The sequence below is a fragment of the Pipistrellus hanaki genome, assembly GCF_964339955.1.
Source record: "Pipistrellus hanaki genome assembly, chromosome: 7".
NCBI classification, from domain to species: domain Eukaryota; kingdom Metazoa; phylum Chordata; class Mammalia; order Chiroptera; family Vespertilionidae; genus Pipistrellus; species Pipistrellus hanaki.
In genome coordinates this window covers 85435839-85506355 of record NC_140509.1, presented here as the reverse complement: position 1 = coordinate 85506355, position 70517 = coordinate 85435839, and the positions used below count along the sequence as shown (strand labels likewise).

Sequence of the window (70517 nt, the reverse complement as noted above, 5' to 3'; positions counted from 1 at the left end):
CACATGATTTCACTTTCTCAGCCAGGGTTTCTCAGTCCCGGCACTGTTGGCATTGTGGACCAGGTAGCTCTTTGCTGTGGGGCTGTCCTGTGTGTTTTGGGATATTTAGCATCATCCCTGGCCTCTACCCACTGGATGCCACCCTCCCTCCAGGAATGACAACCAAAACTGCCAGGCAGCTGTCCTTTGGGAGGCAAATGGCCTCTCCTGGGAACCGTTGTTCTAAACTCTAAGGTCAGAGGGTGGTGACAGGTTATATTACCTTTAACTTCCTAGCACCTAGCAGAATCCCTGCTCTGAGAATCGAGTGAACCAATACATGTCCATATGGTATTAATATTCAGTAAGTGTTAACTTCTATTAACCTCTGCTCTCGTTGAGTGGGGAAGACAGATAATAACAAATAATCATGCACATCTACAATCAGCCGCCAATTCTAGAGCGAAGTCAGGGAAGGCTGCCTGCGGAGGCGATGCGGAAGCTCCATCCTGAAGGACAAGCTGGAGTTCCCTAAGCCAGTGTCAGCACACCCAGGCAGCTTACAACTTCCTTCCTCCTAGGAGCTGCAGCAGAAACGAGTCCAGGAGGTCTGAGGCGGCCCGGGAGGGGATTTCCTAAGGCTCTGTCCATCGAGACAGCAGTCCGTGGGCTGCAGAATTGTCAGCATTTCGGGATGGAGACCACACAAGGAAATGCAAGTTAGAGAAAGTCTGATCTGTCCTCCAGCTCCAAAACCCTCTTCCTGAGCTGGGAGCCCAGATATTACCATTCCTTTGGACTCCACTCCTTTTAAAGAGAATTCTCATTTAAAATAATTTCTAATGATCCTCACCTCCAGCTCAAGTGAGTGCTCCTGACATTGGTTCCCGGTCCGGCTGAATGGTGGCTAAGCTTCTTGGTCCTCATGTTCTTTTTGAAGCTTACTAGGATCTGTGTGAGGCCCAGGGTCCCCTATGAACAGTCCACTTTCGTCAGAAACAGAAGAGCTTGCAAAATTGTGAGTTCATACCAGAAGGGATGCTTGAGGTCTCGTTAGCTATTTATGAGTGAGTGATCAAAAAGCAGGATTTTGTGAGCTGATTTAATTTGCCTTTTTCACCTTGTGTGAGTTCAATTTCAAATCCAGCAAGACAGAATTCATAAATGAGATGGTGTTAAGAACCTGTAAACACTCTCCAGCACCCCCCTAGCTGGTCAAGGCCTGAGCAACTGGAGACCTTGAATGCAAGAACCAAATCACCAGACACCTTCTATGCTACCATTAGGACACAAACCTTTATAATTATACTGGAGGCCCGATGCATGAAGATTTGTGCAAGAATAGGCCTTCCTTTCCCTGACTATTGGCACTGCCTTCACTCCGGCCAGAGCCCCCTTCCACCTCTCACCTTGTCATGTCAATTTGCATATTCCCTCTTTATTAGCTGCGGGTGCTGTCATTGTTGTTGCAGAGTTATGGTCAATTTGCATATTCCATCTTTATTAGATAGGATATATAATTACATATGATTTAAAGGAGGTAGCCATGCAGAAACCGGTTTGGCTCAGTGGATAGAGCATTGGCCTGCGGACTGAAAGGTCTCAGGTTTGATTCCTGTCAAGGACATGTACCCGGTGGGGGTGTCATGAGGCAGCTGGTCGATGTTTCTCTCTCATCGATATTTCTAGCTCTCTATCCTTCTCCCTTCCTCTCTATAAAAAAATTAATAAAATATATCTTAAAAATAAATAAATAAAATAAAGGAGGTAGCCACACAGTATGTTTAGGAGGCCCTGACCCTTAGATGGCCCAGTGAAGTGCAGGATCCAATGAGTCTGTTTGTGGCGTTATAAATACAGCCCCTGGAAGGTCTTTTAATTTGTTTTTGAACTGGTGTCAAGAAGAAAATGTCAAAATACTAAAGACAGAGTGAACTTACAATCTGGCCTCCAAGTCCATTAGAAGAATATTCATTCCCCTGATTTAAATACACAGAGGTGACCACAGTCTGTCACACGCAGTGGGAGCAGAGGAATATGAAACCATCAGATGGCTACACAGAAGGTCCAATATGGGGACCTCATGAGTGAGTGTGTGGAGGTGCGGGGCCCGCACCATGTGCTCCATCAGCTCACCTTCCCCCCAGACCCAGGAGTTCCGGAGTTCGTCATCGCCATCACGCATGGCACACTGTACAGAGTTGGATCTAGCTGATTTATGTTCATTAACACATACAGAGTTGGAACAGTACTTAAAGAACCTCTTGTTTAGTTATCAAAATGTGTTCCTTAATTGCTAACATTCCTTGCAGAAATTCCAGAGGATTCCATACGATAGGGGTGGAGGCTGAGGGGAAGATAATGGGGGTCAGGGCCAGGCTCCAAGCCTCATCTTCAGCCAGACACTTTGCACTTTTATCTGTTATTTATATTAGGGTGCCGAATCCAGATCATTTATTTAAAAATGCTGTGAAAACATTACACTTCCTAACCCATGCTGAAGCTCAAGTGCACAGAAGGTTGAGAATAGCCCAAGATCACATGATTAATTACTGGAAAAGTACAATGGGAGCTTGCTCATCTGAGTCTCAATACACTTTGCAGATTTGGAAATTACAGTCTCCATTTCAGATTTCAAAACTCTCTCATTAATCTCCCAAATGCCTCTTTGTAGTCCTGTGTATAAATTCATGCTTGTGAGTCGACTGGAAAAAATTCAGAAAAGATTCATTTTCTTTTAATTCATTCTCAACCATCAAATCCTTGAAATTACCAAGCTACTCTGTTGTCTTAAGCACAGAGCCTACAGACACAGGCCCAAGCGAAGTTCTCCCATTTTGGAATCCATCTGAGCATTTGTGTAATTAATTCCAGGGATTGGATAAGGGCCTCAGGTACCATGCCACTGCTAGTCGCTGGGTAATGATGACTGAGGGAGATGCTGGGACTCCATTGGCCACAGAGCTGGTGCGGCGATGACCCGCAGTGTCTGCCATGGACATGGCGGGAGAGCGTGGTGAGGTTGCTCATCTCTGTTGGCCCTGTCCTCTCCTAAGCACCGTGTGTTGACTTAAAAATCATCCTAGAATTTTCCCCTCTTCCCAATTAGACTCTGAGTTTTTTCAAATTTGGGGACTGGGACTGAAATGTCTAGCAAATTGCTATATCTATAAATGTAGTGTTAATAAATAATAAGTGTGATGGAATTTAGCTGAGTTGAACTAAATCAAATCAAATTGACTTACATGGTTTATCTCCAATGAAACATCAAAGTAAACACTCAACAGGGAACACACATCCACTCAGAGGCCAAAAATATTTGCAACAAAAAAATAAAAACATTCTACATTTGAGACTATCTCCCAACAACTTAGTTTAAATTGGCAACAGGGTTTCCAAAAAATTTCTGTCTGTAGGGTGTCAAAGCATAGGGCCTTGGAACAAAATGAAATCTAAGCAAAATGAAATTTATTCTGTGGTTGTGCTGTCCTTGGCTGCTGAGCTATCAGCATCATGAAAAGCTGGGAAAGATCATGAGAAACTGATCCTCAGACACTTGGAAATAGATGGTTAGAGACAGGAACGAATTAGCTCACAGAAAGGAGCTGGCACCACAGAGACCTGCTAGCACCACCAGGGCGGGGTTTCTCTCCCCAAATGTCATTGTTGAGTTAACTGTCTCTTTCCAGAGCCTTCGCTCCCAGCTCTCCTCTACGGCTTCCCGGTCTCCATGCAAAGCAGAGAGGAGAATGCTTTGGAGTCTGTTCTGGCTGCTCCAGCAGAACCCCATGGACCTGGGGCTTGAACATCAGACCTTTACTGGTATTTCTCACCGTCCTGGGGCTGGAAGTCAGGGTGCCCATGTGGTCAGGTCCTGGTGAGACCCTTTTCCTGGCTCAGACGCCTTCTGGCTGCGTCCTCGCATGGCAGGGGAGGGAGGGAGCAAGCCCTCTGGTGTCTTGTCTTCTAAGCGCTCCACCCTCATGAACTAATCACCCTCCAAAGGCCCCGTCTTCTGACACTTTCACATTGGGATTTAGGGGTTCAGTGTATGAGTTCTGGGGGCAAACCCACCATCAGTCCTTGGCCGAGTGTGGGAAGAGGGGCAGTCTGGCCTTCCTGGCTCTTTTGAACGGGGCCATCAGCGAAGGAGCGGAGCTGAGGTCGCAGAGCTGAGTCATTCACAAAAGTCCCTCCTGTCTCTCAGCCGCCCAGCGCCTTCGCTCACCAAGTCAGCCCATAAGACACCGGGTGCATCCGTTCCCATGTCACTCGGCACACACCGTTGCCATCTGGTTACCTGTCTTACGTGGCATCTAAGAATTGTGTTGGGGGAGCCCCAGGGATGGGCAAGTCTGTGACTCCCTGTTGTTTCTGTTCCAAGTCTCAAACCCCTCCACTTGATGCATGCTCAAAAGCTCGGTATTGACCTGCGTAGCTGTAAATATGAATCATTAAATGTAAGTGCCTAGAACATTCTCCCGGTGCCCAGGCCCAGCTGAATGCGGGTTTACAACGTTGAGAAAAGGTATACAGGCAGTCTTCACTCGGGGTTTTCTCCAAAAGACTTGTATACCAGCAGTGAAGTTGATTTTCCAGTAGAAACAGGCACATATAACATTATAACTCCTGTCTCATATGCATACACTTCATTCCCTCATGGAAAAAATTTAAGAAATCACTTTATGATGGTGTCAGATCAGGGGTTTCCTTTGAGGAGGTCCCATCAGCCACATTTGGGGTGACATTGGGAAAGGTCTTGGAGCATCTTGGTATTTTTGGGGAATGAATCTAGAGGTGTCTATTTTGCACCAGTTATCATAGCAGAAACCAAGGAAGTATGAATATTTTGTAAACTGAGGGCTATCCCTTTAGGCCCAGATCAGAAGCCACTGGAAATGAGTGAGTTTAGAATTTCAGACTGAATTCAGATTTTTGTTACTTTTCTCAGTTGCAAAAGTGTGGCTTTTGCTTTTTTCACAAAGAGAAGACAGCCTTCTTGGCTCCAGCTGAAATGAATTCTAGTCAGTGAGATACAGGTGGATCATCAGGGTAGGCATCCAGTTTCTGTTCCTAGGTGGATGGCATTGAAATTACAGAAAGAGGATGTGTAAATGCACTTGAATTTTAATCAAACCCAGAGCATATGATCTGAAGGATTCATGAGCCCATAACAGTCTAAGCAGTTCATCCACCATAACATGGTGAGTGAAGGAAACCGCATGCATTTATGAACATGTGGCCGGCTCTTCGAGACCAGAGAACTGAGATACACCGTCATTCACCAGAGAATAGTTGCAGTTTATTGAATAGTGACTACATGTGGGCACCATTTTATTTTAAACAAATTATCTTGCTCAATCCTCACAACGGTCTTCTGAGTATTTATCTCAGGTGCACCTTTCCTGCTGTGTCACTCTGGGGGTGGATCTCTCCTGCGTTGGGTTTAGAGCATGCACATGGCCCAGCACGGAGTCTGGATTCCCTGACCTGTGTGCTGGGCATGGGTCCAGGCGCTCAGCACACCACATCCTCAACCTCTCGGAGTTCTTCCGATGTATGATGGTGTTTTACGTGTCAACTTGACTTGGCTGTTGGCTAACATCATACTTAGTGCTGAAAGACCAAAAGCTTTGCTTCTAGAATCAGGAACAAGGCAAAGATGTCTACTTTTATCAATATAGTGAGGTCTTTGCCCGAGTGATAGGCAAGAAAAAGAAATAAGATGCAAGGAATGGATGAGAAAGGAATAGAAATGTCCTTTTACATGACCATCTAGACAAGACAAAGACAGACAGAAAGCAGATTAGCTGATGACAGACTAGGGGAGGGGGGGGAGAGCAGGGGAGGAATTTGTGTGTGGGGGTAATGGAATTGTTGTCTATTTTAATTATAGTGGTGCTTACATGACTATATATTTGTCAAAATTCAGGAGTGTACACTATCAATCTTGTGGTACACACACAATGGAATATTATTTAGCCTTTAATAAGAAGAAAAATCCTGCCAATTGTGACAACATGAATGAACTCAGCGGACTGAGTAAAATAAGCCAGTCACAGAAGGACAGGTATTGCATGATTCCACTTACCTGTGGAAACTAAAATAAACTCTGGAAGCAGCGAGTGCAGTGGTGGCTGCCAGGGGCTGGGGAGGGGAAGGACAGAGGCATTTGTCTTGGTCATGTATGACGAGAGGTCTGCTGTACAGCACAGGCCTGTAGCTGACAATACTGTATCACACACTTAAAACCTGCTCAGAGGGCAGGTCCTATGTTAAGTGTTCTTATCACACACACACAATAATAAATTCAGAGGTGGGAAGAAACTTTTGAAGGTAATGGGTGTGTTCTGGTACAGAGGGTGGTGATGGTTTCACAGATATATACTTATCACATTGTACACATTGATTACATACAGCCTTTTGTATGCCAACCACGCCTCAATGCAATGGTTGCTGTGTTTTTTAACTTTTTTAAAAAACACCAAAGAAGGAATCTATACTCAGAAGGGTCCCTGACACTTAGGAAGGACTTAATAAAGTCTGTTACAGATGTATATACATGGATGCACTGATAATAACTACCTTGTATTTGAACTATAAGCTAGGATACAGATATTTTCCACTCCATCATTACACATTATTTCAAAATCTCCCTGCTACAGAGAAAGCCCTAACTGCACACCAAGAGGATCTTCCTGCTAGTCAACAAATTCCGTACCTCTCAGACCACCATCTGTTCCTTGTTAACTAGAACGTTCCCAAAGGACAAACAGCATTTTCCAATTCAGCATCAAAAACGGAACGGAGCTGTGGTCACCAAACAAATATTTCCGATACAGCGAGGCAATCAGAAATGCTGCGAACGGAATTGACAAGGTCTCAGAGCAGCTGCACTCCGATGAAGCTAGGGCAATAGAGATGCAGCACACAGCGCAGCGCACGTGCACACACACACACACACACACCACACACACCAAACCCGCCCTTCATGAATCTCAAACGTTTCTAGAGCAGACTAGTTCCCATACAGAGCTTTCAGATCCACCTTTGGATCGCCCCCACACCCACTGAATTCCTCCACTTTTTTATCCTGAGGCATATCCATAAATTTCCAAACATAATTCAAGTACGAGGAAAGCCAACATCTATGAAGTCCTATATGATGTGATAGCTTTTAACTAGGACTTTGCTTAAACTGTCTTTAAACCTCAGAGAACTCTAACCTAAGCTGTGCACACTTTCTTACAGGGTGAGACGGTAAATATTTCAGGCCTGTGACCACACATGGCTTCTGTTGACTACCATGGGCTTTTCCTTGTCTGTCCAGTTTAGAACCCATTACAAAGCCATGCTGTTTGGCTTAGAACCGTTACAAAGCCGTGCTGTCTGGTTTAGAACCGTTACAAAGCCATGCTGTTTGGTGTAGAACCGTTACAAAGCCGTGCTGTCTGGTGTAGAACCGTTACAAAGCCATGCTGTCTGGTGTAGAACCGTTACAAAGCCATGCTATTTGGTGTAGAACCGTTACAAAGCCATGCTGTTTGGCTTAGAACTGTTACAAAGCCGTGCTGTCTGGTTTAGAACCGTTACAAAGCCGTGCTGTCTGGTTTAGAACCGTTACAAAGCCATGCTGGCTCGCGGCACGGGAGCACAGGCCGGCCTCCAGGCGGGCTCGGAAGGTCCCGTTCTATTGCGGCTTCTCGGTGCAGGCACCTCCCTGCTTCCCACGGGCGCTCCTCGCCGTATCGTCACCCGTTCTTTTCCTTTCATTCCCACGTGTGCCACTTCCGCCTCTGGAGCTGGCCAAGTGGCTGCTTCTTCAGAGCCTTTGAAATAGATGATGTCCCCATGGATGCCCTCCTGACTCGACAGGAGTGGCTTCAGGCCCCTGGCGTTCCTGAGACTCGGCCTCCGGAGCGGCCACGGGGCCAGAGCTGGACGCGGCCACGAGCACTCATGTGAACCGTGATGTAACCACATTTGGACAGAATTTGGTAATAATACCACCTGGCTTAGCGCCGGTGTTTTTGTTTTGGCTGCTCTATCATCTGGGGTTTGTAGTAATTTCCATCAAAACTTGCAAACACTTTTTTGTTGTTAATCCTCAACTGAGGATATTTTTTCCATTCCTTATTTTCTTTCTTTCTTCTTTTTAGAGAGGGGTAGTGGGGGAGAGTGGGGGGTAGAGAGGAAAAAACATCGATGTGAGACAGACACATCTAACAGTTGCCTCTCACATGTACCCCCACCGGGGGCCAGGAATCTGCAACCCAGGGATGTGCCCTTGGCCGGGAATCAAACCCACACCCTTTAGTGCGCAGGCTGGTGCTCTGACCACTGAGCACACTGGCCAGGGCACAAACACTTCTAATGAAAGTCGGTTCCTGTAATGAAATACAGCCGGAGGTATCACAGGGCTCGGTAGTCATGGCGTGAGTGAACGCCAGGGGATCCCCGAGTTGCTGAGGAGAGGAAGCCCTTTGGTGTGGAAGGAGCGAGGCACATGCGTGGGGTTGTGAAGTGAGTGGATCGCGAAGGAGAGGCGCCTGCTCCTCTGTGCTCCCGGCTCCCCCAGAGGCGGCGGGACCAGCCGGCTGTGGGACAGCCCAGCACTCCTGTCCTGAGCACACCGAGAGCTAAAGATGCTTCAGACCTGAGGGAGCACTCAGGAAATGGCAAACCGGCTCTCCCAGGGGCCTCAGCGGGAGCCTCTCCCCTGATGGCGATGGTGATGGCGGCGGGTGGGTGCCGAAACCAGTTACCCGCTTATTAGGAAAATTCACTTTTACTGAGATCTTTACTGAAGTATGTTTGAGTGTTAATAAGAGTAAAATATAAGGTGCTTTTAGACATCCTTCTTTTAAAAAACCCACCTCCTTTCATGTACAAGAGCCCCAAAAGCTACTTAAAGGTTCCTGTCACTGCACGGAAGAACACATTTGCCAATGTTATCTCCAATTAGGGCTTAATCTCCAACACTTCCAGGGAACTCATACAACTTAACAAAAGGAAGATAAACAACGCAATCAAAAAATGGGCAAAAGACCTAAATATCTTTTCAAAAGAGGACATACAGAAGGCCAAGAGACATATGAAAACATGCTCAAAGTCACTGATCATCTGAGAGATGCAAATCAAAACAACAGTGCGGTACCACCTCACACCTGTCAGAATGGCTATTATCAACAAGTCAATGAACAACAAGTGCTGATGAGGATGCGGAGAAAAAGGAACCCTCGTGCACTGCTGGTGGGAATGCAGACTGGTGCAACCACTGTGGAGAACAGTGTGGAGTTTCCTCAAAAAGTTAAAAATGGAACTCCCATTTGACCCAGTGATCCCAGTTCTGGGAATATATCCCAAGAAACTAAAAACACCAATCAGAAAGGATATATGCACCCCTATGTTCATAGGAGCACAATTTATCATAGCTAAGATTTGGAAACAGCCTAAGTGCCCATCAGCAGATGATTGGATTAGAAAACTGTGGTACATCTTCACAATGGAATATTATGCTGCAGTAAAAAGGAAGAAACTCCTACCATTTGCAACAGCAGGGATGGTCCTGGAGAGCATTATGCTATTTTGCAAATGAACATGCGAGTAGCACAGGAGCTGGGCGTCTGGCCTGCCCTCCTAAGGAAATCTCTCTTCTCCCAGCCACCTGGGTGCTCACACCGTCTTTACTGTTGTTCGCTGTGCAAAGGGGATGGTGGGAGCTGAGGGAAGTGTCCATCATCACAGCCCCCATGCAGTGGCCTGCAAAGTTACTTGTTTGCCTGTAAGTTCTACCTTCACGTCTACACGATACACCCGCTTCCCCTCAACACAGCGCCGGCCCGCACTGGTTGGCTCCAGGAGCCTGACTGCATCCCGCGTGACATTCACGAGGGGAACGCCAGTGGGCCCAGAAACAGCCCACCTCTCACCCATCCCCAGCCCTGCTTTTCTTACGTGTAAACCTGCAGAGGCAAGCCCTTCATTGTAGAGCTGCCGTGGACACGGGGAGCACGTGGAACAGACACCGTGTTTTAAATAAACTCACGTGTGCTGCGGCGAAGAGGGGTAAGGTGCTTTATTTCAAGAAGTCGACACTGAGGTGGGCAGGAGAGGAAAAGGAGTTTAAGATTGGATTTACATCATTTGGGACCTAAACTCTCAATCTGGAAACACACGAGGTATGTCCCCACAGAGACAGCTGTGCGCTTCCACACGGGCGTGGAAGAGAAGGCACTCGGTCTGCAACGAGTTTGCCATCGGGGGCATATCCCTGCCACCCACAGCTCAGCAGCATCGCAGGGGGAGGCGGGGCTTTCCGCTGCTCAGTACGCATGCTCTGCACACTGCAGTTAGATGTTCATAAACAGCACCTGTGCTCTGAAAGCCCCACACACGTTCATCTAGTAAACATTCAGCGATTTTAATGACGTTCTTGCAGACAAGTGGGGATATGTATATGCATATATACATATATATATCTCAAAATGAGAATTCACAAAGATGTGATACATTTGGGCTAGCGGGGGGTGAGTCCAGGGGGTAAATCTTAAGTGGGATGTTTCCTCGGGTGGTGATTTGAGTAACCCAGTTCTGCTGCAAAGGCAGAGACCAGAGCATAATGTCAGCCAGTCTGGGAGGAGTCCGAGGAAGAGAGAGCGTGGAGCGTTCCATGGAGCCAGCTTCTGCTGTTCTCTGGAGACACAGATGGTCTGGACGTTGTGCCTAAGAAGGGTGAAAACCGCCCCGAATCGGCGGGCTTCCCGTAGCCGGGTGCTTTGGTTGTCTCTGGGATGAGCTGTTATAAGCAAAACATGTGGAGAAGCAAACTGAACAGCAACATTGAATCCCATGTGTGGTCCAGGCCAGGAAGGGGGCTGAGTCCAGACTGAAGATGCCCCAAACATCCAGTGTCCACCTCGTGGCCTTGCTGACAGACACCGTCTTCCTTTTCCTGCTCAGGCCTCAGTGCAAGTTAGTCAGGGGGCCGGGCAGGGCGAGCTTCCCGCACGCTCGTCCCCTGTCACCACTTCCCGGGGATGGAGACGCCGCACTCGTACCAGCCCACGTAGTAATAGGGGGTCCCGAAGCCGATCTTGCCGAAGCGGACGGGCTCCTGGCGATACTGGCGGTAGTAGCCTGGGACAGGAGAGGAGGAAGAGGAGAGACGTGTATCTGTGATACTGCAATGGACAGTAGGAAGTGTGTATGTGGTCTGCATCCCTGTTCCCGGCACAGAGTTCCTAACATCCATGGGATTCCTAAGTCAGTGGTCAGCAAACTGCGGCTCTTGAGCCACATGTGGCTCTTTGGCCCCTTGAGTGTGGCTCTTCTACAAAACACCACGGCCTGGGCGAGTCTGTTTTGAAGAAGTGGTGTTAGAAGAAGTTGAAGTTTAAAAATTTGGCTCTCAAAAGAAATTTCAATCGTTGTCCTGTTGATATTTGGCTCCGTTGACTGAGTTTGCTGACCACTGTCCTAAGTGATAAGAGTAATAACGGAGTCCTGATATTGGTAACAAACCCCTTTCAACCACACCTGAGTTGAATTTGATAAGGTGATGTTGAAAAAGCACTTATACCTGTATAAGTGCTTATAGAGTGTCTCCCCCAAAGTGTATACATGTTTTAACAGCCGATAGCTCAGTTTTGAAAATGGAATGTATTTTAACAAACACTATCTTTATAATTATTCGAAGTGTGTGTATACATTTGTTGGGACACCCTATATTTAGTATGCTTATTTTAATGGTTAATTTTCTGTGTTCAATTTGGCTAGGGGCTCTGGGGCCCAGATATTTGGTCAGCTATTCTAGGTCTTTCTGTGAACACGTGTTTTTAGACGAGATTAACATTTAAATCGGCAGACTTGGAGTAAAACAGAGTCCCCTCCGTATTGGGGGGGGGGGGGGGCCTCGTCCAATCAGGCGAAGGCCCTAAAGAAAAGGACTTATTCCCGTGAAGAGACAGTGTCCGCCAGGGCTCACACAGAAACGCTGCCTCTCCAGGGTCTCTGGCTGCTGGCGCCCCTGGATTTGGGGTCGGCCAGCCTCTACAATCGTGAGGCAATTCCTTGAAATAAGCACCTCGTTTTCTTTTTCTCTCCCGTCCCTGCGCTGGTTTTGTTTTTCTGGAGACACTTATTTTATTGTTTTGTATATTTTATTTCTTTGGAAATGAATAATTTTGTACCATTTCTCCCCTTCCGCCTCCCCCACCCCCACCCCTAAAAATGTCTCATCTTGAAAATGCCAGATTGCTGAGAATTGAGTGCATAATGGGAAAAGTGCTGACTCCATTCAGTTCTGATTGGTTGTTTGTTGGGGGAGTAAGTGTTCATATTGCAAGGTGTTCACATTTGAGGTGAGAACACCTGTTCTCGCCTTACAACAGCCACAATCGAATAGCTGATACACTGCCTCCGGAAGCAGGTCATGGTTGATGGGCACTTGTTTATTTTCTTGCCTTCCTCCCCCCGGAGGCCCTCCAATCTGTGTGTGTCTAGGCCTCTTTTTGACTCTGTCTCTTCCGAAAACTTTCCCCACAGCGCCCGATGGCCGGCCGCCCTCACCCTCAGACAGCGCCTGACAGCAGGACGACCATGTGACATAACTCTTGTCACTGTCTACAGTTGAAGTTGTACCTGTTAGTTGCCTTTCAGATACTTAGCTTCTCTTTCTGCCCGTGGACCATCTTCCTGAGAGTAGGGATGAGGTCTCATTCATTCCACTGAATCCCTACCTTCCCTAGGCTCACCCAACGCCAGCACACAGTAGGTGTATTTTGTTCATGTTTGATTGTCGTGAGCTATAATGCTGCCAACAACCTGTCATCAAGCGGTACGCCAAAGGCAGGCCCACGGCGAGTGTTCTCCTCACATCAGCCCTCCTCGCTCACCCCCAGTGGGATATGCCAGGTGTGTGTTCTCATTACCTTGAATGCTGGGGAGGGCCTCTATGTATGACTGAGGCCCCGTTCTTCCATCCAGGTGTGAATCCACAAATTGGCAATGGTCTTCACCTCTGCCCCAGCTGTCTCCGATGCTGTAGAATGTGTCTTGATGGAGGAATAAGATAAGTCAGTGACGGTTCAGAAAGTGCCACGGCTGGTTTAGGAGTCTGCACGAGCTTTGGAGACTATTTGACGTGGATACATTACTGAAATCTGTGTGTCATACTTTCTGAGTTCGAAACTTGGTGATAATGGCGCCAACCCATAGATGTTCAGAGATCATGTATGTCAAATACTTTAGTGTTCACAAAATGGAAACTATTAATATTACGGGCAGTCTCAGGCTATAATTGTATACGTTTTAATCCTTGGTCTTTTAAAAAAGGACAGATGAAACTAGTCTAGAGGCTGCATGGTGAAAGGCACAAAGATCTATACAGACAGATGAACCTGCTTTCATGTATTACTAAGGAGTGTCAGTGGCCAGAGGCACTGTCCGTGGTGCTGAAACACAGCTGCACAGTAGGACAAAGTTGTTTTTCTCAGCCCTGAATGCCGAAGGCTATGCATCTCTCCCGGGAATTCGAGTCCCAGGAGGAGAAGGGAGAGAGACACAGACGGTGAGTTTTGGGAGAGGCATATATACTGAGGAACTGCCAGAGTGGAGGGTTGTAGGGGAGATTTTGTTTTGACATTATCTTGAAACGATACCATTAGCAAGAAAAAACAACCAAAAACCATAATAAAATATAGACCAGATGAGAAAAAATTGAAAAATGTATTTACTAAAATCTGTGCAAATTTTGAAATAAAAGAAGTTGGGGTCTGGGTGGAGGCAGGAAAGGGTGGGGAAGGGGACATCTGTAATAGTGTCAACAATAAAAATAAGGGAAAAACTCAAACCAAGAAAGTAAATAAAAACAAATTTGCATAGGTGAATGAGGCAAAGCCAGCTGGGACAAAATGGCATTTTGAAATGTTTGTAGGTCAGTGTGTATATTATCCTTTGTTTTAATCCCCACCCATGATAAAGACGATGTAGTTTTTATTTGGGCAGCGAACAAATGGTACTGATGATGTATATTTTATTTTATTATTATTATTTTTTATAATTTTTAATTAAATTATTGTCTGTGTACATATTTTAACATTGCCCCCCGCCCCCATCTATGTCTTTTTCTCTGTAAAGTTGTGCCAGTAGCAGGAAGTGAAGGGAGTGAGTGTTCTCAGCACTTCCAGCTCATACTCATACCTGTTATTGAGTTAACAGCAGACACTGGCTTTTAAATTTATGTCAGAGTTTTGGACTTCACTTCTAAAAGGTAGATTTAAAATATGTATTTTTCTGGGTGCCAGTGTAGAACTAATCACCCTAAAACAGAGCCTGCCAGGCTGGTTTGTATTTGAGCTAAACCTAAATCTGTCCTCACACACCTGCTATGTCAAGTGAGCAGCTCATAAAATAAAAAGTTTTCCCACCCTCCCCCAGCCACCGGCCACAAGGACCCACCTCTGAGGTTGTCACTGAGGTAGATCTTGTACCGCAGTGAGTTGCAGAGGATGACGCCCACAAACTTCCGGTACCACGTCCGCTTCACATACTGCCGGCCGTGGCAGTCCGTGTAGTCGGGATTGTGTTTGAAAGCAAACGGGATCCAGATGGGCTCCCCGCCTGGACAACAAAAACACACCGGGCCCGGCGGGCCGTGTTTATTCCTGCACCGAGCACGGGAGGTCCGACCTATTTGCTGGGCCTCCTTTTCTCGGGGCTTCTCTGAGCAAAGCTTTCCCACCTCCCACTGGGCATCCTCATCCTCCTTCCTTTGCTTTCTTAGGACTGACACACCGTTGTGGAGATCCTTTTACTTGAACATGGTTAAGAGATTCTCAGAGCAAGGAAAAGGCATTAGGCCTCCAGGGAAATAAGCTGTAGAGGCAAAGTTGATCTTGCAAGGCATGCCATCCTATCCCCACCAGGTCCTTCTGCACAGACCCTACTGTTCTTGTCATTCACAAGACCCATCCTAAACATGAGCATAGAGCTTCCTCAGGTTATTTAAACACAAAGTAAAATTTTGTTACACGCTAATTCATTTTGCTTCCTTTTCAGCAATTCAAAATATTCAAAGGGGGTTGAATGAAAATAAACATATCTATTCTCAGAGATACTGGCCACCCATAATGGGTTTTTGTAGATATTGGTTGTTATTAAAAAATCCCCAGATCACTTTTCCCTGGATTAGGATGAAGGGAGCAAAGAAACCACCGATGTCATAATATTATAAAAATGCAAAAATAGTCCAGCACTTGTAATTGTAATAATCTCATCATCAGTATTCAACGTGATTACTAAACTGTGAAGTTTATCAAGAAGACAGACTTACCCGGTGGCCTCACAACAAGCAGAGGGTTGTCTGTAGAATGAAAGAAAAAAAAAAAAAAGACTTCATTATCACATTTCACAATGAGAATACTTAAATGTTTATTATAACCAAGATGGCTAACCCAAAGAAAAAATATATGGTTTATTTGTCAGAGGCCAACATTTTTTTGTTAGTTTTTATTTTCTGAGCATTTTCTTTTGAGAAATACTTCATTTGATTTTTATAGAAGTTGTGGATCTCTGAAGATAATACTTTGACACTGGGTACCACAAAATAATGAAATACTCATTATGTTTTAAAATGTGTCCATCTTGGGAAAACAGTTTGGTGGTTTCTTAAAAAGGTAAAGATGCATCTACTGTACAATCCATCCTTTGTGGCCTTGAGAATTTATCCAAGAGAAATTAAAATATGTCCCGGCAAACACTTATTCATGAATGCTCACAGCAGCTTTACTTTTCATAGCTGGTTTGGCTCAGTGGATAGAGTGTTGACCTGTGGACTGAAGGGTCCTGTCAATTCTAGTCAAGGACACATGCCTGGGTTGTAGGCTCGAATCCCATTAGGGGGCATGCAGGAGTCAGCCAATCAATGATTCCCTCTCATCATTGATGTTTCTATCTCTTTATTTCTCTCCCTTCCTCTCTTAAATCAATACAATATATTTTTTGAAAAGAAAAGAAAACTTTTAAATAAGCATTTTAGAGATGTAACTTAGAAACAGCCCAATGTCTACCAGCAGGTGAGTAGAGAAACTCACTGGTGCAGCCGCAGTGCACGGAATGCCGCAGTGCACGAGAATGAGCTACACGTGTACCTTCTTATGCTCAGACTTCAGACCTCAGGTTCTGATAGATGCTTAAATGGGAATAATTTTGTTTTTATCATGTTGATTCAGAAAATTGCCAAAAGTCCATTTTCTTTGTAGGAAATGCAGCCATACACATAGACGCATTGCCTATATTAACCACTGATAATGACTTCCTCTTACTCCCTCTCGATTACTAATGAGAAGCACACTTCTTAGATGAAATAGGTGAAAGTGCTGTTGAGTCCTTTGCCTACATTTCCAGAATAGAGCATGTTCTCACAAAGACTTCATTTTCTTCCCCATATTTTGATGCAGTAGATTTCAAGTCATTACATGTAAAAAATATCTTCCAATGACGTATGTTCTGGGATGAGCTACATGTAGGAAATAATAGAACCAAATAGAAGCTCAAGCTGCTACTTCGGTGTGCAGCTGGCAGACTGAGCTTCTGAAGGTGGCCTCAGGTCCCAGCCGCCAGGGTGGCTTCCCACACCGAGAGGCTGCACCCAGGAACTGTCTCCAGGGGCAGCTCTGTCACCACAGACCATGAACATGGGCACATTTAATCGCAGGGCCTCAGCTCTGCACACCGGCACTCCTGACACAGGGACACCCTGAGTGATGCTGCTTGAAAGGCTGAGCAGTATTTTACTTATTTGAGAAAGAGAGGGTGAGATCTATTTGTTGTTTCACTTATTTATGCAATCACGGTTGATTCTTGCATGTGCCCTGACTGGGGATTGAACCTGCAACCTTGGTGTATCAGGACGATGCTCTAAGCCAGTGGTCGGCAATCTCATTAATCAACAGAGCAGCAAACCTTGGCTCGTGAGCCGCATATGACTCACAAGCTTCGGTTTGCCGACCACTGCTCTAGGCAACTGAGCTACCCGGGCAGGTTCTGAATAGTATTTTAATTAAACTCTCCACGTCAAGTAAAGTCATCTTCACTTCCTGGTTTAAAAAAGCATCTTCGTCTTGGCTGGTTTGGCTCGGTGGATAGAGTGTTGACCTGTGGACTGAAGGGTCCCGGTCAATTCTGGCCAAGGGCACGTGCCTGGGTTGTAGGCTCCAACCCCATTAGGGGGCGTGCAGGAGGCAGCCGATCAATGATTCCGTCTCATCATGGATGTTTCTATCTCTTTATTCATCTCCCCTTCTCTCTGAAATCAATATATTTTTTAAGAAGAAAAGAAAAATCTTGAATAAGCATCTTAGAGACGGAACTCATTGTTGGAAGCAGCTTCCTCTCAGCCTCAGGCCAGTTATGCTCCTCAGCTGTTTGCAATGGAAAAATTTCCTCTGCAATGAAACCTTCACAGAGATTCAGATTCTCTTTCCTGCGTGGCTGAAAACTAGACACCCCCCCCCCCCCCCTTCCACTGGAATCTGACCCTTCCATTTCCCAGGCAGTTCCAAAAAAGTCTACTTTGACTATTATTGTCCAAGTTTTAATCTAGCAGAAAGTAGTGTTTATTTAATAAAGCAACAGCCAATATGAATTCATTAAACGGAAAAGTCAGGATTCTAATTTTCCAGTTTTTGTTCTATTACAGTCATTAATCCAAATTATTTGTTTTTGAGAAAAGGGAGACATGAGAAGTGAAGGCAGCCGTACCTGACTCCGTGACAAATGAGACCGACGGGCTGACGGGTCCATAGCCCTGAGGGTTCTTGGCCTGAACTTTAAAATAATACCTGGAATTGGAAGAAAACACTTTCTGAGAGACGCTTGTTTGAGTTCTGTAATAAGACAGACTTCCCAACTACTTACTCTGGTGCAGACTTTGAGTCCTTTTTTATTTTATTTTTTTCACTAATGCACACATCCCTGCTATTTCTTCACAGTTCTCTGAACTTTCTCATTTCCTAATAACTTTTCAAAATAATACAATGAACAGCATAGACCTGTGGCTAATGGGAGCAGACGGGGCGGCACTGAGAGTGTGTCCCTGGGCACCCAGTGCTTCTGCCGTGGACCCTCTCTCGTCCTGCTCTGGCCCGGCTGGCCTGGCTGGAGGGGGGGGCGCGGCTGGAAGAGCAGGCTGTGTGACCCGCAGTGACCGAGGCGGAGGGGGAGAACCGGTCCAGAGGCTGGGTCCTCGGGGAACCGGTGTGTTTTGGTTGCATGACAAGTGCTGTGGTTGGCCCGAAGCCTTGGAAGAGTCCGGGGCTTCTGTGCCCCCAGGAGAGAGAAGCCACCAGGAAGGGTGGCAGCAGGCTGAGAGCTTCTCTGGGTTCTCCTGGTCTTGGAACAGAGAACGGGCAGCAAGAACACGTCTGAACGGGCTCGTCCCCCGGAGGGAGGCTGCTGGGCCCGGGGCTGGGAGCCCGGGACACCTTGCTTTGCTCTGCTGGGAGCCACGGGGCAAAAGCGGTGGCTGCCAAGACGATGCCTACTCCGCCTTTGTGAGCTCTGTGTCCCCCTCCACCCCCCCGGGCCCTCCTCTCAGGGGCACGTCCTGCCCGTGTGGCTCTCCACCGCTCTGGAGAGTTCCTGGCGAGCCTGTCCCCAGGCCTCTGACCAAAGGAGTCCCACTTCAGTTCCAGAACTCGTGGTCAGGCGCACAGAGGCCATCGCTGAGTGCCTGTGAATTAAAATGTCTAGCAACTGCTGCTCCACCAATGTCACCCGTTGTCACAATGACAAAAGGATTAGTTCCTTCTCAATCAGAACAATTTTTCTGACCCCGTGGCGGGCAGTGCTGAGTCTCTGGAAACCAGGGAACAAAATGCCAGCACGACAGACTAACAATTCCAGTATACACAGTGACTTCTTCCAGGAAAACCCCATGACCTGTGTGAGGGTTCACGGATATGCTGTGAGCACTAAACAGGACGCAAAGGGAATCATGAAAACACTCCAACGGAGCTTTCTCCTCATAAGCCCAGGGCCACCTGTCGCTGCGCCCACGGGTCTCACTGGTTTTCCGTGGCGGCCGTCCTACCTGGTGTTCGGCTTCAGGTTCTCGATGGGCAGGTGCGTGACGGTGGAAGCCTGCGTGGACCACTTGTTCCGGAGGAAGTCCTCGTAGGACGCGCTGTAAACCAAGTAGCCTGCGGGGGGAGAAGGAAGAACACGTGAGCACGAAGGAACACGCGACCCGAAAGGGGTGCCCTGTGGAGGGGGGTGAGGCCACAGTGTGGAGGCCGCTCTGCGGGAGATGGTCCACACAGAGCTCGCTGCGTGTAGGGTTCCGATAAAATAAAGGAGACCTGTGAGGATATGAAAAGGGATCAACTGGAAATGAAGAAAACATTGTCCCAACATTACACTCCACGGTTAGTTACACCTGAGGCTCAGACTCCTTGACCATGCACCATCATGGCTCCTCTGGGCCCTGCAACCTCACCTGGCACAGTTCCTGGGCCATTCTTTCCTGTGTCCCTTATCCTGACTTTTGTGCTACTGTGCAAACTCCATGAGAAAAGCTGCTTTTTGGATGCTCTTGAATATTTTTTTTCTCATTTTAAGAGATAGTATTAGGGACATTAAGCAAAAGTACTATAAGTTTTGACTTTGATGAACTACATTAGCATAACAGTGACAGATAATGCCAAGCTTTGACTTATACCACCATCACCCACCTCCCGGACACACGCACACACACATATCCCTTCCTCTTATACAATTTGCAGGCTCAGAATAAATCATTCACAAAGGAAGGGTCTCTTTAAAGAAAATAGTAATTCTCTTCTGTAAAAACTTATTTCAATGTGTTTATCCTCAAATATATCCTTGGCAGACGCAGATGAATCATGATCATCTCACAGGCCAAGAATCTGAGAGGCTCAGGATGCCTGGGCCTTTTCCCATTGCATCCAATTCCCACATAAGGAATTCAGAAGCACCACCACTGATCTGGAAGCGCCCAGCAGGCGTGGGAAGATGGAAGAGGCAGAGTCACAAGGTAGCACATGGTAGGAGCTCTTCATCATCCATCCACTGCAGGATCGAATCCTACAAGTGGCTACAGGTCTCCTGGCCATTGTGCAGGATTAAGAATGCAAAAGGTGTAACAACATTTTGCAGAAGAGGAAACAGACGTCCAGGGAGATGAAGTAGGTAGCTCAAGGTCATGCAAATCTATCTTGGACTAGAATTCTGGTCTTCTGACTTCCATCTAGTGCTCTTCATACTTCCCTACAGGGCTTCCCTATTTGCCTATATTTCATCCTTTTGAAAGAAGGCATCTGCATTTATCCATCCAGTCCACCCAAGCACCTACTCATCCATTCACCCAATCCACCCATGTATCCATCTATCCATCCATCCATCCAACTATCTATCCCATCCATCCATCCATATACTCATCCTCATCTGTTCATCCATTATTATCTCTGTGTCCCACCTACATGTTGATGGGAACTCTGAACATTTGCCTTGGACACACCTGTTACCACATCTCCCGGGGTGGCTTTGTCCCAGTCCACAATGACAAAGGAGTGGCAGCCTTCCATGGCAACAATGGTGATATTGCGGGGCGCGTGCTGAGGAGGCAGGTCATTCTTCCTCATGTCAGTCGGAATGATTTCATCCAGGCTCTCCACTTGGAAGTGATCCAGAGCATCGGTCAGAGAGCAAGGGGCTGCCGGGTCTTTATTTAGATACGTCACATAAGGAGCTGTAGGAGACACAGGTACCCAATCAGATCGCTGGAGCTTTCTCTGGAGGCAGAAACCTAAGGTCTGCTCCATGGAACAGACCAATCATTCAGTCTCCCTGCTAGACGGAGGTTCCAAGGTCATCGGCCCTGATCCCAAACCCAGAAGCATACCCCTCGCTCTCCTTAATGGATCCACCCATTTATGTGTTAATCTCGTGATTTCAAAAGATGCTATTGTCCCATGAACACTGATAACTATGGCCTCAGCTACTTTGAAAGATCCCCAAATGGCAATTCATTAACATAAGTGAGAGCTGCAGCATTCACCATGCCTATGCCCAAACATTTGGAAAAGTGTGAATCAGGCCCAGAACAAAATTCATTCCCTGGACAGTCTTGGGACCAGAAAGTAACATACACTGATCAAGATATACAACCTCTATCATAGTCCTGGGAGGCCTTCCCTGGGGCTTCCGTGATCCCCACACCCATCTGGAATGTCTGCCAAGGCCAGGCCTCAACAGCCTTCTACAACACTCTGCTCAGCACAATAGCTACCCACATTTATGGACAGGTTCGAGCTTTTTCTACACACATCCCAGTGGGTACGAGGGCTTCAGGAATAAGGTGGGCCTGGGACATGAGTCCCAGGCCCTGCTGAGTCTGCTGACACTGGGGGACTGGGGATCAGGAAAGAAGGGCCCAACAGGAGGCTCTGCCTCCAGTCCACAGCTTTTGAGACGCACGCTCTGTAAGAAGTTGGAAATGCCAGGGCAACAGGGTTAGGCTTTATACACACAGGCTCCAGAGTGCTCTCATTCTACTGGCAGTGCTTTTTCTCTTCTTCATCCTCACTCGAGTATGTTTTTCCATTGATTTTTAAAGAGAGTGGAAGGGAGGGGGCGAGACAGAGAGAAACATCTACATGAGAGCGCCACATCAATTGGTTGCTTCCCACATGCACCCATCCAGGGCCAGGGATCAAGCCTGTATCAGAGGCATGTGCCCGTGACCAGTATCAAACTCAAAACCCTTCAGTCCAAGGGCCAACACTACCCACTGAGCCAAACCGGCCAGGGCTCTAGTAGTTTCTAAGTGTTCCACTGCATCTTTTGGTGCCAGTTCTCATTCTCAGTGGCCATTACAACCAAAAGCAATTTTTAGCTCCTCTATTTCCCAATAATTTGTATAAAATTGGGCCTTTAGGGCTTGTCCATGGATCTCGTCTGGAAGTTTTGGAGAATAATCTATGCTGTATAGATTACTGACACATGGAATGAGCCAGACAATGGCAGCCTCGCTGTCTTCAGCAGGGCTCTCTGTGGCAGCTGATAGCAGTGCTGACAGGCGTTCCGAGTCTGGCGTGCAGCTAGAGAGAGTCCGATTTGGTGACTCCGGCAGGCTGCCCAATGCCACGGCCAGCACTGGCGCTTCCCGCAGGAAGGCCGCCTCACGTTAATCGCTCTCAGTCCTCAAGTGCGTGTCGTGGAGACACTCAGCACTACATCTTGGCTGGCAGGAGCTGTTCTCTGCTTATAGCAGAACATTTGTTTTGGAAACAAAAAAGTGTGAGATTAGTTTAAGCCGCTGCCAGTCTACTTAGTCATATACTGTGTTTTCCCACTTAGTCAGACGAGCATCTGAGTGCCTCGTTAGGGAAGTTCGTTAAGGACGTGGGAAAAGAAGACTCCCAGAGGGAGGGAAACACGGGTTAGCAAAACAGAGTTTCCTCTCGAAACCCTCTCCGTAGCTGCCAGAAAGCACGAGAAATTCCTGGGTCCCAAGGCCAGGAGGTAACGCAGAGATAGGCAGTGACTCAGAGGCCGGCGCTGGCTCTGCGGTGCCATCCATCAGGCGGCGCTCATCTCCGGAGAGGAGTGTGCAGGCGAAGCCCCGGGAGGTCTTGTCTCAGACATCGGCCACGACAAAACACTCGTGTCCCTGACCGGATGCTCCCTGCGTGTCCCTCCCTCTCAGGCCACACAAAGCAGCCATCTCTACTCCGTCCAATTCCAGTGTCCCCCGCATGCGCCCCTCTCCTGCTGTCCGCAGAGAGGCCCTGTGGTCTCAGCAGGGTGCCTCACTGACCCCCAAATGGAACTTCTCTCCGGGCAAGCTTCCGCTCCAAACGGGCCTCCTGGGCCAGGCCAGGGGATTGGCCAGGGGGTTGGCTGTGCTCGTCCTCAGAGGGCACATGCTAACACCCGTGTCTCAGGTGAAGGAAGTTCTACTTACCAACAAATCGTTTCTTCCCGGCCAGGTCGAACTCTTCCTCAGGGAAGGAGCTGATGGTGCCTTCCGCAGGGACAATGGCGGGCGTGGTGGCCGCGGGGGAGGGCCTGGTGGAGGCCGGTGGCCTCGAGGTCTCAAGTTCATAGTCTGAAACGGGATGAGGCTGTCTGTGTGACTGGGCACCCTGCCGAGGGGTGCGTCTGCAGTCAGAGAGACCTTCCTAAGATCGTGCGTGCCCCACGATCAATGCCGGGCCCAGACATAATTTGTTCCTAATAATACAGCATTTCCTCCCCCATGTCAGTCCCCTCAGAAAGCAGCTGCAGAGAGAAGAGAGGATGGGGAAAAAGAACCACAGATGACCAGAAAAAATGAAGTTTTTTAATCAAAGCTGGAGAGAGCCTCAGAATTCACCCGGTTTAGCACGGCCCTGGTCCTTGTCCCAGGCCAATCTCTACCTAAATGAGTTCCCCTTCTAGAGCATCAGATTCCCATCACACAATAAACTTGGTTGTTTTTTTCCCCATTTATCATTTTTGGCTTTTTTCTGAGGTGGAAGTGGGATTAACTCCACGAAGAGAAATGATCTTTTAACATTTAAAGAAGAAACTAAAGCTGCTCCCTTTCCAGCTGCTCAGAGGCATGGAAGCTGCAGTGTCTACAAAGGCGCTAAGAAACCGTCCTCTGCCTTCTGACACCCGACGTCTGATGTGTTCAGTTCATTCTTGTTTGCAAGATTCAACCACCGCATGCAGCTATCTCATGACTGCAGCAGAGGAGACACTGCTCCCACGTCTGTGATTTCAGACCCGCGGAGCGGTGGCTAATAGCAGGCGAGGTGAAGGGCAAGAGGGAGGAGCTCTGCGGGTCAAAGGCTGGCACCAGGGTGGGGTCAGGAGGCCGGCATGATTTTCTCCAGCTGCAGAGGCAGCTTACAGAGCAGAGTCGCAGGGTCGTAAGCAGAACAGCACTTTGTTCCCATCCATGGAGAAACTGTCCCAGAGGCTTCCCAAGGCACTGTGTGTCCTAGGCCTGCCCTTACTTGAAAAGATTCTATGATTTAAAAAAGCAGCACACCCGTAGCATTGCATTTGTAATGGAACTAGGAAAGGAGAGGAAGGGGAAGAACGTGGAGAGCCAGAGAGGAGGCGGAGATGGTTGGTCAGTTTCACGAAGAGCGGAGGAGGGGAGGCTCAGAATTCCTGGAGGAAGGAGGAGCTGGAGGGAGAGGAGGGGAGCAGAGGGCACTTGTTTGGAAGCCGTGTTTCCAATCAAGCACACTTTCTCTTTGAGTAAACATGTGCTGGGGTCACTCAGCACTGCGGGGTACAGCCACCTTCCTGAAGCCTGGCCGCCTCCCCTGAGTTCTGAAGGCAACTGCAATTCAGAGCATCTACTCAGTGACTAGAAGGCCCTCCCACCAGGAAAGGAACTAGCCAAGCAGTGTGCTTACAACCAGGGAGTACCTTCATCGTAGAGGACATAGGCCTCCTCCGTGGGCGGGGCTGTGTCCAATCCGGAGAAGTCCTCTGGAGAAGAGGGAGGGAGAAGGTCACGGGCCGGGCTTTCTCCCCGGCGGCTCAGGGTGCTGGCCCGGGCGCAAAGGTTCTCCCCTCCCACTCCCCACCACCCCCACGGCCGGCCCATGGGAATAAGTCCTCAGAGGCAGGGCCTCCTGCGCTTGCTCAGAAGATACACCAAGGACTTATACCCATTTGGCACCACGGACACCAAGGGTTTACGGTGTGCCTGGGGTCCCACAGCTGGCGAAGGCAGAGCTAAAACTGAATTTGAACTTCAAACCCTCTGGCTCCAAAGACTGTGTACTTACTTATCCTTCATAAACTGTCTCCGCTTTTTAAATGTTCAACTAAGCAATGAACATTTGCTTACATTGCTCTATGAGAATCACCGTCCCACGGCTTAATAAAGGTGCAACTGAGCAGAAAGTGTATGAACCCCCTCCCCTAAGAAATTACAGGCACCAGTTTGAATTTTTCATTGTTAGAAAATCAGTGATCATTCCCCAGGACTCCACCAGTCCTCCCACTGGCCTACTTCGAGGCTCGTTTGGATAATGTCATGAACGCCATGGTGCCAAAACAAACCAGCAGTGGAGACCTTGGCCACCGGCCTTTCTGAGGAACACAGTGCCAGGCCCGAAGCCACCGGGGCCCGGGGACGCCCAGCACCCACTTCACGCTCGCTGCCAGCACTGGGCCTGCTCTGCTCTGATGGGGCCATGGGTGTCCACCAGAGAGAAGTGAATGACCCGCCCTCAGGGCTCCCGATGGTCGTTTCACGAAAAACCATTAGACATGGTTTCCCTTCGGTCATTCCAATGTCAATATGCCTGGATCCAAGAGGAGTTACTCCTGGGCTGGGTCAAGTTCAGGGCGCCGAGCGCCGGAGGCCATCCTGCCATTGTTTCCAGGAACGCGCCTCTCTCTCCCGCGTCCACTTAACTGCTAAGAACGTAGTCCTGTTTGTCCTCATTATGGGTTCAGACCCGTTCTTTTTACTGTTATGTTTGGCCAGGTCAGAAATGAATAAATCATGCAATTTTTGCATCTCAGAGTGAACAAGGAAAGGGAACGGTGTGGGTTTCCTCCGTGGATTCCCAGGGGAAAGTACAATTCCTGGAGGCGCTGAAGTACCCCAGCCCAGCAGCAGGTCACAGAAACGGTGGGGTCACCTCTTCAGCAAAAGTAATCATCATGTTGAGTCATGCAGTGCTCCTTCTTTAAAAACAAGGTCAGGCTGATTTTTCCAAAAGAGCACCATATTGATTCCAAGTAAAAGTTACTTCCCGGGGGAATGAAGTGTGTTTTTAAGCTGACCACCAGAATTTGCCCCACCTGATGCCTTTCCAACCACCTGGAACATACGTCAGAGTGCATGTTGTATGTGTCAACCCCGCATCAATGTCAAAAGCTTCCACTTCTTCATGTAAAAGTAACTGCCAGCCACCAACTGTGGTGGACCGTTTATTCTCTTGAGTGGTTTATTCAAAATGGCCATAAAAGACGAGTGCAAAGTATCTCCAAAGAATGAGGGCCTTAGCCCCAGAGATATGTTTGAAAATTACAAAAACTATTCTCGGTAGAAGTTCAGAGAGGAGGTGGATGACAGTCATCTGAAAGCGAGGACATGTGCCAAGTGTACGGTTGGTCCAGCTCCAGAGAGTTTTTGTTATCCTCTTTGTCCTTCCTGTCTTGGGAGGGAGCGTGGTAAGTGGGGCCAGAAACAGGCCCCAGAAATGGCCCAAGATGCTCAGCTGGCGCCTCCCATTTCCAAACACGTGACCTCATCAGACCCGCTGCAGAGCGGGAACCTGCAGCCAAGGCCCTTCCTCCGCAGGGGAAACAGGACGCCTGCCACTCTAGGTGCTTAGATACCGAAGATGAAGGATCAGGGACCATGAGGAAGGCACTCTCTACTGCAAGGCCTTTAGCATCTAAAGGCAGAGCAAGCAAAAAGGGTGTGTGTGTGTGTGTGTGTGTGTGTGTCTCTCGGAGGGAATTCCAGGTCTGCCAGTGATGCTGAAATGAAGGTCTCCCGCTGCAGTAGCTTAAAAAGACATAAGCTCTGCAGGTGACACGCACTTCCCCTCTCCCTGCGGGAAGAAAAAGACTCGGCCTCCTCCAAGTGTCCCCTCCAAATGTGCTGGGGAACAACTTCCCCGGAAACGCACAGGAGACAGACACGGTCTGAGTGGCCCCACAGTGACAGTCATTTCTCCTTGGTTAAATCACACAGTAATCACAGGACCACATGCATACAGGCTACGAACTCTACCTACCTGTGCCATCCATCCATCCATCCATCCATCCATCTTTCTAACAAATACTAACCTACTGATACGCAGGGGACACACTTTGGAATTGCCAGTCCAAACTAATAATGCCCCGTGTTTTAGCTAATTTTTTGACTTGGGCTGTGGAAAGGGCTGCCGGGTAAAACCCAGGAAGCCCAGTTACACTTCAATTTTAGGTAAATGATGAGTAATTTATATTGTGAGCCTGTCCTGTGCAATACCTTTGTGCAATACCTTTGTTTGCTAAATTTGACAGCCCTGGCTGTGGCACAGAGCTGCTGAACAAACCGTGTAGGATTAGAGACACCCTAGTTTCCGTCCCCCGAGACCCCTCCCTCCCCTCCCTGCAGCCCGTGGACCCTCCACTGGCAGGCAGCGAGGCAGAGGCGTGGGCCACGTTAGATGGAGATGGTTACCTTCCTCAGGGATGCACTCCGGGGCCCCTCGGGAGCCCATGATCAGGTTGCCGTCTTCGTCGTGCCGCTCCAGGGTCCCAGGGGGACAGGTGGGCACGGGCGTGGTGGGCACGGGCGTGGTGGTGGTCTGGATGGTGGTGGTTGGGCGCCGGGTGGTGGTGCGGCGGGTGGTGGTGGTGGTGGTGCGGCGGGTGGTGGTGGTGGTGGTGCGGCGGGTGGTGGCGGCGGTGCGGCGAGTGGTGGTCCTGGGCCGCGGGGTTGCCGTGGTGGGCCGAGGGGTAGTGGTGGGTCTCTCGGTGGTAGTGGTGCTGGTGGTGGTGGTGGTGGTGGTGGTGGTGGTGGGCGCCCGGGTGGTTGTTTTGACGACCTCCAAGCCCACCAGAGGCTTCCCTCCAAGACTCAAAACGGGCTTATCCTGGGCACTGGCCAGGGGTTGGCCATGTCGCCCCTGCCCGAAGAGGGGGAGCCCGTCAGGGCTCACCACGGGGGTCCCTCCCAGATCTGAAACAAGATCAAACACAGTCTGTGCAACCAGGGGAACAATCAGGGGAAATAGAACGCTTGTTATTCCGGTATTTTAATCAGTAAAAAGGCAAAGGTAGGGTCATTGGAAGTCTGTTCTCTGAGGCAGACATGCCTGCTGCTACCAGACACCCCGGGCTCCCATCCTGCCCATCACTCAGCTGCTGCATCTGAATTAATAACAGTCATCGCCTGCCCGGCCCCCGTCAATGCTCAGTCTTCAGTCAGGAGAGGGTCCTCTCCCCGCTCAGCCCCAGCCCGAGGAGGAAGTGCTCCTGGGACCCGGGTGCAAAGCTTTCTGTCACAACCACAGAGGAAGCACCTCAAGTTTATGGGCCAGACTCCGCCTGCTGTGACCACTCAGCTCTGCCCTGCCGGGGACAGAGGCCACAGGCGCGCACAGACGAGTCTCCGATGTCCCATGAGCCCCTGGGCGTGAACACTGAAATGTGGATGTCATTTAATTTCCACGTCACAAATATTATCCTCCTTCGATTATTTTTGCAATCATTTGAAAATGTGAAAACTCTCCTGAGCTCACAGGCCATACCAAAACAGGCAGCAGGCAGGGTCTGGCCAGTGGGACGGAGCTGGGTGACTCCTCCTGCTCGAGGCTGCCCATTTCCAGGACAAAGGGGAGTGCCACCTTTTCTGGGAGGGCGGATCCCATTGGAGTGTTGCTGACAGCTATCTCCGAGGGGCACGTGGCCAGAGGTAACGAGACCAGGGGCACCGTTACCAGGCAGGGCGAGGAGGAAAGGAACTGTTATTCCACAGCTAAGCCCGGACCTGTTCCTTCAGAACCACCCTCACTTACCCACAATGGTCCGACCGTCTCCTCCTAGCTTAACCCGCAGAGGATTGCCGTGGGAATCCTGGAGATACCGTCCTTCCGCATTCAGTACTAACCCGCGATCAAGATCCACCACCTAAACCCGTGACACAGAGGGAAGACTATAACGGACATTCAAACGGGCACAGCCATCCGACTGCAGGAGTACATGCATGAAGCTTCACAGAAGAGAACACTGAAGGGGGCAGGAATCATTATTCCTGTCAGCATCCCTCATAAGGCTGAGTGAAATAAAGTGTACAACAATTGTAGTTCCTATTATAATTGCTTACCCATGCGGCATGTAAATTACTTTGTTTGTGGAATATACAAAACATGTACAACTACCACTGAGTACGATGTATGTGCTGCTGGAAAGCAGGAAACTACCTAAGCGCCCAGGATGGGGGCAGACATTAGACATGATGGCATATCCACACCATGGAAGACCATGCGGCCAGAGAAAGGGACTGAAAATTTCTACACATATTGGCGTGTCCTGATACAAATTCAGACTACAGAGGTGATTTTTCAAAAATAAAAATATAATCATTTGTGTCTATAAGCTTAAAACTGCAGCGAAAATAACCTAGAAGGCTACATCCCCAGCCGCTCCCAGTGCTGATCCTTGGAAAGGGAGGTGGGATGGCTCAGTATATTTTTCATGTATTTCTGAATTGTTTCCACCTCTTGCAATGAACATGCATTACTAATATATTAGAAACATGATATGCTTCTACTTTACTGTTAATGTGAAAAATCAAGGTTACTGTACAACTTCATTTGGAATTACATTGCCCGATATAATATGTATGCAAAAGGCTAATACCCTAAGGTAGTGGTCTGCAAACCGCTGGACTACACTAAATGTTACCGTGTAGTTGGAAGCTGTGAGGATTAGGCAACTGTGGCATATTGTGTGCGAAGAGGAGAAGGGTGGTATACGACAGTGGTCGGCAAACTCATTAGTCAACAGAGCGGCAAACCGGTTTGCCAACAACTGCCCTAAGGAATTATAAAGTTTGAAAAAAAGATATTGCTATCTCTATGAAGGAACAAACTCATGCTCCACACCAGTGGTTCTCAGAGTATGATCCCAGGCCAGCAGGCTCAGTATCACCTGGGAACTTATCAGATGTGCAAATTACCTGGCCACACCTGAGACCATGTTTGGTAAAGCCCCAGGGATTCTGACACTCAAGTTTGAGAACCACAACTGTGCATGACCAGACCAGTGAAGCAGCCCCTGGCAGCAGGCCACTTTGATGGATCCTGACTCAGTGATACATAACTGCTCATGGGTACAGACCCTACTTTTGAAGTCTACCCATACAGTTCAATTCAAAACTGTTTACTGATATTTACTTTAATATGTATTTCTTCCTAGAATAAATATCAGTCCCTTGGAGAAATGAGAATATCTAGCTTTAAGTAACCTGTACTGTCCATTTCATGAAGTCCAATATGTTTTCCTAAACCTTATTGCTATAAATGGGAAGTGTTGACTGGGAATTCCACCATGATTATTTTTTTGATGCTTTGAAAAAATATTTCAAATCTCTGAATATTATAAAGTGTTCTTCCCATTGCCCCCAAGCCACCTAAAATCCGTAAACATTTTTCTTAAACCTAAGAAGTTAGTCATTTAACTTAAACATATATAAAACACTGACACCTATTTGCTATTTTAGACAAACAACAATTATTGGAAGATCCAAAAGGTGATCTGATAAAAACTGCCTGTTTGATTCAGGGTTTTCTTGCTTGTTCACTTATTTTCACTCTGTCTCCTTTTGACAAAGGGTTTAAGACAATTTGCAGAAAACATGTGTTTTTAACTAAACAAAAAACAAAAAACAAACTGGGAAAATAGAAGTTAATTTGAGAGGCTCTGCCTCAAGTTCTCTGTCACGGCTGTGGTTAGCCAGACCTTTGTCTGAGTGCCCTGGCCTCATCTTATTCGCTCTGAGAAGAACTAGTGGCTCGGGACGGTCGGAGATCTCTCTGGTGGCTGGAAGAATGCCATCGTGCAGCACAGGGACAGAGGAGTGGTGAAAACCAGAGAACAAGAGGAAAAGACTGCTTCACTATTGTCACACAACGCCCACCATCTTCCTCTTCCCAACAGCACGAGAACAACCAAGACGTGTAAAGAAGTTCACCCTACCCACTTTGTTCCTTGAGGGCCATTGATCACTCTCTGTCCGCTCGGTCTGCCGTTGGTGCTGGGCAGTCCTCTCCCCTCCACGCTGGGCCTGCCGTTATAACCTGCCCGGAAACAAGCAACAGAGCCTGGTCAACGCCACACGCCTACGGAGCTGGCTTCCTGCCAACCTATGAGCGGTAACATCCTTTCAAACAGAACACGGACAGGGGCTCATCTCCATGAGATGATGACAGTCTAAACCACATGTGTCAAACACAAGGCCCTCGGGCCAAATCCAGCCCGCCAGGCCTTGCAATGTGGCCCGCACCGCGCTGTCATCACTGCACTCTGCTGTCAGTTTATGACATTGTCAGTTTATGACTGTTCAGTAAACCATTCGGCCCGCGATTTAGGCTGGATTTTAGATTTTGGCCCCTTCTCTGATTGAGTTCGACACCCCTAGTCTAAACTGTGACTTCCACATGACAAATACCAATGTCCAGAGCACAGTCAAGTCAGGCTTTCTGACTGTACTGGAGGAATGGGAGTGCAGAACGTAAGTAAACTCTCCAGAGGGGGATTCCAGGCTGTCTCTGGGTTTTAACCGGGTGGAAGTTGGAGGGAGGGAGGGTTGGAGAAAACGGTCTCTAAATGTCTAGCTGCTGTCCCGCTCTCCTCAGCAGCTTTACTCGGCACAACTAGTCCTGGCCGACTCAGTCCCCACGTCCAACGCCACGTACAAATGCCCGGGCTGACGGCTTGCTGAGCTCTACCGGCCGCCAGGGAAGTACCTACTCCGGGAGGAAGTTCAAGGTCCTGCTAGCGGCCCTCCCGGTTGCTGTGTCCACCTAGTCCTGTCTCCTGCCCTTCCTCTCTCTCCCGCCATTTCTCAGCCACAGTTCCCCTCGGCTCTGCTGCGCACTGTGCGGTCCAGCCCCCACCACGGGGTCAAGGGCTTGGGCTCCCTGACAATTTGCAGGTCATAGACTTATTTCCTTGCACAAACGGTAAATGAAAACTAAACATTTACTGAGGACTTTGTACGAGGGCACGTGAGTTTGTGTGTTACCGGGGGTCTCGGGCTGGCTTAAGACAGTCCACTTTAACAGAACTGGACGTCACTGTGAGTCACGTGTTCCGTCTTTCCATGGAGCTCACCCAGTGGTCGGCCTCACGCCTCCATCAGACGGAGGACGTTGTTAGCAAAGGCCAGCTTAGGAGAGCCCTAATTAAGTTAATAACAATGTACCTACCTATATAGTTTAAGTTTAAAAAATGTGGCTCTCAAAAGGAATTTCAATCGTTGTCCTGTTAATATTTGGCTCTGTTGGCGAATGAGTTTGCCAACCACTGAGCTAAGAGAACAATACCTTGTCTAGATGAACAAATACCAATAGTTCACTCCGAGCTGCCCTGTCAGGCCCTGATTCCAGGAGGGAGAGTGCCAGGGGCCCCGCCCCTTACCTGGCTGCGGACCTGGGAAATGCTTTGCTTAGGTCCTGCCCTGGGGTCCAGCCAGACTCCTGTTCCCAGCTCACAGCTGTCTACCTTCGTCCTCAGTGTAAGTCACACCCCGCCTGTTTCAGCTCTAGGTGCCAACTGTCTTAAACCAGAGTTTCCTACCGGTTTTAAACAACACCCACCGAGTGCAACGTCTCAGCCAGTGGTCGGCAAAATGCGGCTCGCGAGCCCCGGTTTGCAGCTCTGTTGACTAATGAGTTTGCCGACCACTGACCTAGACTCTCGCCCCTGAGGAGTTCATGGCCAAGGCATCTGAGTTTGCCTGAGTGTTCGAATGAGAGCTTTGTGTGCAGAATCAACAAGAACCCGACCCAGGCCCGCGGGAAGTGCCTTTCTCACTGAGCCCTTACGTACGGGGCGGAAACAGCTCAGAGCGGCCCCAGTGCAGGACCGGACCTGGGGTCGTGCTTCCCCGGTGCAGAGCCTGTGCCACGGCGGTCAGGGCGAGTGGCCAGGGCCGCGGCCGGGGCTGTGGGACGGCTGCTCGGCCTCCGGGCTGTCTGGCCCGGGGCAGCCGCACAGACCCCGCAGCCCCGCAGCCCCTCCTGGGAACCAGGGAAACCCCGGACCCTCCGAGAAGGCCGAGAGGAGGGCACCCCCCAGCTCTGTCTGCAAAGGGCTGACAGGGCCTGGGCCCGGCGGATGGAGAACTGAGGACACGGTGGTGGTGGGGGGGGGGTGGGCAGGTACCTGGCCCCTGGCAGAGGGAGAACTGAGGACACGGTGGGGGAGGTACCTGGCCCCTGGCAGAGGGAGAACTGAGGACACGGTGGGGGAGGACCTGGCCCCTGGCAGAGGAGAACTGAGGACACGGTGGGGGAGGTACCTGGCCCCTGGCAGAGGAGAAGTGAGGACACGGTGGGGGAGGTACCTGGCCCCTGGCAGAGGAGAAGTGAGGACACGGTGGGGGAGGTACCTGGCCCCTGGCAGAGGAGAACTGAGGACACGGTGAGGAACTGAGAACAGGGAGAACTGAGAACAGGTACCTGGCCTGAAGGAGGGCCGCGGCGCCCGGGACAGCGGGTTGCGGAAGCGCGCCCGCATCATGCGCTGGCGCAGGGACAGCACGGGCGTGGGCGCCGGGCCCGGCGGGGCGCGCGTGGCGGGCCGGGGCGGCGGGTGCGAGGCGCGGGGGCCGCCGGGGGGAGGAGGCCGCGGCACCGGGCTCTCCCCGCGCGGGGCGCCCCTGTCCGCGGGGCCGGGGGGCCGCCTGGGGGCCGAGGACAGCGGGTCCCGGTCCTCCCCGCCCTTCGGAAGCCACGAGTCCTCCTCCTCCTCCTCGTCCTCGGCCGATGCGGAGTTGGACTGCGGGGCCCGGGCGGCCAGGGCCTGGCTCCTGGCGGCCGCCGTGTCCTGGGCCCGGGGCTCCGCGTCGTCGCCGGCGCCCCCGGGGCCCTCGGGGAGGGGCTGGCCGCCTCTGGACCCGCGGGCCGCCGGGTCCGAGTGGGGGGCCGCGGGCCGCCGTCGGGGGGCGCCGGCCCCGGGGCGGAGCTGGGCCTCGGGGGTCCCCGCCGGCGGGTCCCCGGGCTGCGGGCTGGCCGCCCGCGGGGGGCCGCGCTGCCGGGGGGAGGCGGGCAGGTGGCCCCGCACCGCCGTGGCCGGAAGCGGCTGCTCGTCCTCCGCCCCGCCCTCCGGGCCCCGCCCGCGGCCGGGCGTGGGGCGCCCCGGGGGGGCGCGGGTGGGCGCCGGGGCGCTGGCGGGCTGGACGCGGGGCCCGCGGCCGGGGCCGAACCGGCCGGGGTGCCTGCCGGGGGCCCAGGGCCGGCCTCGGGGCGCGGGGCCGTGTCCCGGGACCGTCCGCAGCGTCTGCGCCGTGGCCTCGGCCGGCCGCCCGGCGCCGTGGCCGTGGCCGTGGCCGTGACCGTCCGCCCTCCGCGGGGCCTGCGTCCGGGGCGCCGGGCGCGGGGCGGCCGGGGCGGCCCTGGTGGCGGGGGCGGCGGGGCCCTCCGTGCGGCCGCGGGGCTCGGGGGGCGGCGGCCGGGGGGTCCCCCCGCGGGGTGCGTCCTCGCCCGCCTCCGCGTGGGGCGCCCTCCGCGCGGGCAGCGCCGGCCTGGCGGCCTGGGGGGCCCGCGGCCACGGGCCGGGCCGGGCGGCCGCGCTCTTGGGGCGCAGGGCTTCGGGGGCGGCCTTGAGGTCCGGGGAGCCCGGCGCCGGCTCGTCCTCCTCGCCGTCCAGCGAGTCGTTGTCCTGTCGGGGCGGCGCCGGCGCTCGGGCCCGGCCGGCCGGGCCGGGGTGGACGGGCCTGCCCGGCGGCCTGGGCTGGCGCCTCGGGTCCGGGGTCTCGGAGGGCGGCGTCCGGGGGTCCGCTCGGGGGTCCGGGAGCTCCGCCGCCGGGGGCTTCCGGGGCAGCCCGCCGGGGGCCAGGAGCCCGTCCTTCAGGTCCGGGGGGCTCGGGGCCTGCCGGCCGTGGGGGGCCGCGGTCCGGGGCGCAGGGGAGGGCCGCGAGGTCTCCTGCTTCCAGCTGTCCGTGTCCTCCCGGGGCCTGGCTGCAACAGACGGAGAGGATTGGCCATCAGAGACCAGATTCAAGGCTTTGGGATGCCAAGCGAGCATCAAAGATGGCAGGGGAGGCATTCCAGGCCGGAAGTTTTAACTGACAACGTCTCATTCTTCGGAACACCGGACCCTTCCATCAATTACAGCAATTGCTTTGAAAGTCCCTTTGCTTTAAGCTCTAAGCAGCACGAGTGAGAATTTCTATGCATGCAGTAAGGTCAGTCCCAGCTCAGTATTTGAAGGAATTCCCAAATGAGTACTTTGAAGTCATCCATTGGTTTTGCCAGAGCAAGACCTTACAGCGGACTTTTCTAATAAAAGGAATTCTCGGTGTGCTACAAACGCGCCACAGCTCAGGCCAGGCCTTTATAGGAGCCCGGTATAAAAAAGTGGTCTCTGCACACAAAGGCGTGGGGCTGTGTTGCAGGCCTGGGAGGTGACTTGGGTGAGCAACAGATTTGTAAATTTTGAGCATTACAGAGTTCCCTGTCCCCCTAACGTGTCCTTGCTTGCTCTCTCCTTCCCTATTAAAATCTCTTCAGTAATAAATACATTTATAACTCCAAAATAAAGCCAAAAATAAAAAGACTCCTGAGGTGGGCAAAACATTGGGCGCCCCCTATGACTTACCCTTTCCTGAGAGAGAGGAGTGAGGAAAGGGGTGCTGTCAGGGCAGGAACCTGCATAGCGAAGGGGAACGCAGCCGGAGCAAACACCTATTTCACTTCCTTCCTGGACAGACGGTGTGGCTCTGGGGTGCCCTGGGGACCCGCACAGCCCATCGCGGAGGAGAGAACAGCGATGGGGTGTGGATGGGGGAGGCGGGAAGGAGGCACCATCCAGACCCAGTCCGTGTCTGGGTTTCGTTAACTTGCTGGTTCCGATCCCGATCAGATAGACAAGGTAGTGAAGTTCTCCTGAGTCACGCTCACTCCCAGGGAACGGAATACAAGCTACGCATTTCAAATGCTATTTGGAAATTGAAGAGCGCTGACAACTAGAAATGCCGCAGCACGCCTGTAAAAATGTCCTTCCCCTGTCATCATCCCCCCAAGTTACACGGTGATGTACGATTAATACGTCTGAGTAATAGCGTAAGAGTGACTAATGTTATCAGCAATCAGTGACATCTTAGTCCTCGGGGTGACTGCTTTCTGCAGGGACTGTCAAATGTCCTGTAAGTCACTGCAAACTCAGCCTGAAAAGTATCGTGAAAACCCAAGCGAGAGCCATGGTTCATAAAGGATGCGACCCGTGAAACGAAAGGAGCGAGTCCCACCGCAATGCTTACTTGTTGGCATGGCGACGACGAAGGCTTTGGAGTGCGGCCCCGCGCCCCGCCTGTTGGCCGCCCGGATTTTGAACAGATAGCGCTCCCCGGGCTGCAGCCCGTCCACCCGGGCAGAGGTGGTCTCTCCGGGGAAGCTGAGGGACTTGGCTCCGAAGGGCTTGAGCGCGGGGGCGTAGGAGAGGATGTACTCTGAAATGACGGGCAGGTGGTTGGAAGGACAGTGAAAACAGCGCTGTGTCCCGAAGACAACTGTAGGGGCGGGAGGGACTGGAGCGCGTCACTGGCGAATGGACCGGAGGGGCGGGAGGGACTGGGTGGGTGAATGGACCGGAGGGGCAGGAGGGACTGGGTGAATGGACCGGAGGGGCAGGAGGGACTGGGTGAATGGACCGGAGGGGCAGGAGGGACTGGGTGAATGGACCGGAGGGGCGGGAGGGACTGGGTGAATGGACCGGAGGGGCAGGAGGGACTAGGTGAATGGACCCGAGGGGCGGGAGGGACTGGGTGAATGGACCGGAGGGGCGGGAGGGACTGGGTGGGTGAATGGACCGGAGGGGCAGGGGGACTGGAGAGCATCACTGGCGAATGGACCGGAGGGGCAGGGGGACTGGAGAGCATCACTGGTGAATGGACCAGAGGGGCGGGAGGGACTGGGTGAATGGACCGGAGGGGCGGGAGGGACTGGAGTTCGTCTCTAGGTGAATGCTCCGGCAATCACGCCAGGGCAAGTGGGAGCATAAAGGCGCCGGGAGGGGTGCTGTTCGCCCGGGAGCGGGACAGTCTGCCAGTTAATGAGCTGGCGTTGCCCGTCCTCAGGACATTCAGCGCAGGGAACCCTCGAGGCCAGTCTCCATACAGTTTATCAAAGACATTTATGTCGTGTTTGGGTTTTTCCCATCGGAGTTCTGTGCCAATTTACTTGACAGAATTATACCCTGAATGGACGAAGCGGTGGGAAAAGAAATGACAGCTGCGAGGAACGGATTCTGGACAGCTGCTGACATCTCCAAGGGTTCCCGTGACATCATCGGGGCAGTTCTGGTTTAGCTTAAGCCCATTAAATTTCATATTTGGAATATAATCTCACTTTTGTAGGGATTATAAAAGCTCTCAGTGTATGCAGACAAGGATAGTGCACAGTATTTAAAACTGTTAGGAAAAGTTGCTAATAGATTTATGCATTGTCTAATGTTTCTATGTTTAATTGGCCACAGCTATAAACATTTAATGCCCTTGATTGGACAGCATAGCAAATTCAGTCCAAGGATCTCATATATCTCTATGCTTATATGGAAACACTGTCCCATAAAAAAGCCTATTTAAAACTGTTATTTTCTCCCACTGACCTCAAGATTTACAAAACTTATCAAATTAATATGACTGGGAGCTAACAAAAAACGGAATTACAGAAAAACCAAGCAATTGTCATACTTCCTCTGGAGGCATGGAAAAGCTTTTCTTTTACCTATGAACTAATCTTTAAAAAGTGTTTTTTAAAGCATTTGTAGGAAGAAAAAAGAAGTGTGCTTGTTGAAAGTGAATAAACTGGTCATCTGTGGTGGTCAGAAGTCAAAATTAAAAGAATGCCTATCTATGAAATTTGGTAATTCAGATATTTTTATGGATTCATTTCGTTTAGAAAAAAAGTTAACCATGTCAAATTATATTCTATTGTGTTTTATAGTTCTCAGACATAAAAAAAATGTCCTGGTATAATTTTGAATTTTCAATCTCATTACCACACCTTTCACCTTTATGAAAGTCTGTGGGTTCTTTTGGACATAACTCAGTAGCTGTTTTATTTCTGATGATATTGAATTGACTGGCCGGGAGCTGCTTTCCCCAAAGAGAGAGAAGTGTAAACAAGCTGTGGGAGAGGGAACGAAGACAAAAGCAGCACGGTAATAATGGCACTGACGGAGCCATGATGGATGTTTTTATAACCGAAAAGGGTGCTCAGCCCAACACTGTCCTTACTCACTTCCCAGCATTACCACGATACTTAGTCCAGAAGGAGCCAGTGTTCAGATTTTTATAAAAAGAATCATTTAAAGGGGCCAGCTAAACATTTCTTCTCTTCATTTGTTTCTAATTTATTCCACTAGGAAAAAAAAAGAGTAAGAATAGTACAATATTTTCTTCTTAAACAAGAAAGTGGGAAAGCCTTACATTTAGAAAAGACTATCTCATGTCTACCTCCTCCTATTGTCCCATGGAAAGGTCCTTACAGGTCAACAAAGACAGCACACAGTTGTGTACAAAACAGAACAAGCCATTTATTTCAATTGAGAAATCCTCAAGGAAAATCAGTGGTCATTTTCTGGATTTCTTTAAGCTTACGCAAACTTTCCATAGTTTCTGGACAAGAAGTTTCATAGTTTTTGAAGACTTAAATACGTCTTCCAAGATTGTGTAACAATAAAATGTACCTTAGGGTACGTTTGTATCAATGATATCAAGGGAAAAGTTTACAATATCTCTACAGACTTCTGAGAGGTTCTTAGATGTTTTTAAATTGAAAAGAAAGGATTTGTGCTTTTATTTACTATTCTCAACAGACCTTTTTTGAATTTAACTATTTGTTAATATTTTATCCTATTTGTAAATGTACAGTATTGTTATTTTAAGGTCAAATTTTCCTCAACTCCCCCAAAGTAATTAATTTTAAAAGCTGACTAATTTTTGATTTTTTACTTGAGTTCTCAATCCCATTAAAAAGATTTTGGTCCCATTCAAGACACTCATGGTCCCTGGGGCTCCTGCTCACTCCCCCTTTCCGTGATCTCACTGGCACAATGAAAAGACCCGGAACATGGAAAACAAGGGTCATCGGTGTGGGTCGAGGTTAGGATGTCACTCCCATAGTCAAAACCGGAAAGCACCCTCTGGTAGCGGACCCAGGTCCTTGTGTACGCAGAGGTGGGAGTCATCCTCATGACCCCCTGGTCTCAGCGATAGGAAACCCCGCGTGAAAACCCTCGCCTGCTGGGTCAGCGCCGCACAGACGTGTAGCTTCCCTGTTCCCAGTGCAGCCGCAGGCCGTGATCGGGCCCGGCGCTCCAAGTCAGCGCAGCGGGGGGGTCGCCCCCTGTGCCCTCGTGCCCTCGGCCCGCTCCCTACCTTTCACTCTGCCCTCCGTCTCGGGCAGGGCGTCCCACGCCACGGTGACAGCCGTGGTTTTGCCGTGGACTGGCCAGACTCGCAGGTTCTCCGGAGCCGTAGTGGGAGCTGCAAAGCAAGGTCAAGGGTCCAAGGTTTGAAAAGGCCCGGGGCACCTTCCGAAGCCGATAGCAGCGCCCTCACCGCGGCTCATCGCAGAGCCGCCGCCGCCGCCATCCGATGGAGGAGAGCGCGTTTGCTCGAGGGGGCGGGCGGCTTCCGAGTCCCCGGCTCCCAGGGAGCTCCCCGCTAGCGAGATGGAATTCGGAATTTCTCTCATTGCTCAGTATTGAGATATTCCAAGAGGATTAAAATCAAGGCTTTTATAGAATAAAGACACAGTTTAAAAAGACATGATTATAACGTTCTCGCTAGTTCCTCCGGCCGCAGACTCACATGCAGCCTCGGCCTCAGGAGGGACCCTCCCCCTCGGGGCCACGGACGCTCCCGCGGGCACACGGGACGCACGGAGCCGCCGGGCAGGATGACGAGTCCTGGGAACGGCCCGCGGGGGGTGGGCCATGGCCCCAGGAAATAGTTTCTGCTTCTCGGTGTCCTTGTGCAATCAGAACTGGGCCAAGATTAGGGGTTAGTGTCACTTTTTAAAACGCCGCTGCTGGCCTCTCTCACTGCTGGCCGCTTAAAGGGCCTCTGGATCTCACTTTAGGGGCGTTCCCTTCGGACCCCCCACACGCCCCTCGTACAGACCGGACTCGGGCGTCCTCTGGAAGACCGAGGTGCTCCACTTGCCGTCCCGGTCCCCCTGCGACAGGCGCACCGCGAACTCGTACATGGTGTCGGGGAGCAGCCCCTCGATCAGCACGCGGCGCTGGGGGACCTGCCGGTAGTCCCAGCGGGCCAGCTCCCCCTTCTCCCGGTAGCGCACCGTGTACTGCCTGGAAGAGACACGGCAGTGGTGCTCCCGGCCCGGCCCCGCCAGGAGGGCCTCGGGCTCCTCCTCCCGGAAACGGTGACTTTGCGAGGGAAATGGGAGTCAGAGCACAAAGGCCTGCACTTGGGGCTGTTTTGGTGTCTAACTGTGTCTAAAGCGGACAGGGAAGGTGACTTTCACAACTATTGGAAACTCATACATCTCAAAAGCTGGAGCAGAGAGGCAGAAGGGGGGGGAGGTGGCTTTGATGAGGAACGTGCCTTAGGGGGTGGGGGTGCACGCATGTGTGCAGTGTGCAGTGTGCAGTGTGCAGTGTGCAGTGTGGAGAGGGCAAGGTAAGAATCAGAACTGGCCCACGGTAGCTTGGCTTTCCAGAAGAGAAAGACAAAATGACGCGTTTCGTGCCAAATCAGGCATGTGTCCTCGTGGTGAAGGGGAGGCAGCACAGGGTCTGGAGTAAACTTACTTCCAGGAGAAGGAGCAGCAGATGTCACAGACAGAGCGGGGCGAGGAGCTGATAAGCAGACCTGGAGTGTGAGATTGTCATGGAGAGAAGCACGTGTGAGTGCACTCCCGGGCCCAGCAGGAAGGCATGCTCGGCTCCGGGCGCTGCCACGGGGGGTCTCTGCGGACACTGTGCAGCAGGAAGCACTCGGCGTATGAACTATGACAGTCACTACGGTAGGCTAACACTTCCGGTGCAGACAGCACACAGTGGACACGGGAGACGCAGCCCTCTCTGTTCTCATCACGATGCTGGACTAGAGCCCCCGGGAGCCGGGAGCCGGGAGACGTGCATGTTGAGGAGGCCAAGGGCAGGGAGCATCGCTATGAACCGTGAGAGTCCTATGACCTCAGAGGTCTTAAGGGAAGCAGGTGTCTTTTCACCAGCGGGCAGACGGAAACTCTAGATCAATCAAATAACAGTATATACAGCATGTTACATATCTTTCTCAGCATTGTGTCTCATTCGTTTTATAAAGTACACTCACTTTTCCTGGTTGCAGACAGGCTCAAAGATCAGTACGTAATGAGGAGCCACCAAATCCGTGGCTGTGTCTTAGCTGTATAAACTACTAAGTCACGTGACACAGCAGCTTTTGGTGACGACTTTAATCTACCACTGACTGGAACTGTGGCCTTTTTAACACAAAAGTTCTTTTAACTTTACGGTTGGTTTTTCTTCTATTGCTATTGCAAACTAGTACACAAACAGAATAGCATCTTGTCGTGGCTTGAGAAGAAATACCTTCATGCACAGTGAGCTACACCAGGCAGGGTGTGCTTGGAGACGTCTAAAGAGGAACTACGGGGCGCAAGGGTTAGACAGAGGCCCACCTCTCTCGGGAGAGCCTGCGGGCTGCCACTCTCCATGGGGAACTGAGGAAGGGTCAGGCTCCTCCTCACATGGGCCTGTAGCTTCTACACGTGAATAGATCACTAATGCCCAGCCGGTGTGGCTCAGAGATTGAGCACTGACCTATGAGCCAGGTTACGGTTCAATTCCCAACTAGGGCACATGCCCTGGTTGCGGACTTGATCCCCAGTAGGGGGCGTGCAGGAGGCAGGCGATCAATGATTCTCTCTCTCATTGATGTTTGTATATCTCTCTCCCTTCCTCTCTGAAATCAATAACAACATACATTTTTTTCAAATACAGAATTAATAAGGCACAGCAAAGCAAAGGGGGGCAAAGAGAGAAGTAGGATTTGCAGACACAGGATGAGGCGGAGAAGGCGAGATGTGAGGTGCTGCCCTGTGCATCACACAGGAGGCCCTGGTGGCACGTGGCCCGTGGGGATGTGTGGCCACGTTCAAGGTTAGCATCAATGCCCACAGGACAGTCTATTGTCCAGTTTCAAAAACCACCAGCCCTCAGAGATGTCAGAAAATCACATCCCTCAAGTAAATACAGTCTCTCTGGGGCCGCAAAGCCCACGTCTCTCACCCAGACAAGAAAGCCAGGAGGTCAGGAAAGTACCTGGACGCCACGACTTTCTTCTGTTTCTCCACCACCGGGTCCACCCAGGCCACCAGCACAGACTGGGAGGACATCACGCGGACACTGATGTCCTCAGGGACGTCCAGCTCATCCTCCTCTGAAACGACAGTGCGCGTGGGCAGACTGTCCCGGCAGTAACTCCACGCCGGTTCCTCTGGCCCGAGTGTAGTTCCCCCGGGGCCGTACATTGCTAGTGTGTAATGTAGATGAAATGAAGTGAACAGGAAGCTAACAATGATTTGATTGGTCCCTGGAGAGAAATCCTAATCTCCACGCTTGTCCTTCTCAAGCGCAGTCACTTGCAAACTGCCCAACCCAATGGCCATGAAGCACAAGAGAGAGGCTGAGCCGGGGTCAGACACTCCCAGTAACTCGGGGTCTCTTCGGCAGACACGGTACGTTTCCAGGAAATAATACAGTTCTTACAGGAAGCAAAATGTTAAGGGAGGAAAAGCTCAGGAAGCATTTCCTTGGCGATCGTGGCTCGAAGCAAAAATTCTGGTGCCAACAACGTCATGAATCACAGGGCCGGCCCCTCACATTTCAGCGCGGGGGCCAAGGCAGAGGCACAGGTGTGTTCCGTACAAAAGAGAACTCAGCCTGCGGTTTCCGGTAGAACACGTCACAGACACAGCCTCACAGTCTGCTCAGTCACTAACCCACTGAAACACAAAATGTCTTCAAGTTTGCCTTTGAGTCTCTTAGGCTTCTGGGGTGTTTTTGTTTATTTTGGTTTGGTTTTTGTTCTGGGGTTTTGTGTGTGTGTGTGTGTTTGTGGCTTTAACTACAAGTAGGAAAAGGTAGAAATATTTAGCCTTAGGAAACTGATATAGTGACTTCTTGGAGAGCAACAACTAATGACCAATAAAGGTGAAAAATCCCGTACATGGGCCTGCTATTAGGCAATGTAAAAATTATAATAATATAACATTACATAATAACATTTTGTAATATGAAGCTATAATTAACAAATAAGTTATAAGTTCATAAAATAATTATGCTACAGGTTACCTCTTTAGGTAAGGCCCAGGAACCGGAAAAGATGTATGTAATTTGTTATATATGGGTACTATAGAAAATCTCTGTGAACAAATGTGGAAAAATATCTTAGATCAGGCTATCAGCACACCATCCCTACATCCTTTCTCACTCTTCTCGCTGCCATTGTTCCTCAAGTTTAGCTGAAATAAAGTTTCCCTGCATTCTTGAACGCTACCCCATCCACTCCTCTCTCTCTCTTCAGTCTAGCACCAGGGGACGTCTCCATGGGGATCACTCTGTGCCCTTAGATGGAATAAACGTGTGGCTGCTCTTATGGCACAGTAAAGACAGTCAGAATACACAGAGAACTATAGTTCATCACAAGAATCCCTCACCCTCTGGCTAGAGCAGAAACACACTTGTATCCAAAACGTGGCCAAGCCGCCCTGCTGCTTCCTTTACCCTCAAGAAAATCCACGGAATTCGTCGCCTGGCAGCCCCATTTGGAAACAACCCTGAATCCACACTGGACCGTGGCTGACGGGATGCGCCCTTAGAAACATACCTGAGATCTTCCGCTTCGTGAGGGCGGCCCTGTACACCGGCTGGCTCTGGCCCCGGGCATTCAGGGACTGCAGGGAGACCACGTACACCGACTCGGAGGCTGTGGACGAGGCGCCGGAGTGAGGCTCTGCGGCCGGTTCCCGGGACACAGCCCTCTGGCCTCGGCCCCCTCCTCTATCCCCCTCCCAGCTCATCTTTCTAGGCATTTTCCCTTCTTCCGGGCAATTCAATTTGAGCCCAAGCATGGTAGGAACTAAACCAAGAAGAACACTGTTATGGTGGGATATATGAAGGTGATTTTCACCAGTTATTCCTGGAAAATGGGTTTCTATCTCATCAACATCAAAGGAAGATGAACAAAGTTTTAAAAAGAAGGGGATTGCATACATGCCCACTTAAATCCCCCAATTTCCTCTTATTTCCAAATAGAGACAAGGGGGGACTCTCTTAACTGTCATCAAACAGGAGGGAGAGGAGACAGTGCCAGGTCAGCACCTAGTGGAGGACTCACTTCCGATCCCGAATGCCTGGGTGCCACTGACAGTGAACATGCTGAGTCAGCAAAGGAAGAATGCTGCCATTTCTCTCCCGATCCAGGGAAGTGCCTACGTAGCTAAGCCTGGAGGGCAGTGACCAGCATGGACCGAGAACCACCAAGAGTCCAGCTAGAGTGGCTCGGCTGGTTGAGTGTCATACTGAGCACCAAGAGGCTGCCGGTTCAGTTCCCGGTCAGCCCGAGCCTGAGCTGCAGGTTCAATCGCCGGTCGGGGCAAGTACAGAAGACAATCGATTGGCGTGTCTCTCAAATTGATGTCCAGGCCGGTCACCCACCGAGGCCAGCAAAGGCCGGGCCTGGAATGATGCCAGACCTCTCCTGGTCACGGCGACTGTCCCCTCAGCTCCCACAGCCAGTGCTTCCTCCCCACAATGAGGCTTTGCGAAGAGGGAGGACAGCAGGCCGACCCTCAGGCTCCATCAGCTGCCCCCACATTTCATCTCGCGGGGCCCACGGCCCAGGGTTCTAGGACCTCAGGCAAAGCTTGGGAAGCAAGAAGGCGAAGGCAGAGCCAACATGCAAAACGCATGAGCGCCCATCCCACGTCCGGGAAAGGACCCCGCTCCAGGGATGGGCTGCAGGCAGGAAGCAGCTGCCGGGCGAGCACGCAAAGGTGGCCGCGACCTCGCTGAGTGCAGGCTAAGGGCAGGGGCACAGGCGGAGGACAGGACAGAACCTCGTTCTGAATCACCATCATACCTGGAGAATGAACGGCACGACCGAGCTGTGACGCTGGTCATGATGGAGCTTCCGAACACGGAGTGATGGGAAGCCCACCGAACCCTGAGCGCCAGCCCACGCCACTCACCCAGCTTCTTGATCTCGTGCGCCCGCTCCTCGCGGGCCAGGGGGACGTACTTCATCTTGCGGCCGCTCTCCCCGTAGCCCAGGAGGAAACCCCGCGATCGGCGAGGGCTCTTGGCTCCGGACAGGCGTGGCGCCTTCCACGCAACGGACAGCCGGTCCTCTGAGGGTCGGACTCGGACACGCAAGGGCTTGTTTGGCACTTCCTTTTCTTAAAGAAACACGACACAGAAACTGTTAAACAGGATGCCTCGGAGCCCACCAGTGCGTACGGAGAGTCTGTCCGGAGACTGAGCCGCAGCCATCACCAGCTGGGTTAGACATCCATGTAGGTGGGCGGTTCCGGGAAGAACACGGTCCCCCGAGGGCGCCGCCCCTGGTGCCCGTGTTCCTCCGTGTGAGGCCGAGGCCCGAGGACTTCCCGTGGAACCGACCGTGCGTGAGACGCCATCCAGGGGTCCTGAGTGTTTACAAATGTTCTTTTTCATCCACTTCCTTTGCCCCTCTAAAGCCAAAACTCTCTACTCCCTGGTGAGAGCAGGAGGTCAGCATGACCGTTCAGCAGCACACAGGAGCGCTGCTGGGACTGCCCTGCAGGGGGCCCCCTTGTAAAACCAGGAGGGCTTTCCTGGCCTTGGGGGTGAATCACTCCGGCCCACATAGTCACTGGCTCCTGGTTTTGATCTTAATTCTTCTGACATGTCTAATGTGCCCTCCAGACACACCCGGGCCCGCCCGCCATGGTGCCATCTGTCTCCGCTGTTCCTGCTTCTACGTTTCGAGAAGTCCTCTTGCTAAAACGGTCAAGCTCAAGAAACACTCCCACTGTTAGCTTTCTCAAAGCAGCACGCTCTGGGGCCAGTGTTTGAAGCGTTGCTTTTACATCGATGAAGAACTGCTAAGTTTGGGAACAAGGGCCACAGGCCATGTGATGGCTCCATTGTCCCTTGCCGCCAGCAGACCACATCCTGGTCCTATCTGGGGATCCCGTAGGCCAGTGAGAGACTCTCTAGTTCTGTAAGCCAGGGGTTTCCCCAGCATTCTTCCTCCACCATATACATTAACCCCATCCTCGATGCTGCCTAACTGATCAGACTGGAAAATCCCCAGGAGGCTAAGCTGGAAGGACACAACCTAATGCCACGGGTTAGTGTGAGCTCCAGTGATGCAGTAAGTCAGTCAGTAGCCGTTGGAGATGGCTCTTCCGGAAGCAGGACGCCTGGTCCGTGTTCCAGACCTGCCTAAGGGAACGGCCCTTTGCTCACTCGCTGGGGTTACCTGGCCAGCCACCGGGCATCCCGTTCCTGAAGCTCCTCGGAGCATGGGGGGGAGGGAGGGGGGGTCCCCACAAACGTTTTCCCCGTCCCAAGTGCGACTTAGAAAGGTTTTGGGTTTTGAGTCCAATCGTGTGGCCAACGGCCACCTGATACAATTCGCCTCGCACCTGGGCGTGCAGCCACTTGCACTGGGTTCTGTGAACTGATCTCAGTTTTGTGCTCAGGTTCCCAGGTGAGCGCTCCCTTTCAAGGTGTGGCTTCTAGAACAATCAAGGACCTGCAAGTGATTCTGGGAATGACAGAGACGCTCATTCACACAGATCGGGAGAAAAAGTCCCGTCCCCATCAGACACCCACACCGTCAGGCATCTTTCTGGACTGTTACAGCCATCTGCTAATCCTCTCTACGCTGATGGGCACACTAAGAAAACTATCCAGATGGGTCGAATTCACTGGGGCTGAGATTTTTTAAGCGTTTGTCTAAGCCAAATGGAATAGCCTCATGGAAGGCTCCTGAAATTCTCCAATAAACCCCAGGGAGACTTTTATCTGGAAAACAAATGTCAGACTGCCGGGAGCAATCCCGTTCTCCGGCGTGGACGGCTGCGGGGGCCCCAACGCGGCAGGACGCTGGCCCCGCCGCCCGGCCCGGCACCAGGCGGGCCTCCCTCAGAGCCGGCTGACACCGTTAATTACAGCCGTCCCCTCGGGGGGTCACAGAGGAAACAAGGACCGTTGAGATTAGACTTCAGAAAGTCAGAAAGCCACGTCTCCTAAGTTGTGTTGTCAGCTACACAAGTGGGCAAATATTCCTAAATTGCACAGAATCAAAACCTGTTCTTGAAAAAAAAAAATCCAAAATTCAACACGATGTTTGCCCATTTAGGTTGACAATTTGGTGCCCGTTGAGCGTGGTAGCTTCTGGTTTGGGCTCCCGCAGGCGCTCCGGTCCCGTCTGTTACCTGCTGTCTGCGCGACTCTGAGGCTCCCGCCCACTCTCATTCCTCCCTTGTGTAGGAATGGCGTGTAGCATATTGTGTTTTGTGATATAAGTCACGGAAAGCATGTGTGAAGCACACTTTAATTGCTAATTGGGGTTGTGATTGTGATAAAAATGAAACCTCTCATCAGATTCACTGGATGTGTGGGCAGCCCCCCAGAATGGAACCCAGGGACCCATTACAGATTCTACCACAATGCCTTGCACACGAGGGACACTAGATACATGTATTTCAAAGAACTTAGTGTCACCGGTTTTTACAATAAAACCTCAAATATGAGCTTGTCTCTGTCCAGACAGCTTCTGTGCACCGTGCACTGAGAGCTCTGTGCTTGTCTTCATCCACACCCAGCAGCGGTCCGTCACTCCAGCCAGTCCCTTCCTGCGCCTGTTGGCGCGAAGGTGAGTCCCCGCCATCAGCTCCTGGGCCTGGACCCGGCTGGCAGGGCCTTCTCCTCTCCCAGCTGAGTGTGAGGGGTCATTCAGTCCACAGCTTTGGAGAATAAGCGGTTTGACCCTCTCACGCCCAACACCCACTGCACTGACCTCCACGCCCCGCAAAGAGGGCCTGGGTCCTCGCCCTCTGAAAAGGCGGGCCCGCCTGCTCACTGGCCTTCCGCTCGCCACCCTCAGCCCCAGGCAGCGTCCCCACCGTCCCCACATCAGGGCTCAGGGCCGCCAGGGCCCCTGGCTGTGGGCAGGAGGGCGCCCACCCCCAGGCTGACAGGTGGTCCTCACCCTGCAGCGGCATCACATCCCCTGGGCGGCTTGGAACCATGCCCTCGGCTCCCACCTGTCGGGCCAGGCGCCATCCCAGGCTCAGTGCACTGGGTGCATCAGCATGAGGAGGAAGAGGGGGTTTGTGGGAGGGGGTGGGGGAGGGTATGAGTTGGAGAAGATGAAGGTGGTCAGGCACCACCAGAATACAGAACATGTGCTTTGCTGTCCCCACTCTGAGTCTGCATCCCTGCCTGGACCCGGGCCCAGACCCCCAGCTGACTGACAGCTGCCGAGGTGGGTCAGCAAACGCCTCCCTCCCGCCTCCGTCTGCCAGGCTCCTTCCCCGCGAGCTCTGAGCGTGCCCCCTGAGGCCTTTGTGCCTGACTCTCAGACGTCCCTCCCCCCTCAGCCCCGCAGTGCTCACGCGGCTGGCCGTCTCTCTTGAGCATTTTCCTCTCCCGTAGGCACCCAGCACTTTCTGTTTACTGAGCGCGGTGGGGCCTTGGGCGGGCCGGCCATCTACCAACAAGAAGGAAGGGGCTCTCACCTCTACTTTGGAACAGTGTCTGTCAGAATGTCACTCACCTTCATCATTTATTGGACCCCGACCAGCCGTCAGGCAGGCGACAAAAACCCTCACAGGAACCAGAAAACCAAAGCCTGACACTTGGGTCAGGGCTCCATCTGGACCCCAAGGTGAGGGCACCCCCACCCGCACTCAGAGCTCAGCCATCCAGCCCTTCAGCGTGGCTGTACCTGTCGCCCTCGGAGCCCTGCCGGAGCCCCTGCACGGGTCGTGCCGCCCCTGCCACCACTCCCGCTTTTCACCGCAGACACCACCCGCACCAGCACTTCGCGCAGACCTGACTGTAAGAGAGTCCTCCTCACGGCCCCGCCGGCCGGGAGGAACCCAGTCCGCAGGTGCATCAGCCGCTCCTCAGCCAGGCCCCGGGACCAGCGGCCAGAATGAGGGTGTGGGGGAATGAGAGCAGCACTCAGTGGCGGACAGCCTGGCCTGCCTGGACCACCCCGGCATCAGCAGCTGACGCACAGGTGACCCTGACCTCTGACACGGCCCTGCCGCGCCCAGCACCCACACTGGCCCACACAAAGGGGGTGGCCTCTGGCGCCTTTCCAGTAAACACGTATTGAGTGGATGCCAGGTGCGTGTCCCAGGCCCGGGAGGCGGAGAGGAGCAGATCTAAGAGGCCGCCCTTGAAGGGCTCACCATCCTGCCATGAACAAGAAACTGAGATTTGCTCTCCAAATGGCATACGTAATAAAACTTAAGGAAATAATGCCACAGGCAATGTTCTTTCCCCATTGGCCGAAGACCTTCATTAAACTGCTCTGTGAGGAGAGGACGCCGTCTGATTGGTAATTTGGCTCTCGGTGGCCCCAGGATCTGGCCCCAGTGTGAGCTGAGCATGCCCTGAGGCAGCGGTATTGAAACTGCAAATGATCCCAAGGAGCCTCAAACCTCCCAGGGAAGAGCCGGGCGAAGGCCGGCGAACTGGCGGCTGCGTCCTTGGCTATGGGAAGCAGCCAGGCCTCCTGGCCCCGCCCCCAGTGCCTGTCTCTGTGCGTAACAGGTTAGCTCAGATCCAGGGACAGGAGAAAGCTAAGGCAACCTCAGAAGAGAAGTCTGCAGGGAGGTCAGTAAGAGGATCCAATACCTGGACACCTCTCCTGGGGACAAAACAAAAGGATGTGGATTTGCATCTCGAAGGAGCTATGTGGTCTTTGTGAATGGTCACCTGTGTGTCTTCAGGGATGGGAACCTCTGAATAAACTTCCTGTCCTGTTGTACACACGGCCTCACTGAGCCACCTTCTGACTATCTCTGCCAATGTCTTCCAAGCTGTGCTCCTAGCCTTCTGCTCATCTCTGCTAACCCTCTCCCTCATGTACCCTCTCTCCTCCAACTCTCCCTCCCGCGTGCCTCCTCCAGCCAGTCTGCCTCAGACTTCTCTCTTCCAGCGTTCATTCCCTCCTCTGCAGCCGACAGGCCTCTCCGCACAGCGCCCCACGCTCACCTGACATCCGCATCTGTGAAGAACGAATCGCCCCTCCTCCAAAGCCAGTTTCCTTTCCTAACGTTTTATTCCTCCCTCCCTTTCCACATAAAATTTGCCCACACCCACCAAGTCTTAACTGAGAAGCAGGTCAGAGTCATTGGTTCTAATATACTCACCTTCCTCTCAATAGCGTAAGTTTGATGTATTTAAATGCATGGTTTATGAGAATAAAACCCAGCTCCTCGCCCTGTTGCCTCGAGACAGTAGCCAACATACTCAAAAATAACCACATGCATTTTCCTTCATTTTGCATCATTAATTAAATATATTCGAGGAACACACAGAAATGTCAACGCTTCTCCCAACAAGTAAAACCACATGATTAGACAACACCAACATCCCAATGATAAAACATACATGTACAAATATGGAGCAGAGATGGAAGGCAGGTCATCTACAATAGCATTTCACCAACTAACCCATGGTTTTAAGAAGAGAAGGACTCGCTGCATTGGATTAGCCAATAAAAGCCACCGCTGGGTGGGTCCCATCTGCTCATGCCAACCCGTCAGGCCAGGACTGCCATCTCCGCCACCACATTTCTTTGGAAGTTAGTGTTAATAGCACAGAGTACCCCCAGATGTAGACACAGACACCTCCCGACACCAGGACATGAGGGAACAGTGAGGAATGAGCGACACTGGCTGCGGGCCGGCCCCCTGGGCACACGGCAGGTGGACCAGCACTGTGCGGCGTGCGCGTTAGTTCAGCGATGGGGACTGGGTGAAGGTTTGTGAGCACATGTGTGTGACAGAAGCACGACCCTCTCGAGAGACCGTGCCTCAGTGAAGACATGAACCGGATGAGCAAATAGTACCTGTGACGGTTTCATTAAATGGTCCTGGACCCTTAATGGGGAGACCATCAATCTGGATCCATTCACCTCCTAAATTAGGAAAATGCAACCTGATAGTTAGAAACGAGGACCGGACGAGCTCCCACATTTCAGAGCATCCCTAACCATTCAGAGCATCCCTAACCATTCAGAGCATCCCTAACCATTCAGAGCATCCCAAACCATTCAGAGCATCCCTAACCATTCAGAGCATCTCTAACCATTCAGAGCATCCCTAACCATTCAGAGCATCCCAAACATTGCTCTAAGCTTAAAAGGGACCGCCTGGGGCCAGTTTAGTGACTCAGTACCTAAGCTCTATGGACAACACATTCTTTTAGTCTTTTGCACATGACTTGTTCTAGTGAGCACTCAAGAATTTACAACAAAACGCTAACCACCTACATTAACTGACAATGAAAGAAGGATAAATCTCTCCCAGTTTTTAGTCTGTCAGCTTGTTCTACAAACCTAACTCTAATGATTCTAGACTCGCATTGACATGAAGAAGCAGGGAGGGACGGTTCTCCCGATCTCAGTAACAGAAGCACAGCCTCCCATCCTAGGTGAGACTTACCAGGCAGGCTCTCCGCTCTGTACACGGCCCGGCTCACTCCACTGTCGTTCTCTGCAGTGACCAGCACAAAGTACACTACCCCCGGCTCTGAAACACACGGTTTGGATCAAGCCCCATTTCAAATCTCCAAGAACGACAGCTTGATTCGCTGTCTTCCTTATACCAGTTACAACCAAACATAAGTATTTGAATTTAGTGACAAGTCTAACTATAGCTGTCTCTATTTTTAACCAAAAGACTAACATCCCTCCCATGCAACAGAAATATACCTGACCAGAGAACACATTTATTTATTACAAAATACATGGCATGTGAATTAAACCTGGATTTGTGAGCAGTCAACAAGAAAAGCTTTTAAGCCTTTTAATGTGACATTAATGTAGGAAGTAGGAGCACACTGTCCACTAAATCCATGTTTCAACAGACCGTGTCTGTAACTACAAACAACGTTTCCTCATGAAAGCCCCCAAGGGAAATCTTCCAAAATAATTAGAAAATGTCAACATAACTCATAAAGCGTAGCACCTGGGAACTCTTCACTGCAGTCAATAAAGCTTCATGAAATACGTCCCTTCTCACAATTAAACAGACCCCTGGCTGTCTCTGCATGTGGTCTTTGACTCTTTCCACAAACACCTAGAAAAAAATATTTCCTGGGATCTTGTTAATGCTAATCTTGAAATAATTGGGCTTCCCTTTCTACTTGGATGTAGGGGTCAAGGTCAAATGGCAGTGGTGTCTTTGGTTGAGCGGCTGGAGTTGTTGGGATGCGGAAGGGAACTAAGACACCAAGTTAGCCCTGAACTTGCCACCTTGAAAGAAAACTCTAGCGCTGCTGGTTTTTCTCGAGTTGAATTATTATCTTAAGAAAGGTAAGTGGGGGAGCCAGCCCCTTGAAGAGATGGAAGCTGGCAGGCATGTGAGGGGAGGATGGTGGAGAGGTTAGTTAGTTCCATCGAAGGCCATCATGGTACGGGCATTCCTCAGCGTGAGGAGCGTTCCCCTAACGGCTTCAGTGCTCCAGCCAGAGCCCAGGATGCAGCCGCAAGGCCAAGGCCGTACTGTGGGGACACCTGCTGTGCGGGACTCCTATGGCCTCTTTCTGACCATGGCAGGGTCCGGTGGCATTTAGGGCTTGGCACGACTTGCCAGACTAACCAGGAAATGCTTCAGGTTCGAACTGAATGTGAAATTATGCTCTGCCAGGCACTTTCTTTCTTTGTCCTGAGCTTATTTGTATTTCAGAGAAATTTAATACCCGTCTCTGCTTCCGTTGAGTTAGCTCATCAGAGTTGCTTGGGAGACACTGCTGCTCAAAGAGCTCGGAGTCTCTCCATTTGCATGTTTTTCTTCTCGGCGGCAACATAACAACCCAAGCTTTGAGCAAGCAGGTGTGAGCCTGCCTTGCCTTTGGTCCAGGAGAACCTCCACTCAGCCCCCAGTTGGACTCCGTGGGGCCGGAGGGATGTGGGAGAGACTCGGAGAAATGTATGGAGCCATGAGGAAGAATCTGACCTAAAAATTGTTTCCGGCATCAGTGGGGAGAGAGGCCCAGGAAGGCCCATGGCAGGAGGAAGGTCGTAAGCAACAGACTCATGCCCTTGGCTTCCCGTCCCCAAGGAGCCAGTGAGCCCGGCCACCCCTGGCTCACGGGACTGGGAACAGGCGCACAGGCAGCTCTGACTGGGAACGAGCCCGGAGGTCACTTACCCAGGTCCTCAATGAGGAAGGACCGCGTCTCCGCATTCACCTTGATGTGCTTAAGGCTTTTCAGGGACTTCCCGTAGGCAATGTTGTAACGCTCCACGGGCCTACTGCTGGCGTCTTTGGGCGGGTCCCACGTGACTTTCAGGCCCGTCTTAGCGGACAGCAGTTTCACGTGCCTCGGCTTCAGTGGGTGGTCAGCTATGCAAACAGCGCAGCTATCAACCGACGGGCATGGCGGGCGGGGAAGGGAGCTCTCTGACATGGTTAGCAAGAACGGCGGTACGCGCGGGCACGTTCGGACATTGCTACAGAATGACAGCAACGCAAACACACCAGACCCACAGGCTCTGAAGCGTTCTTGGATGGCTATGGGTGGTAAGTTTAAACCAGAGAGAAACAAACCGAAATAAACCCGGGCCTTCTCCGCTGGCTCACGTGGCCTCGCTGGTGTGAGAATACCCAACTGGTCACGTGACCTCTTCCCCAGAGGCGTTCATACACTCAGTGACTTTCTATGTTAATAAGCATGTTGCCTGGGGCCGTGACCCGGCCTTTGCACGCCTCAGAGGAGAATGACAAGAGCGCTCTGACCGGGAAGGTATGCCCCGTCTGCATGAGGAGCAGAAGCACCGGTTTCTGCAAACACCACCAGCCAGGGCTGCTGTCTGAGGGGTAGGCACGCCTCTGGCTTTATCTGCAGGAGCTAACTTAGTGTTTCCTGTTTTGTCACAGAAGAAAACCAAGTTATTAAGGACATTGCATTTTTATCTTCAATTGTGAGGTTCTAAAAAAATTTTTTTTCTTCATTTTTAAAAACTAGCCAAAATGAAACACAATATGTAAGTGATGTTGCAATGCCACATGACATAAATATAAGGTAAAAATTCGCACCACAAAGTTGGGGCAAACCAGGATCTGAAGCTGATTATTCAGTGATGCAAGGCATTGTAGGGGGTGGAGAGGGAGTAAACATAAAAAAGCCAGAACACTTTAACCTTAGTAACATTAAGAAAAATGGATGTGGACACTCGTGGACGAAGAGAGGGGAGGGCGGGCGTAGGTGGTGACCACAGGGGGTCAGTAAGGACAGCCTGCACGGACATCCCGCCCAGGCACCTGCGGCTGACTCTGTACCGGCCGCGTCCCCGCCCACAGCTGCCGCCGCCTCTGGGGAAAGCCTGTGGGAAAGGGGAGGCACCTGTGGCCTCCCTCAGAGAAACTCAGGGAATAGAAAAGCATGAAAGAAAAAGTTATGGAAATGATTTTAAAGCATCAGAAAGTGCTGTGCTGGAGCGGAGAGCGCTGTCGGGCTGTGGGCACGGAGGCAGCCACGGGCGGTCCCAGCTCCGCAGGGGCTCCGGGCCGATGGCAGAGGCGCAGGCGGAACGGGGCAGGGAGGCCAGGAGGACAGTGGCGGCGGTCTCTACGCACAGCAGGGGAGGGTCACGGTCTCTGCGCATGGCGGGTGAGCGCTCACGGGTGACCTTTCTGCCCATGAGGACCTGCAGGGTTTTCTCCGCCGAGAACAGGAGTGCCCCTTCCTGCGTTCCCTGTGTCTCCCCCGAGGCTTCCCTACGAACTCCTCCTTCTCTGCCCCTGTCACCTACTTGTTCTCATTGCCACCAATTCCTTTTCCCGAGACAGCAGGCACCGCTCCAGGTTCCATGCCCCACACCGACGCAAAGACAGGGCCACCGAGCAGGTCTCTCCAGGGAAGGAGGTGTGAGAGCAGCGCTTTCCTGACGGTGACCCGCGCCCTCTCCGGTGCCTGCATCCCCACAGCCAAACCGGAGCACGAGGCGTGATAAGCGTTCGAGGCCTTACACATGAGCCAGTGAAGGCCGATTTTGAACACAGAGGCCTTTGGGCGACCCAGAAATCATGCCTTCGGGGCAACCTTGGGGTCAGTCTCCTTATAAAAGTTCTGAATGTGGGTTCTCCGGCGCCCTTAAGCCAATAACCCCCACACCGCCTCTCGCCATAACCCCAACACCCACAAACGGGGCCGAGTGAAAAGACACCACGGTGACCTGTGTAGGAGGTGTTTGCATTCCCCGGGTTCCCATTGACTTTGATATTTAAGATTGATATCATGATTGATATCATGATTGATGCTTCCTAGGGACTGCCATCGTTGCCTTATGCAGAAAGGACGGGACGAGAAGAGGAAGGGCCAGTGTGCATGAACTTGGATTCCGAAAGCTAATTCTTGGGGCTAGAAACATGACAGTGTGTTCTACCCGCAGTCTGTGTAGGCCTCGTGACCTCGTCCCCTAGGTGTGACGTGAGGCAGAAGGAGATGGAGTTGGTTTTGGGGGCTGCGGGCTGGGTTCCCTGTCACAGGGTCCACACTCTGAGAGCTAATGGTGAGCTATGACAACATGGCTCCTTACTAGGCTCACGTGCTCTCAGAAACTCACCACAGACCACCCTCTGCTGGACAGACGAGGCCCATGACCTTCCGAACAGCGTTCAGCATTCCCACCTTTCCTAAAGGGTGCATTCTGCAAAGCTCTGTTCCCACAAGCAGCCGCTCTACAGACAAAAAGGACAAACCCCAAGTCAGGGCCCCAGGAATGAAAGGTCCAGCAGAGGCATCACTGGCTCCTCAGAGCCACGTGACAGTCGGGCCCCGGCCAGCCGTGTTCACCTCCGCGGATGGAACGTGGGGAAGTGAGCTGCAGCCACGGGCTTGGGGTGAAGCAGAAAGAATTTCCTGTCCGTGTCCTCCCCCCTCTCCCCGCCCAGGGCTGTCTGATGGGACAGGTGCTGGTGCTCCAGACGGAGGAGGAAGCCACTGGGGCTGCTGGGCTCAGGCCATTCCATCCCGGGACAGAGGCGTTGCTGTGCTTCATACAAGTGGCCTTCATCCGCGTTCAACAATGTTTTGCCAGGTGCCGAGTGGCAAGATGATATTCCGGTGGCCTTTCTGATACCTGGCCCCTGCCACGCGAGCGGCTGCATGCCAGGGCGCCCTGCGGCCTCTGCCGGTCTGCTGGGGAAGGGGACAGGAGGGCACAGCCAGCGCCCGGTTTCCACTCTGACCCCGCTCCACTCTCCAGGTCTTATCCACGCCCGCCACTCTGGTTCAAGGTCTAAGCATGCGCCTGCGTCTGCTCTAGGATGGAAACCAAGATCCCAATGACTCTGCCACACCTGCCCTCAGAGGGTCCTCAGCCTCCGCAGAGCGGCCTCAGGGCCCTCCGAGGCTGACAGCCTCTCAGAAGCCTGAGTCCAGAGCCAGATCCCAGGGCAGCCTGGCCTGACCGGTATCTTCGTGGCCCATGCATCATGGTAGACAGGGCACATCCCTCACCTGCCCCTCCCTCATCTTTACACTCCAGCATCTCTCCTGGCACCCAGGATGCCCACGTAGCTGGTACTCACGTAAAATGCTGATGGATTCAAGGAAAAAGTGTTAGGAGGATTTAGACTGATGAGGTCAGCGGAGGGTATCCAACCCAAACAATGGCAAGGACCAGAAAGATCAAGCAGATGAGTAAAGACATATCAAGGCGTGTACACTCCAAGAAGCATGATCTCGGCTTTTAGGCACCTTTGGCAAACACCTCATGGAGGGGACGGACTAAGGGATGAGGACAGATATCCCAGCAGGCTGTGCCCCCACACCACTGGGCGTGACCGTCACCCTGAGGCAGGCGGTGGCTTCCCTTCAGAGCGAGGACCGGGACCCCCTGCCTCTCCTTCCGGGGCCTCCCCAGGACTAAGCACGCACCGGCCAAGTACCTTCCTGAGGCTATGGGTGGGAATTCCCCGCCCCCCGATTTCAAAAATGAGGAAGACTCCTTCTTTAGCTAACTCCAGAGCCACGGTGACACGTAGGCAGAAAACCCATCCCTGGCCTGTCCCGTTCCAATCCCAGATTTCGCCCAGCTCAGGCCGTCCGCCACAGCCGCCCAGGGTCCCAGCAAGGAGCTGAGGTCCCAGCGCAGAGAAACCCAGTGATACCAGAGCAGCCACAGAGCCCGTCCTCTCCCAGCAGAAGCCCCGCCCAGGCCGGAATTCCCAGGTGTGTGTGAAGTCCGAGTGTGACGCCTCCTCGGTATCATGGCTTCATTTCCATCTAAAGAGACTAACGTCCACATTTCTCTCCTCCGACGGATTCTGTGTGCCTCAGCCGGAGGAGACCTGCTGAACTGCCCAGAAGGGTCTGGGCTCCCTCAGCAAGCCCGGCCTCCACCCCCTTCCCCTGGCCGTGGCGTTGGATCTTTAGGATTCCCTGGAGTAAAACAACCGACTCCACAGCCCCCCATTCGCCTAAAACAGCCGAGATGCTGAAGTCTCTGAGAGGCAGCGACTCCAGCCTGTGCTGTGTGCAGGACGCGTCCCAGCTCTGTCTACCGGCACAGCCCTGGTCCGAGGCATCCCTGGGGCCCCCTCGGCCCTGCCCTTTCCAACACGCGGCTCCAAAGCCAAGAAACTCTGGGATTTAGATCAGTGCAGCTTGGGTTTTTGCCACTCAAAGTCAGACCCTAACGGACAAAGAGACTATTAATCAAAATCTCCTATGAAAGTCGAAAATAACATTTTGAAGCAACCCCAGCAGCCAATACGCCTGGTCCCAAAAGGCTGCCAGGGCAGACACGCCCCGGGAACCGGAGGCAGAGCCAGCCCCGCGGGGACGGCTGCCATGCCCCGCCGAGCGCCCAGCAGCCCACCCAGGCGCCCAGCGCCCGGAGCGGGGAGAGCCGGCCTCGGGTAAGAAGAAAACCCCAAAGGAATGTTCAGGGCTTTTGAAATCAGCTAGACCCTGAAAACCCCAAAAATTCAAAAATCATTTCGGTATTCCAAGGATTGCTCTTTAATGCAGCAAACCCCCGTGTTTATGTAAGCCTCCCCGCTTCATCTTTGTTTGAAATTCTGGTTTTACTTTCCACTGGAAACCGCCAAATACTTCCCAGACCCCGAAATGAAGAAAACACGAAGCTCAGGGAAACCGTGAGTGTCTGACCAAGAATCCAGTCCGCCGGCCAGGAAAGGTCGGGATGTGCTAACGCCGCAGGACGGCTCCGGGAGAGCATCCACGTGACCGAGGAGAGGTGGGGAAACCCAGCTATTGTCCACCAGACACCAGACGGCTCCGGAGAAGCCCAAACTGTAGGAACAGCCAGGAGGTTGGCAACATGTGGGCAAAACACTGAAATGACTGCGTTTTAAATAATTTTTCAAATGGATGTTGGGATCGTATTTTCCAAATAATTATGACCCTTCCCTAAAAAAAGAAAGAAAAAAGAAAGAAGGAAAGAAGGGGAAGAATGGAGAGTAGAGGTTGTTTGCAACACGGTGGCATAGCCTGATCCCAGTGGGTGTACAGCTAGAGCGGGTGGGCTGCGGGAGACGCGGGCTGAGAACCTAGAACAGTGGTGGGCAAACTCATCAGTCAGCAGAACCAAATAGCAGCAGGACAAGGATTGAGATTTCTTTTGAGAGCCAAATTTTTTAAACTTAAACTTCTTCTAATGCCACTTCTTCTGTCATGTGCTTTTGGCCTTTTGTCTCTTCCTCCTTTCCCCCCTCTGGGATGTCAGCATGATACCTGGAGGTGCAGCAGCCATCTTGGGACATGGAGTCCATCTTGGGGCCTGGGAGGCAGGAATGGGGAAATGGGGAGGTCCGGAGTCCCTGGCAGCCTCTGCTCCCCGCTTCCTGGTGAGTGAGAGAAGCCACCCCCTGCCCTGTTCAGCCCCGTCATTAAGACGGTGTGTTCTCAGCAGCTCCGCCCATTGCCACCTGCGGTCACCATCTGTGAATCCATAAAATCGAGTCACTGCTCTTCTTGGTTTCTAAGTGCAAGCTGCTTTGTTTTAACGTGAATTTCTTTCTGCGTGCTGTCCCTAAGGGATTTGGTTTTGACAATGTCCGCGCTTTCTTTGTCGCTATGCCACGGACTTGAGTAAGTGCATCTGTCCAGAGAAGGATGCAGCCAGAAATTAGAGTGAGTTTGAGCTGGCAGAACCTAGTCATTAGGACTTACGGTTTTTAAGCTCTTGGCCATTTTACTCAGGAACCAATGTAAGCGAAAGCTACTGTTCCAGAGGAAAACACAGGGTGTTTCCCATGTAAGTCATGAGCTTCCCGAATGGTTTGGGGCAGGGGTCGGCAAACTCATTAGTCAAGAGCCAAGTATCAACAGGACAACGATTGAAATTTCCTTTGAGAGCCAAATGTTTTAACTTCAACTTCTAACGCTACTTCTTCAACACAGACTCGTCCAGGCCGTGGTGTTTTGTGTAAGAGCCACACTCAAGGGGCCAAAGAGCCGCCTGTGGCTCGCGAGCCGCAGTTTGCCGACCATTGGTTTAGGGACATGAAATTAGAGGGCCTCCACAGATATGTTTATTTATAGCGATGATGAGGAAACGAGGCCTGAAGAGAAGATGCTCTGGGCGGCAGGAATGACGCCTGCTGCTGAGGGCAGAGACCTGCGCACAGAAGCCGGTCCTTCCCAGGTGGGGGTCTCCCGCACATTCGTCCCCTTCAGCCCGCAGCCGAGCAATCGTTTCTTCAGGAACGACCATTGCCGGCTGGTCCGGCTTGAACTCGGCCTGCTCATAAACGGCTTGGCACGCCCGCCAAAAGCAACTCCCTGCAAATCCATTCCTTTCCCAGAGTGGGAAAGTCATTGTCTGACTATGTTAAACGCTCGGGCATTGCTGCCGTTACCATCCCCGCTGCCCTTCCCCGGAAAGCGCCCTGAGAACCGCCTCAGACAGCGGGCCAAGCCAGGGCTGCGGCGAGGTGGGTATGAAACAGTGAGCGAAGCAGACGTGGCCAGAAGCCACAGGCAGAGGCCGCAGCTCCCCATCCATCGGAGAGTAATCGGAGGAGAGGGCGGGAAGGGCGGGCGGAAAGTGGCATTTAAACAGCGGGGCCAGGGCATCTGCCCGCGGAGGCAGCGTGGCAGCTCCCCCCGTAAGGAAGGCAGAGGGTCAGGCCGCTGCGGGAGAACCAGGCTGCTCCTCGCACCCGCTACCAGTCTGGGCTGGAGGAGAAAGTCTGTGTGAGAGGCAGAATGTTACTGAAAAGGGAAAGAGGCTCAGGTTAGTCAGCATCCCAGTGCGCCTCCAGGCACAGCCCTCAGACGTGGGCTCTCTCGCTGACCTTGGCATTGAGTCCCTGTGCGAAGCTCCAGGGCTGAGCTCCGGCTACACCCGCCTCGGTGATGCCGTTCTTTCCGGCCACGGGGGCCCGGGGCCTTCGGTGTGTGTGGCTGTGCCTCCAGGGGCAGTGGGCGCCCACCGCAGCTCCGAGGTGAAGACCATCGCTCGCGTTATAGATGAAGGCTCTGGCCAGGCCTGGAGGAGGCCCCTTCCCTCATGCTCCTGGGAGGCCACACCGACCCTCCGGGCCTCGGGCCTCCCTCACCCGCCCAGCCCCGGGGACCTGGCCACAGGCCACTGACTGTCCCCGGAGTCTCCTCCAGACCAGCTCGGCGTCACCTCAGATTCGGAGCCACAGATACACACGCCGGTCACCTGCTCCCTACGGTGCTAACGAGTCCCGGCATCAGGGCTGGCGCTGGGGCACCCGCTGCCCTCCTTCTCCTGAGAGCACACAGCCTCGTCCCCGCCCGGCCTGCGGCTCTAGCCGGCCGCCTGTCCCCAGGGAAATGGCCTCTGAGCCCCGAGAGGAGTCGATGCTCAGCGGCCGTCCGAGCGGCTGTAAACACCTGCACCAGTTCTCTCCACGGCCTCCTCTGAGCCAGCGGCTTAGCACAGTCACACAGACCTTCCCCTCACAAACCACAGGCATCTGCCCGCAGGCCCGCCCTGACCGCTCGGCTCTGGGCGGTAAACCTGCCCAGGTGCCGCCTCGAGTGCACAGCGCCCCGCACCTGGAACCGCTCCAAAGGGGCTTTTCGGGAACACAAGAGCCGTTTCAGACGGGGCTGGAGGTGAAGACCGTCAGCGTGGTCTCTGCGGGAATGAAGCCCAAAGCCCATGAAGGAGAAGACACACCAGAGCCGCAGCGCCATGCCCAAGGCCCCATGGCCCCCGCCCGCCCCCAGCGCCGCCTCCGCTCAGCTCCCTGCGGCTCCCACGGGGCGGGGGGGAGGCGGGGGGGGGGGGGGACACACTGCGGACCCTGCCCCGCGGCCACGCTCGCTTTGGGTTCTGGCCCAACTCCGGGACCTTCCTGAGCTGGTGGCTGCTGACCCCCAACCCCATGTGCCACTGTAACCCGGGCCACGCTGAGGAGCCACCCAACGCTCCCGTCTCCGCAGACACGGCACCAGCTCCGGCTTCCGTGCCTCGCACAGCAGCGCGGCTGTTCCTCCCCCGAATGCCCTTCCTCGCCTTCCCGCTCTCACTGATGCCGGCCGCTGGCCAGCCCGGCTCCGTCAGGAGACCCGGCGGACGGAGGCTCCATGCAGCTCTGGGGGGTGCTGGCCATAAACCTGCCTGGGCATCCCTCTCCCGACACAGAAAGAACCCCGGAGGGTGGAGGGGGGTACGTCATGAAACGGAATAATCCAAACTCGCTCACAACTGTCCTTCCTGCCCAGAGGCGGCCACACCCCTCGGTGGCCCTGGCCCCCCCTCGGCCCCCCAGCGGCCGCAGCTTCGGCAGGAACCTGCTGGCCAGCTGAGGTTTGGGCTTCGAATTCTCTCTCACCGATGGTCAGCGGGAAATGAATCACAAGTAGCCACCTTGTAAAAAAAAAAAAAAAAAAAAAAGACAGCAGAGGGAAACCAAAGCAGATAACCGAATGTTTGACCCAATTCTCTTAAACCCTGCGAGCCGCTGCTCCAGGGGCAGCGGGCAGCGGGGAGGCCACCGGAAGGCCGGGAGCGCCCTCTGAGGGCCGAGGGCCGCCAGCGCAGGGCCGGAGCGAGAAGGAAGGAACCAGGACACACTGGCAGGAAACCTGTCCTCCACATGATGTCACCTACCGCTCAGCGGCACAGAAACACCACAGCCAGAACTTCCAAATGCTAACCCTCTGTCCCGGGAATGTTTCTGAGTAACAGCACAACTCCCGAATTCGAATTAATTCATATTCCTTGTAACTAAGACCAGGGTAACTTCTGAAAGGAAAAGAGAGTGTTTGCTCATTTGCATAACCGGTGCCTGCCTGGTCCCACAGGCTCTGGCACGTGTCTGCTGGGTTAGTAAAAGGAAGAAGGCGGCACGTGCCCCCCTGAGGCACCCACACTCCGTTTCTGGGTACCCTAACATAATGTGCTATTAACGTGTTATTGTACACGTGTTATTTTATCGCCCATATCCGTATGCCTTTAAATACCCCCTCTATATTTTCTAACTAAAATAAGAGCTCCTGAGCAGGGGTTTAATTGTCGCTCAAGAAATCTCGTTTCCACAAGGAACGGTGGGAAGAAGTCTGCTCCCAACCAGCACAGCGGGATGGGTTTCCCCTCAACCCCACCACAGCAGAATGATGGCCCCCAAAGGTGGCCTGGCCTCATCTCTGTAACCTGTGAGCATGTGGCCTCCGGGGCAAAGGGACTTGGCGGGTGTGATTCCATTAAAGGTCCGGACACCGGGAGGTTGTCCCTGGGTCCAGTGTCCTCACAGTGTTCTTGTGAGCGGGAGAGCAGACAGGACGTGGGAACCTGTGACTGTGAGGGGAGGGGTTGCCTACAGGGCTCAGAGCAGAGGCACGTGGCACCTCTAGAAGCTGGGGGAGAGGGCTGGGTCCTGCCCTGGAGGCTGCAGCCGGAGCACAGCCCTTGCTGTTAGCCCACGAGATCCTTCGAGCTTCTAAGACACATGTGTCAAACACAAGGCCCGCGGGCCAAATCCAGCCCACCGGCCAAATCCAGCCCGCCAGGCCTTGCAATGTGGCCCGCACCGCGCTGTCATCACTGTACTCCGCTGTCAGTTTATGACATTGTCAGTTTATGACTGTTCAGTAAACCATTCGGCCCGAGATTTAGGCTGGATTTTAGATTTTGGCCCCTCTCTGATTGAGTTCGACACCCCTACTCTAAGATGATACATTGGTTTGGGTTTAAGCCACCAAGTCTGTGGTCATTTGTGGCAACAGCAATAGAGAGTAATGCACCCTGCCAGTCCCCTGCCTACGCTCAGGGAATGGGCCTTTAGGACCGAAATAAAGAGATGAGCGGTCTTGGGAGGACGTATTGATGATGCTCTGGAACCTTCCAGGGGTGTCTTTCCAGGGACATGAATGGTCTCTCTGCAAGCCTGGTACAACCTCTGACTCCACAGCCAGGAGCCGTGCGCTCAGCTGGTGAGTACAGCAGGTCTTTCGCTGCGTGGGCTCCAGGCCCAGGTGCCAGGGAAGCGTGCTTCCCGCCTCTCGCAGAGAAGAGAGCAGAGGGAGGAGGGGCCGCTGCAGAGCCGGAGGCAGGCTGGCCGCAGGAGAGCCCCCCCGCCCCAGGATGCTGTGGCTCTCGAGGGCCGGGCCCCTTCTTCCCAGCAAGGGGGACCAGGTCTCAGGAGATGCAAAACCACAGGTGGCAGAGTTCTCTTCCAGGACACGCTGACACCTCCCGAGATGAGTGGGCAGAACTCAGGGCGCCATGGAGACGGCCCTGGCCTTGGAGAGGACTGACCCAGGCCCTTTGGGAGCTGCAGGCCCTCAGCTCTGGGACTTCCTGGAGAACCACTTCCGGGTGAGGAGGTGAAACTCATCAAGGAGATGGGCGGCACCAGACTCCCCTCCGCAGGCTGCGGCCCCAGGCCGGGCTGGACCGGGAGCCTGAGGCCTTGGCGGGCCCCTCTGCATCCCCTGGGGTCTGGCTTTAGCCTGAGCCTCTCCCCGAAACCACTGGCCATTCTTTCAACCTCCCCGGAGCCCGCTCCCAGGCATTGGGCCAAATGGAACAATAAAGCTTTTTACAGAAAACAACTATTTTATGGGGGGAAAAATAATAACTGCTTTCTAAACCAAAAAGAGATAGTGAGAAGAGATTGTGCATTTTGGCAAATCTCCAATAGAAGACGGCAGGCCCTCTGTCCACTATCCCTCGGTCTACTGCAGCTGTTTGGTGGAAGCATCTGAAAAAAAAAAAAAAATCTAGCCTCACAGAGATACAGAGTTTGAAAAAGCACTGTAACCGCCTTATGGATCATTCTGGAAAAACCTTTGCTACAACCCCAAAACTCATCAAGTAGAAGTGTCTTCCAGGCTAGTTGCCATGGGAGCTCTGAAACCAGAAAAGAAAATGCTTCCATTTGGTCCCCTTAGAAGTCCTTCGGGCTCCTGGGTTTGGGGTGGGCTGTTCAGGCCGGCAGGCTGGGTAACACCTCGCATCCGTCACTTGGACCTACAGGTTCACCTGGCTGTGCAGATCAGCTACAAGCCGGCATGCTTTGTAACAGCATTTCAATCTCACACCCATTGGTACCGCCGCAGAACTTGCTAGAAAAGGTGTTAAGTATAAAAGCTCCTAAATGAATGAAGTTGGAGATGGCAAAACTCTAACTTCCTCTGGAAGGCTCGAATGCTGCCCCTGGCAGGACCTCCAGCAGTCATGCCCCTGCAGAGGCCGGCCCCCTCACTCACTCAGACGCTGTCTGCTGGACACTCAGGCAGAGACACGGGACTGTCTGCGGTCACTCTTTCTGGGGAGGGTGGTGTTTTGGGGGAGCAGCTACTTCCAGCCACAGCTCACACCATGGCCGATGTTTGTCCGGGGGTTCCCACCCAACGTGGTTTCTGCAGAAGCGTTCTGTGTGCCTTCCTACCTCCTCACACAGAATAGCAAGGGCAGGGATTGGGCCAAATTCACAGTTTTTACTATTGCACCAAGGACATTCTTAACTAAAACTGGCGTGTCTTTCCTTCACTTCAGAGGCTGAGCATGCAGTGGCTGCTGGTTCGTTACGGTGCCAAGACCTGGATTCGCCCAACGCGCCGCGGTTTCACCCACCGAGCCCGTGCGTGCGCCTCCCGGCAAGCCAACACAGCGGGAAGGCGGGCGGGCCTCAGCACCACTGGGAAAGCAGCGGGTTCCCGGAAAGGGCCTTTAAGCTTTAAAGGAAAAATTAAAATCACCCACAGCTACCCTAAGAAAACCACTACAAATGCATGTGAGTGTGTGCATCCATGTTTTCAGGAAAAGGTCTCCTGGCACGCACCAGGGTGGCATGTGTGCACGCATGTGGGGGAGTACAGGGGTGATCACTGCTTGTTTTGTGTTTTAATTGACCACCAAGTGAAGGGCTTCTTTAGACCCTCAGCGCGCCCCGCACACCGCCTCCGTCCTCAGGGACGCCCCTCGGAGCTATGGGTCTGCCAATGTTTACGGCGCTGCCTGCTCCATTGGAGGGAGCCTGGCCCCGAAGGATTTGGGGGGCAGGGGAGCCTGACTCGGGCAGAGCCCCGGCCGCAGGCACTGATCCAGCCGGAGAGGGCGCCCTGGCCCGGCCTCACTGTCAGGCCCAGCAGACAGACAGGACGCCGTCCAGAGCACAGATGCAACACATTACGTGCCCCCTGATCTCTTTCCCAGCCGAGAGCTGGCCACGGGCACGTCTGCCCCTCCTTCCCTCCCTCCCTCCCTCCCTCTCTTCCTCCCTCCCTCCCTTCTTTCTTCCCTTCCCTCCCTCCTTCCTTCCTTCCTTCCTTCCTTCCTTCCTTCCTTCCTTCCTTCCATCCTCCTTGTAAACGGGAAACACCTACTTCAGACTGTGCTTGTCCCCCTGTCCATGCCCCGTCTGGTCATCCTTTTCCTGCAAACTCCACACCAGCACACGGGAGAGGAGTGCCAGCCAGGGCTCCTCGGCCCCGGCATTGCTCAGCCCAGCCGGCAGAGCCCGAGGCCGGGGGGAGATGCCCGGACTGCCCGCCCCCCAGACGCCCCCGCCCTGGGCAGCGCCCTGGGCAGGTGGCAGTGGAATCTAACAGGCACAAAGCTGGAACCATCTCGAAGCCAGCCTGGCAGGGTGCCCTCCGCAAACAAAAACTCTTTCAGCCTCCAGAAAAGGTCCTTTCGGAGAGAAGGCGTGGGCCGTCGGTGGAGAAGGCGAGAGGCTTTGGTTTTATTGTTAAGCGACTGCTCTCCCGGAGATGGCTACCAGAGAGGACAGCGACAAGGACGGCGACTGTCCTTTAGGAGAAAGTGGCGTCTGGCACCCCAGCCCCTGGCGCACCGGCAGCCAGCCTGGGCAGGGTGCCCTCCGCAGAGGATCAAGAGGCCGTGCGACCCCAACAGCCCTCCCCTGGAGCCGGAGGCCAGAGGCCTGAGCAGCATCCTTCGCAGAGGAGCCCCGCTGGCACCTGACTTTCACACCCGCTGGGAGGGGGCGGCAGGGACAAGGGCGGGCTCCTTGGGTTCCTGCAGACCCAGGACACCGGGCTCCGGGCGGAAAGGCCGCACAGGGAGTGGGAGCAAGGGCCCCAAGGCGGGGACCAAACCCAGAGCACCCGCCGCAGACCGGTCTCTCCGGGGTGCGGACAGCGCCCGCTGCCTCCGCTGGAAGTGCTGCCCCCAGGTCAGTCCCCAGAGGAGACAGCTCCCCCGGCCCCGGCCCCAGCCCCGGCCCCAGCCCCGGCCCCGGCCCGGCCCCAGCCTCCGGGACCCCTGGCCCTGCCTCTCCTGCGCCCAGACCGGTCCCCCCGCAGCTCCTGTTCCTGCCGGAGCGCGCTTCCCCGGGCGCCCCGGCACCACCGCCCGGAGCCCGCGCCTCCCCCGCTCCCGGGCGGCCGGTGCTGCCCCCGCCCCAGCGGGCACCGCCCCGGGCAGGTGGCGGGGCAGCAGGCGCCCGGGCCAACGAAGGCATCGCCCGCCTCCAACAAGCGGCTCTCCCCGCGCCCCGTGCGCCGCCTCTCCCGGCCCCCGGCCCCCGGCCCCCGGCCCCTGACTCCCGGCTCCCGGCCCCCGGCTCCCGGCCCCCGGCCCCCGGCCCCCGGCTCCGGGCTCCCGGCCCCCGGCCCCCGGCTCCCGGCTCCTGACCCCCGGCCCCCGGCCCCCGGACCCCGGCTCCCGGCTCCTGACCCCCGGCCCCGGACCCCCGGACCCCCGGACCCCCGGACCCCGGCCCCCGGCCCCCGGCCCCCGGCTCCGGGCTCCCGGGCGCCGAGCCGTCGGGTCCGGGACGAGCCTGGGGCCCCTGGCTCCCTCCTCCTGCGCGCGGGACTCGGGGTCCCCATCCGCCCCGCGCCCCGGCCCGCGAGCGGGGAGCCCGGGTCAGAGACAGACCCGCGGCCGGGGGGGTGCAGGGCCGGACGGGAGGGGGTCCGGGGAGCCGGGCAGCCCCGGGCGCGTACCTGCAGCCGCGGCCGCGGAGAGCGCGGGCGCCAGCGCCGCCAGCAGCAGCAGCGCCGCCCAGGGCGCCCCGGCCTCCGGCGCCATCGGGCGGGGCGGGGTGGTCGGGGGCGCCGCCGGAGGGGAGGCTGGGGGCGCCGCCGGGCCGCCGATCGGCAGGTGTGCGCTGCGCGGTGCGCTCTGCCCGCCCGTCTCCGCCGTCCCGCCGCTCCGCTCTGAGGCCGCCGCCGCCCGCCAAGCCTTTTAGCCGCGCGGCGCCCCCTGCCGGCGGCGGGCGGGGTGGCAGCGGCGGCGGCCCGGATCCCGCCGGCTGCTGCCGTGCGGGACGGCGTGGCGAGGAGGCTCCGGCCACCGTCTCACTCCCGTTTTCTGCTCGGAAACGGCCCGTGCGTCCGTGGCTGCCCCCCCGGGCCCTGTCCCCCTAGGGATCCTCTGGCTTCCGCGCCGGGGACGGGGACAGCCCGCACGCTGCGGTCCCCCTCCGGCCCCCCTCCGCACACCCGGCCCCCGCCCGGGCCCCGCACCAGGAGGGGCATCTCAGACGTGCGGCGCCATCCGGCTGACAGCGGGTCTCCGTGCGCAGGAGCCCGGGGCGCGGCCCGGCCGCGCTTCCTCCCGCTCCTGCTCCGTGAACCGCCGGGGTCTCCTCCCCGGGACCCCCTGCCGGCGGCCAGCCCCGCCTCGAGCCCGGGCCCCCGCCTGGATCGCAGCGCCCCCTGGAGGCCGCGAGGCCGCGCGCTGCTGTCCTGTCCGCGCTGCCGGGTCCCTCGCAGACCCGCTCCCTGTTCTCGGAGCTGACGGCCTGCAGGGGACGGCCCAGAGGGGACGGCCCGGAGGGGACGGCCCGAAGGGGACAGCCCGGAGCGGACAGCCCAGAGGGGACGGCCCGGAGGGGACAGCCCGGAGCGGACAGCCCGGAGCGGACAGCCCGGAGGGGACGGCCCGAAGGGGACGGCCCGGAGCGGACAGCCCGGAGCGGACAGCCGGGAGGGGGCGGCCCGGAGGGGACGGCCCGGAGGGGAGCAGAGCGGCCATCCTGCAGAGGGGCCGTCGCTCAGTGCCCTGCGGCGGGAGACGCAGCCGCTCCTCTGAGATGCACAGCACAGCCGCCTCCAAGCCCAGCAGAGCGCCGGCCCAGAGCATCCGACACCGAGTCCTTCTGTCCTGTGCTCTGCACGTCGGGCGGAAGCTCTGCATTTGAACGTGTGTGTGTGGGGGGGGGGGGGGGGGGGGACAGTAACAGACTCCACACCGGGGCGATGAGCACTCAGCATGTAAAAGTCCGAGTGGAGAGGGTGAGCGGAGCGCCCCGTGCCTGAGTGACGCGGTGATCGTTCATTCACACCTGGAGGAAACGGTCGCTGGGGTCCCATGAGCAGAGGGGAGAGGGAGAGGAGAACAGAGGTAGGCAGGAGACTTCGCCTTGGCACGGGAGAAGGAAGACCGGGATTGCTGCTCACCAGCCACCAAATGAAAGAATGTTGGCCAAACTTTTCTCGCACCGTACCCACTTTGCTCTGGCCCCCACAGTGCCCTCAGAGGCACCGCCTGATTTTACAGAGAGGTTGTGTGGCTCTTCCACCCCCGGGCGGGACTGCTGAGGGTGAGAGTCCAATGGGAGCCATCTGACGCCAAGTGCACGCCCATTCCCATGGCACCGTGGCCCCGGAGCACCCCCCACCAGGTGCCCAATGGCGGCACCCGGGTTGAGAGCCCGAATACATGTCACAGGCCCGGAGTCCGGGATTGGCCTATCCGAGGCACCTCCTCAGCATCCACGTGGTGAGCGAGGATCCTCAGCAAACAGTTGCACAAGACCTCGGTATCACATCACTCATCTTCTCGGGGTTTGGAAGGTGTGGGAAAGAAATGATGCTTCTCAAAAAAAGAAAAAAGAAAAAAAGGCCATAAATCTTTCACTGCGGCAACCAGCTTCCTCTGCACAGGAGTCCGGACTTGTCCCGCTGCGAGGCGGTGCCAAGGCAAGTCCTGCTGCGCCAACACCCGGGGATCAGCGAGGCCGAGGATTAGGGGGTCAGGTGCCCCGCCCACGTGTGCATTGTGAAGTCGCGGGCTGAGGCGGCTTGTGTGGCTGCGATGTGGGAGCCACAGGCCTGCGTGCTGGCTCCCTGGCCGGGGCCTGGCCGGAGACACCCTGCAGGGGAAGCAGCCACGTGTCCCCGTTCCACCGCCCACCGCTTGTCCATGGGCGAGGGGCTTGAGCCTCAGCGAGGAATCGCTCACCAATCTCTCCTTGATGCGACCGGACAGGACACCCGTTTTTGTGTCATGTGATGTGTTAGGGCCTGGGGATACCGGGGGGACTGAGACTCAGGCAGCGCTTCCTCAAAGAGCTCACGATCGAAGTCAGAGAAAAACAAACAAACAAACAAACAAAATTACACTCCAGATGGCCAAGGTCGTCAGGCCCTGGCCTGGCCAGTGAGGCTCAGAGGATGAGTGTCGACCTGTGAACCAGGAGGTCACGGTTCCATTCCTGATCCGAGCACAGGCCCAGGTGGAGGGCTCAATCCCGATCGGCCCCTCTCTGCAGAATGACAAAGCCAAGAGGCAGCCAGTCAGTGATTTTCTCTCATCATTGATATTTCTCTCTCTCTCTCTCTCTCTCTCTCTCTCTCTCTCTCTTTTCCTCCTTCCCACCCTTCCTCTCTGAAATCAATAAAAACATATATTTTTAAAGTAATTTTTACAAAGACGATGGGAATGGGTCTAAATGGTGCCTATCCCTTCTCTCGCTTTCTTTCCCCCAGGAGGGTTTTTACCGGAGAGTGTACCTACTGCTGCAGGCAAACATCAGGGTGCGTCCCGCCGATGCTGTGGACGTAGAGCCCAGGGTGGGGAGGAGGCTGATAAATCAGGGCGGGACGAACCTCAGAAACGTACAGTCTTCTTGTCGCCGTTGGCAGGGTTAGGAGTGGCCCAGGCACTGTGCTGGGAAAACACAGGCCTGGCCGCCCTCCAGCCTGCACTGGCCCGGCCACCCGCCCTCCGGAGCGGGCCCTGCGGGGATGGGCGGGTCTCCGGACTGGCCGAGCGCTGTGCCCGGGGCAGGTCCCGCCAGCCCCCGCGCCTTGGACCCCGCGCCCTGACGGCGTGGCCATCCGCGCTCAGCGGGCTGCCC

At 53.6% G+C, this 70517-nt stretch overlaps 1 protein-coding gene across 1 annotated transcript; it reads right to left on the bottom strand.

The window, feature by feature from the left end:
* Positions 1 to 10042: 10042 nt before the first annotated feature.
* On the bottom strand, positions 10043 to 67601 carry FNDC1 (fibronectin type III domain containing 1). Its single transcript, XM_084889737.1, has 23 exons — positions 67378 to 67601; positions 53160 to 53354; positions 51450 to 51536; positions 50855 to 50923; positions 44967 to 45173; positions 43604 to 43702; positions 42037 to 42154; positions 39872 to 40059; positions 39125 to 39232; positions 36005 to 36193; positions 33204 to 34703; positions 30718 to 30818; positions 28536 to 28647; positions 27197 to 27697; positions 24430 to 24492; positions 22967 to 23110; positions 20519 to 20749; positions 19073 to 19181; positions 17743 to 17822; positions 15314 to 15343; positions 14440 to 14601; positions 12912 to 13034; positions 10043 to 11118 (listed from the first exon to the last, which is right to left on the bottom strand). Exons 1-23 carry the CDS (start codon positions 67460 to 67462, stop codon positions 11003 to 11005), a joined length of 4617 nt encoding a protein of 1538 aa, XP_084745863.1. The 5' UTR covers positions 67463 to 67601; the 3' UTR covers positions 10043 to 11002.
* Positions 67602 to 70517: the final 2916 nt, after the last annotated feature.

What these genes read in the sequence shown, in the direction of transcription:
- FNDC1 (XM_084889737.1), bottom strand. Translation starts at nt 67,462, where the DNA reads ATGGCGCCGGAGGCCGGGGCGCCCTGGGCGGCGCTGCTGCTGCTGGCG. An exon ending in CCCGGGAGATGTGGTAACAG is followed by an intron (nt 19,182 to 20,518) that starts GTGTGTCCAAGG and finishes CTCCCCCCGCAG; the next exon opens with GCTACTTGGTTTACAGCGCG. An exon ending in GCTTGTTGTGAGGCCACCGG is followed by an intron (nt 14,602 to 15,313) that starts GTAAGTCTGTCT and finishes TTTGTTGTCCAG; the next exon opens with GCGGGGAGCCCATCTGGATC.